The following is a 72,089-nucleotide window of genomic DNA, read 5'->3' as shown; positions in this document are numbered from 1 at the left end:
TAGGCAGCCATGAAGCTCATCCTTCCATGTCCTGAAGTAGCATCCACCAATTGGTCGATCTTGGGTAATGGGAAACTGTCTTTGGGACAAGCCTTGTTTAGGCTGGTAAAATCTATGCAGACCCTCTACTTACCATTCTTTTTCTTCACTACCACTGTGTTTGATAACCAGGTCGGGTAATTTACCTCTCTAATGGCTCTGGCCTCCAGAAGTCTATCTACTTCCTCTTCTACTTCCTCAATATGCATTAATGTCGACCTCCTTACTCGCTGGATGATAGGTTTGGCTGACCTGTCTACATTCAGCCGGTGACAGGTGACCTCGGGGTCAATACCAGGCATCTCGTTGGGCGTCCATGCAAATACCTCCAGATTTGCTCTCAGGAATGTCTCTAGTTCTCTTTCCTCTTCCTCGGCTAAGCCCGAGTCGAGAAGGAAGAAGCGTTCTGCTTCCCCTTGCTAGACAAGGATTTTCTTCAGGGCTTCTTCACTCTTTTCGGCTGGCTTTTTACCGACGTCCTGCAGGACTTCCACGTCCTCGTCCTCAATCTCTATTGTTTCTGGTTCTCGTATGCTGCATGTGGATTTCATTGCTACCATGGAGCAATTCTTTGCCTGCAGCTGATCCTCTCTGATCTCTTCTATTCCATGTTCTGTTAGGAACCGCAATAGTTGATGCAATGTTGAAGGAACAACCCCCATTGCATATAGCCATGGCCTTTCCAGGATAGCATTGTAAGGGGTGGGGGTGTCGCTTATGGTGAACTCTGTTTTTATCATCTTGGTGCCAGCCTGCACCTCCAGACTTGCTGCTCCTGGTGGCCACATCGGCGTTCCATTGAACCCAACCATTGGGCCATTTGGACTGCTCCAAGTCATCTTGGTGAAGGCCAAGCTCCTTGTAATACCTAACATACATGATGTTACAAGAGCTGCCCTGGTCAACTAAGATGCGTTTCACTTGGCACTCTCCAATCTGGAGGGATATTACTAAGGCATCGTTGTGTGTATGTTGCACCATCTCCAGGTCTTTCTCAGTAAAGGACACCACTGGTCCTTGGCTCTCACCTGCCCTAGGTCTCTTTTTCCCTACCTGATATACATGTTGCAGGGGTTTTACCTTTTGGGTTTCCCCCCTTATCTCATTCTCATTCACCTTTGAGTGGATCACATTGATCACTCGAGGTCTGCCTGCCTGTGGTTGTGCTGCTGGTGGGGGTGGTGCTGTCGGTGCCTGGGAAAGTCTTGCCTGCCCTTCCCTTGTCCTGGCTTCATCTACCATGTCCCTTAAATGGCCCTGTCTTACCAGGTCTTCCAGATGTGTCTTCAGGGCTTTGCACCCCTGAGTTAGATGTCCAGCTTCATTGTGGTAAGCACAGTGCTTGTCAAGGCTTCTTCCCATAAACTCGCCTCGTACCCTTGCTGGTGCTCTGTAGTAGGGCTGATTGCGGATTTTCTGCAAGACTTTGTAAATCGAAATTCGGAATACGGTTGTGACTACCTGAGTAACACTTAATCCTATTTCTGGTTTGTTGTAGCCACCATCACCTCAGCCTCGCTTCGGCGAGCCATTTTTCTTCTCTGGTTTCGGCGCCTTTGTCCCCGGCGTATCCTCTTCGGCCCTGGCATACTTTTCTATCCTAGCCATAAGCTCCTCCATGTTTTTTGGCAATGTCTTTGCCAGTGATTTCCGAAGCAGACAGTCATCCTTCAGGCCATTTTTAAATGACACAACCGCCACCTCTTGGTTGCATCCTGGTATTCGGTTAAATACCTCATAATACATTTTGGCATGGGCCCTAAGGCTTTTATCCTCGCTAATTCTCAGGGCTATCAGGGCATCCACCCTTAATGCTTGCAGCTTGTTTGTCACGAACCTGGCCACAAACATCTCGGCCAGGCCTTCCCAGGTTTTCACAGTTCCTTTCGGCAACTTGTGAAACCAGTCCGATGCAATTTCTCCGAAGGATAAGGGGAACACCTTGCAAAGCAACGGCTCTTTCCCGGTGTATAACGCCATCGAGTTCAGGTACAAACCGACATGAAAGTTGGGGTCCGACTTACCATCGTAGATCTGGAATCTCGGCATGGTAAACCTCTTCGGGGCTTCAAATTTGTCCAATTCTACCGAGAACGGCATTCTCGGCTTGACCGGGGAGGTTACCTCGGCATCTTGTTGCCTCCTCTATAGGTAATCCCTTAGATCATCCTTGGTCCGTCCAGGAGCTCAGCTATCTCCTGACTTCAGCCTTTTCGGTGCACTACTCCCAGCTTCGTTATGGGCCCTCTTCGACCTTTCCTCATTAGTTGCGTCGAAAAACAACTCCTACCCTTGAACATACCGATGTTCTTTGGGGTCAGCTTTCCTAGTGCGATGCATCCTCCTAGATTCTTCCCTTCTTGACTCTCCTCACCTGACCTCCCTTGAAGGCCGGTGAGAGTGTTTTTTGGTCCTAGTGTGCTGGGGGACTGTAGGGACAGTTTTCTGCCCATCTTTTCGAGCATCTTTCTCGGCCGCTGGAGTCAGCGTATCTTGCAACAGGAACGGTGGCTGCATAATATTGTTCTGCATCATGAAGTTGAAGACCGTTTGCAAGTCCGCCAATTTGTTTGCCATTCCCTTCATCTCGTCGTCCCTCCGCAGGCATCTTTCTTTCGACACCTGGAGGTCATCCTCGTTATAATACCTCCTTCGGTCTAACTTCTTTGACGTGTCGTCCTCCTGGCTGATGTCTTTTTCTCCGTGATTCTTATCTCGAGTCTCTTTGTCACAGTTGTCTTCTTCAACGTCAAGGTCTATAGGTTTCTCACTCCCAGTAGGAGTGTTGTCCCTAACCTTTTCTTTCTGTCCGTCGTTGGCCATCTATTTTCCTTTATTTTCCATAGACGGCGCCAAATTGTGTGTGTCAATTTCCGACCACACTACCAACTAAGTACTCAGCTGGAGAACACTGGCAGAATAGATTAAGCCCGAACGACCTGTCTAAAAAAAAAAAGATTCCGACGATGGTTCGTTTACCCAAGGGCACTCCAACGATCAAGTCAGTTATCTCTCAAAGATAGCAAAAGTGCTTAACTCACTATTCAGAGCATAAAAAGCATACCTTAAACCCATGGGGGTGTCTCTCTTTTATAGCCAACACTTACCTAATCCCAATAGAAGCCTAGCTTCAATGGACTTAGGATTACTGCTAATCTTGGATTCCCAGTAAGATTGGGATAAACTCTCTAGGAGTCTTATCTTTGCCCAAACTGAAGTCCTCTCTCATTCTAGAACTCTTGTCCCTTATCCGCTTATCCCGGATTCCAGTATCTTCGCAGATAACCTCGACCTAGCCGAGATAATCTCGGTGTCATAACCAGGACACGTGGCACCTTGGTTGGTACTTCGGTGACACCTCGGCCATGTGTTGTCATTTAAAAATTATGTCCCCACATATTGATATCACTATCTTACCGATTTGGGACTAAGAAGTCAATGCACTTCAAAAACTGAGAACCTTCCTGCCATGTATGTGCTGCCATTAGTTCTTTTGAATACAACCCAAACAAAGAAAAGATAGAAAATGATTCAATTTTTCTTGATTTATGTGGTTGTTGATTTTCGACAATAATGCAGTGGCTCGTTCACCTGGAAATACTCCAACAATCAAGTTAGTCATTTATCTCACAAGATATCATTAACTCAAATCAAGAGCTACATAAATCACATACCTAGACCCACGGGAGTGCTTTACTAATGATCAGTGTCCAACTTCCCTTAGAAGTTTCACTTCATGAGACTCTACCCTATCACAACTCACACTATTTAGATTAAGATGAACTTCTTCAAAAATCTCATCTCTATCCAAACAAGTAGTTTGATGTCATCTAGAACTTTAGTCCTCTATTTAAATATCTCGAATTCCGGAATTACAGCACCATGAACTTCCTCAAAAGTCCATCTCTATCCAAATAGGTAGTTTGATGTCATCTAAGACTTTAGTCCTCTATTTAAATATCTTAGATTCCGAAATCACAACACCATATCTCAGCATCACGATTCGCCCACGTGACACCTCAGCTAACAACCTCGGCCACATGGACTACCCAAAAAATATGTCTCCACAATTTATTTTCCTACATGTTAAGCGTCAACTAACATACATGTGTTAATCAACAAACCCACATTCTACGTCAGACAAATATTCATCAATCTACAACAAAAAAAACAAAATGGCAAAGAACAACTAAAACCCAATGAACAAATTGATATAAAACACTCAAAGAGAAGAGTAAGAGAGAAATACCTAAACTTCTTTATGAGTATGTGATAATGAGTTCTAGAGAAAGAAGTAAGAAAAGAGGTTGAGAAAGAAGGTAGGCAAATTAATACACAGAGCTTTCTCACAATTTACATACAACCCCGTGTTTGCAATGATGAATTAATCCCACATGTTTATCAAATGGATACAAAAACGCCTATACACTACTAGAAATATGGCTTTTTGCGTCGTTTTTTTTTTTTTTGTGATGGATTGTTTAACCGTCGCAAAAAATTATTTTTTACATCAAAACCTAATTTTATTTAAACTCCAAACGTGTTTGATTGTCACTCCCAATTCTATCTCCATTTCGCGCTCTCTTCGGCTGAAGAAGAGACCTCTAATAGTATGTCTCTCTCTCTCTCTCTCTCTCTATCTCTCTCTCACACAAAATCTTGCTCGACTCTCTTTCGATTCTCTACTCTCAATTTTATTGTTCATTTGAAGATTTCGTTGATGAAGATATGAAGATTTTGATTAATTTTTTATGAAGATTTTGATCGATTCATAATCGGTAAGCCTAATTTCTATGGATGAATCCCACTCTCTCTCTCTCTCCCCTCTACTGTGCCTCCTCTCCGCCATGGACGCTTCTCTTTCTCTTTCTCGCCAGAGCCGACTATGGAGACCTCCAATTTTTCAATTCTAGGGTTTAATAGAGTATTTATTTTCAAATTCTTGAGATTTCTATCATTCTCATCTCTCTCTGTAGCTTAGGTTTAACCATTGATAGAATTCTAGGGTTTTCAATTGACGATTTCGGATTGCTCGTGAGAAAATGGTGAATCAAGTACTATTATTAGTAATAGCAGACGCAAATGCTAATGAAGTTCACTCACTCACTCACTCTCTCTCTTTCTCTCTCTCTCGCTCTCTCTCTCTCTCTATATATATATATATATGTACCAATTAGTTCGCTTCTGATGAAGCTCTGGTCCATTGCATTTTGAATTTTGTTTTGAGTCGCATGAAGTTCAATGTGACTCATGTAACTTTGTTTTCTGAATTGATTCAAACATTCTAATTTGCTATATTTTCTGTTAAAGAGGCTTCGTGATTGATAGTCTTATTTGAATTTTCGATACGTTGTGTTTGTTTTTGTATTGCTGTTTGTTATCTGCTTCATTAGTCGTAGTTGATTTCTATATTGCTCTGTTCAATTCTGATTTCAAGCTCTGTATTGTTGTGCATTGCTTCTTTACGCTCTCTACCAGAAGGTTTGATTTCAAGCTCTGTTTTTATTTTCTCCTGTTTATTTTAGATGTGCACCACAAATTCAAGAGAGCTGATGAGTTTTGGCTAGTACTAGAAGTACCTCACCCGCTACCCTGTCATAGAATTTCGTACTTCTAGATGGGATCTACAATTCGCCAAACTATCTAAAAATTTGGCTAAGAAAATAATAATTCATTTCAATTTTATATTAGAAAAGAATTTCTGTTAGTTGCTGAGAAACTGTCAATTTTTACCTTTGCACCTTTGAAAGTTCTAGAGTTATTTTAGACATTATATAGGCAATAAACATTTAAATAGGACTCTATATATCAGAAGCTGAAACATATGATAAAATGACTGCTTATGCATATGTTTTATGTAGTTATAGAATGAAATCAATATCTGTTTGCATGCAAGAGAGGTTCATATGCATCATTTTGGCCATTTCCTATTCAGCTTTTGGGGGCAATTGGTTAACATGGTATTACTACTTCAGTTCTATAAGGTCCATAGTTTGTCTCCTTGTATGTTTTTGTACGTCATTGTATCTATTACTCTACACTTTAGTTCGTATGTTAGGATGACTTTTTACATGTAAGAGGAGATTACAATAGTGAAAGAGTGTGTGAGAACTTAATATGTATTGTTGAGCCCTTTACATATCAAGTTCTTTCATATATCAAATGCATATACACAAAAATAGATACATGCATGTGTGTACTTGTGGAATATATGGTTAGTAGAGACTAGAGGGATCATGTACAGTTATGCAGGATAATCAACCCATACAACCAATGTTGCTGATTCATCTTCAAACTTGGAAGGCTTCCTTAGTTGTATAAACTGCAGTCTTCTCTCAATTTGTTACCATCGTGAACTATTGAGTTCTGACTCTTCCTTGTACCCTGTTAAGTGCTTGTTATTAAGGGGTTTATATAGTAACTTTTTAAATTGAGTTATAAAGAGATCTATGTCATTTTATTTTGCAGGTGGCAGAACGAATTTTGTGTCGCCACCCATTTAATGAATCAAAGAGAGCATATGTGGTGCCACAGTGTGTTGAAGAGCTTCTGAAGTGTTTTTGGCCAAGGAGCCTAGGTGAGAGTTTGGGCATATTGACCTTAGATCTTCGAACTACTAAATGCATAATTTTGGCTTGTATTTTCTTATCTCAGTTGATACGTTCGTAAGGGCTTTACACACTCTTCTCTATCCTTCCCTCTGCACACAGTAGGCCAACTTTTGATTCGGATCAATTTCTTCTGCTAGGTAAAATTTACTGTTATAGTTTGATTTGGTCTCAAACTGATATTTAGTTCGTTTTACTTCTCTTTGTATCCATTCATGTGAATGATAAAATAATGTCAAGTATGTTCATAGTTGTGTATAGATGATGCAATATTAAAATCTAGGCCTTCTCTCTTATGATCATGGAAAGTTGATTAGCTGTTTGTTTGCCAGTAGTTTTTTTCAAATAAAATGACAATGCGTAATTGTGTTGAAAACATAACAAGCAAATGGCAATTCTTTTATTCAATTATTTTTCATTTGTGAGGTGTGTGACCAGAATTATTATTAAAATAAAGCTCTCTATTCTCAATACGAAATTTAGGGGGGTTCAAATCTGTTTTGAGACTAATACTCACTAATTAGTTGGAGAAACTATACAATACATTGATATGATCCAAATGTAGCACCAGATTGGTGAATACATAATGACTAGCATTCAAATATCCCACTCCATTGCCCTTGTCTTATCTAGTGCACACACATTGAATCATAGATTCATAATGTCATCAGTAAGTACAGCTTCATCACATGTCATCCACAACTTCACTCAACACCCACTTGCCCAAAACTATGAGAATTAAAAACATCACAACATGACCAACAAAAACCAAAAACAACAAACACTAAAGATCCTAAATGGAAGAATAAAGTGAACCACAGACTCTTCTGCATTCCTGAACATTGTCCACTTTCAAGGCAACGAAAGGAATCTTTGCATAAGCTCTCAGAAAAAGAAGCAAGTGCCCTTTGAGATCAATTTATTTATTTTTTTTTTGTTTGTCAAACCAAATGGAGATTGAATTTGCTCTTAGTTTTATGTTGATGAATGTGAATCATCCTCAAGTGACCATTCATGGGGGAAAAAAATTAAAAATAAAGGAACACTTATTGCTTTGTATATTTTGTGGATAAATGATTGTTTCTAGGGAATTGGGTTTACCATGTTAAACTCTGTGCATTGGCTAAATCATAAAATACTAAAGCAAATTTTTCTTTAACATGCTACATGAATAGGTGTTTCTCCTGAAGAAGGCACGGGGGAAACAATATCTAATGATGATGATGATCAAGTAGATAGCGACACCAACCATTTCGTTGGAAGTTTTGATAAATAGGTATTTTACTATTCTAGAACTTGAATTGATGAAAGTGTTTCTAAACAAAAAACTGTTGCAGATATATATTCGTATAAATCATTTGTGTATCGAGCTGTGAATTGATGCATATCTTGAAGAGGAATTGATAGATTGAATTGTCCTCTGTTTTTGGTTTTTTAGCTTTTTGTATGATAAATGATCAGATATTTTCTTTAAAGCCTGGATTTCCTTGAAATATGTTAGTTCGTGATCAACATGTGAAGCCCTAGCTATTTTAATGCTTATTTAAGATACAAATTTTTACATTTTAGTTTTGTAGTATCGGACTGTCTAAAAATCAATTGCAACTGATACTATTTTATTCTTCTGAATTAAGTGCCAAGAGTCAACAGCATATTACATTAATTGATTAACTCATTACTTGTAATTGCATGTTTCGTATTTACAGTATGATGTGGATCTGGTATTTGTTAGTTATTTGAACTTAACTACCAATGCTTATAATTTATACTTTCTCTTACAGCAAATGCGAGCTGAAACAAAGCTGCCTCGAGCAGAGCACTACCTTGAACACTAGGAAGCTCGACGAAGAGACAGAGAATCTTTCTCATGAGTATATTTTAAATTTGAGTGTGCGCGTATATATATATATATATATATATATATGACTCATTTACTTCTTTTAAATTCCTTGTACTTCTTCTGAATGAATTTTACAATTCATTTAAACTTCTTTCCACATAGAGATGATATATGTGTTAATACACCTATTAACTTTTTTTGATGATGCGAGTCATGAGGCCTTGTTTATTTAAAATTTTTATTAGCACTGGATATACATTTTGTATAGAATAATTTAAACTTGCTTAGGTGTCACACCACTAGCACCATGCAATTTTTTTTTTTTTTTTTTAAAAAAAAGGATATAAGTTTTTCTTGGTACTTTGAATAATTTCTAATTCTATACTTTCTTCTCTCTTTTTTTATTTTGTTTTTTTGCGACGGTAACAAGATGGTCACAAAAAACCATGTTAGCATTTTTCTTTGTTTTTTGCGACGGCAAAATTGCAGTCGCCATAAGTAGTTTAGGCGGTCGCGAATAATTTGCGACTGTTGCTTTGCCGGCGCAAAAATATTTGCCACCCCCACATTCGCGACCCTCATTTGCCGTCGCATCGGCCGTCGCAAAAGATCTTTTGCGACTGTGCTTTTATTATTTGCAACGGCTTATAGCGGTCGCAAAAAGTGTTTTTTTTAATAGTGATATAAGTGTAGGGGCTGACCCAACCTTAGTGGAGTTGTGAAGGCTACCTTGAAAGTTGATGTGTTAAGCTACAATTTTAAAAACTCTAATTATAAGTATAAAATGAGTCCACTCAAGCCGAGTTCGAGTTCGAGTTCGAGTTCACCAAAAATAAGTTGAGTTCGAGTTCACCAAAAATAAGTTCAGTTCGAGTTCACTAGAAATTTAACGAGTCGAACTTGAGTTTAGTTGGTGTAGCTAGAGCCGAGTTTGAATAGATTTTAGCTTGAGTTGAGTTCGAACAATCTTAAATTTGAATGTCGAATACTATAGAATTCGGCTTGTAGCCTTAGCACAAATGTTTTTTTAGTCATAACAAAAAAAAAAGAGTTATAATTAACTGTGGGGATATATTTTCTGAGTACCAACACGTGGCCAAGGTGACGCTGACGTGTCAGCCGGGGTGCCACGTGTCCAAGTCGTGACGCCGAGGTGATCTCGGCTAGACCGAGGTTATCTCTGAAGATATCAGAATCCGGGATAAGCGGATAAAGGACAAGAGTCCTAAAATGAGGAAGGACCTCAGCCTGGATAAGGATAAAGCTCTTAGGGAGTTTATCTTTATCTATTGGAGAGTCCAAGATAAGCACTGAGCTGAAGTCCATTGAAGCTAGGCTTCTATTGGGACTAGGATTGAGTTGGCTACAAAAGAGAAGCACCCCCAATGGGTCTAAGGTACGCAATTTATATTCTGAATAGTGAGTTAAGAACTTTGATTATCTTTGAGAGATAACTGACTAGATCGTCGGAGTGCCCCCGGGTGGACGAACCACCACCGGAATCTCTTCTTTCTGTTGCAGGTCGTTCAGGCTTAATCTATTCTGTCGGTACTCTCCAGCTAAGTACAAATTTGGCAGTATGGTCGAAAATTGACACACACAATTTGGCGCCGTCTGTGGGAACGAAAGGAGAATAAATGGCCAACAACGAACAGAAAGAGAAGGTTGGGGATGACACTCCTACTGGGAGTGGGAAACCTGTTGACCTTGACGTCGAAGAGGACAACTGCAACGAAGAGACTCGTGATCAGAATCACGGAAGAAAGGATGTCGGCCAGGAAGGTGACGTGCCAAAGAAAACGAACCAAAGCGAGTACTATAACAAGGATAACCTCCAGGTATGGAAAGATAAATGCCTGCGGATGGATGAAGAGATGAAGGGGATGGCGAACAAATTGGCAGACCTGCAATCGGTCGTCAATTTCATGATGCAAAACAACGTCATGCAGCCACCGTTCCCACTGCCGGACACGCCGATTCCAGCAGCCAATGCCCAGAAGGGAGGGTAGAAAACAATCCAAGTAGCCCCCCAGTACACCAAGAGCGAAAAACATTCTCACTGACCTTCAAGGGAGGTCGAGCGAAAAAAGTCAAGAAGGGAAGAATCTCGAAGGACACACTGCACCAAGAAAGCAGACCCCGGAGAACATCGGCATGTTCAAAGGCAGAAGTTGTGCTTCAATGCAACCAATGAAGAAAGGTCGAAAAGGGCTCACAACGAAGCTGAGAGTAGTGCACCTAAAAGACTGAAATCAGGAGATAGCCGAGCTCCTAGGCGGACCAAAGAGGACTTAAGAGATTACCTCAAGAGGAAGCAACAAAATGCCGAGGTAACTTCCCCTATTAAGCCGAGAACACCATTGTCGGTGGAGTTGGACAAATTTGAGGCCCCGAAAAGATTCAACATGCTGAGGTTCCAGATATACGATGGTAAGTCGGACCCCAACTTTCACGTCGATTTATACCTAAACTCGATGGCATTGTACACTGGGAACAAGCCGTTGCTTTGCAAGGTGTTCCCCTCATCCTTTGGGGAAATTGCATCGGATTGGTTTCACAAATTGCCAAAAGGAAGTGTGAAGACCTGGGAATGCCTGGCCGAGATATTCGTGGCCAGGTTCGTGGCAAACAAGCTACAGCCGTTAAGGGTAGACATCCTGATGGCTCTGAGAATCAGTGAGGATGAAATCCTTAGGGCCTACGCAAAAAGGTATTATGAGGTGTTCAACCGAATACCCGAGTGCAACCAAGAGGTGGCGGTCATATCTTTTAAGAATGGCCTAAAAGATGATTGTGCACTACGAAAGTCATTGGCAAAGACATTGCCAAAAAGCATGGAGGAGCTCATGGCCAGAATTAAGAAATATGCCAGAGCTGAGGAAGACACGCCAAGGATTAAGGCGACAAAGCAAGAGAAAGGAAACGGCTCACCGAAGCGAAGCTGAGGTAACAACGGATCCAACAAATAAGAGATAGGACTGAGGGCTGCACAGGCAGTCACAACTGTATTCTGAATCCCAATACACAAAGTCCTGGATAAAATCCGAACCCAACCCTATTTCAAAGCACCAGCAAGGCTACTAGGAGAGTTTATAGGAAGAGGCCTTGGTAAGCGTTGTGGTTACCATAATGAAGATGGGCATCTGACTCAGGGCTGCAGAGCCCTGAAGTCACACCTAGAAGACCTGGTAAGGCAAGGGCATTTGAGAGACCTTGTAGATGAGGCCAAGACAAGGAAAAAGCGGGCAAGACTGCCTTAGGCACCAGTAGCTCCACCTCCCCTAGCACAGCAACCGCAGGCAGGCGGACCTCGAGTAATTAATGTAATTCACTTGAAGGTCAACGAAAACGAAATACGGGAGGAGACCCAGAAGGTAAAGCACTTACAGCATGTGTACCAGGTCCAACAGAAAAGACCTCGAGCCGAGGAGTGCCAAGGACCAGTAGTGTCCTTTACTGAAGCCGACCTGGAGATGGTACAATATCCGCACAATGATGCCTTGGTAGTATCCCTCCAGGTTGGGGAGTGCCAAGTGAAGCGCATCCTAATTGACCAAGGTAGCTCTTGTGACATCATGTATGTCAAATGTTACAAGGAGCTTAGCCTTCACCCAGACGATATGGAGCAATCCAATGGCCCAATGGTCGGGTTCAATGGAACGTCAATGTGGCCACTGGGAGCAGCAAGCTTGGAAGTGCAAGCTGGCACCAAGAAGATAAAGAAAGAGTTCACCATAATCAACACACCCTCCCCTTACAATGTTATCCTGGGAAGGCCATGGTTGCATGCAATGGGAGTTGTTCCCTCAACATTGCATCAGCTATTGCGGTTCCCAACAGAGCATGGGATAAAGGAGGTCAGAGGGGATCAGCTGCAGGCAAAGAACTGCTCCATGGTAGCAATGAAATCCACCTGCAGCATACGAGAACTAGAAAGGACAGAGATCGAAGATGAGGACGTAGAAGTCCTAGAGGACGTCGGCAAGGAGCCAGCCGAGAAGAGTGAAGAAGCACTAAAGAAAATCCTCGTCTAGCAGGGGGATGAAGATTGCTTCTTCCTTCTCGGCTCGGCCTTAGCCGAGGAAGAAAAAAAGGAACTGGAGGCGTTCTTGAGAGCAAACATTGAAGTGTTTGCTTGGATGCCTTATGAAATGCTAGGCATTGACCCCGAGGTCACTTGCCATAAACTGAACATAGGCAGGTCGGCCAAACCTGTAATCCAGCGGGCAAGAAGACCGACATTGATGCATGTTAAGGCAGTGGAAGAGGAAGTAGACAGACTTCTGGAGGCCAGAGCCATTCGAGAGGTAAATTACCCGACATAGCTATCGAATATAGTGGTGGTGAAGAAAAAGAATGGTAAATGGAGGGTCTGCGTGGACTTTACCAACCTAAACAAGGCCTATCCTAAAGACAGTTTTCCTTTACCTAAGATTAACAAACTGGTGGATGCCACTTCAGGGCATGGAATGATGAGCTTCCTGGATGCCTACAGAGGGTACCATTAGATAGCCATGTACCACCCAGACAAGGAGAAGACTGCATTTATCACCCCAAAAAGACTGTATTGCTACAGAGTGATGCATTTTGGGTTAAAAAATGCAGGAGCAACTTACCAGAGATTGGTAACCAAGATGTTCAGACACCTAATTAGCCGAACAGTGGAGGTATACATCGATGACATGGTCGTGAAGACCAGGGAACCTAAGGACCATCTGGAAGACTTAAAGGCAGTCTTTGGCATCCTAAAAATATATCGGCTCCGGCTCAATGCATCGAAATGCGCATTTGGAGTTGGATCTAGTAAGTTCTTGGGATATTTGGTGACCAGAAGGGGCATTGAGGCCAACCAGATCAGATCAAGGCCATCCTAGAACTGAAAAGCCCAACATCGGCGAAGCAAGTACAGATGTTGACTGGAAGGGCTGCAGCCCTGAATAGGTTCATAAGCAGAAGTTGTGACAAATGCAAACCCTTCTTCAGCTTAGTAAAAAATGCCACAGACTTCTTATGGACAGAAGAATGCGAAGTCGCCCTGGCATAGTATGAAGCACTGATTGCAGGACTGAAACTGGCAGCAGCAGTAAAAGCAGATGAGGTGATAGTCTTCTGTGACTCCCAACTTATAGTCAACTAGACAACGGGCGAGTTTGCAGCCCGAAATGAAAAAATGTCAGCCTACACAAAGGAGGTCAGCAAGTTGGTGGCCTTGTTTCCGAATTGCCGACTACAACAGGTTAGCCGAGATAATAACAGTCATGCCGATGCCCTGGCCAACTTGGCTAGTGCAATACAACTTGGAAAGGCAAGGACAATAATGGTTGACTACTTGTCGGGCCCGAGCATCGAACCACTGACCACAGAGCGTGAAGCAATGTGTATGGACATGGGACCAAACTGGATAGACGCAATAATAGCATTCTTGAAAGAAGTAAGACTGCCAGATGATCACAAGGAGGCACACAAGATCATATTGAAGTCGACAAGATTCAGTTTGACAGCAGAGGGACATCTCTACAGAAGATCTTTCACTGGACCCCTTTTGAGGTGTGTACATCCTTCACAAGTTGAAGATTTTTTATACGAAATACATGAAGGAGTATGTGGAAGCCACGCTGGGGGTAGATCACTTGCTCATAGGGCCATTACCTAGGGATATTGGTGGCCCTGCATGCAGAAAGATATAGAAGCCTATGTCAAGAAGTGTGAAAAGTGCCAAAGGTTTGCACCTCTGATACACCAACCAGCAGCAGACCTAAACCCAATATCTAGTCCTTGGCCGTTTGCCCAATGGGGCATGGATCTTGTTGGAAAACTGCCCCAAGCAACTGGGCAAAGGAAGTACCTGCTGGTAGCAACAAATTACTTCACCAAGTGGATAGAAGCTGAACTCCTTGCCAAGATCCGAGATGTGGATGTGAAGAACTTCATATGGAGGAACATCATCATCAGGTTTGGGATCCCAAGGGCAATAGTTACAAACAATGGAACACAATTTGATAGTAAGCTAATCAAAAGCTTCTGTGCAAAGTTCAAAATCAAGAATTACTTTTCGACCCCAAGTTTTCCTCAAAATAATGGACAAGCAGAAGCGTCCAATAAAGTCATCTTGGATGGGATAAAGAAGAGGCCGCAAGTAGCAAAGGGAAAGTGGGTAGATGAGTTACCCAATATACTCTGGGCATATCGGACTACGTCGAGAAGATCAACGGGGGAATCCCCATTTGCCATGGCTTATGGCATAGAAGCAGTCATTCCGCTGGCGGTCGGCATCCCAGGAATCAGAACCCAGACAGTGGAGAATGGAACTAATGATGTACTCTTAGCCCGAGATCTGGATCTGCTAGAAGAAAGAAGGAAGAGAGCTGCAATTCAACTGGTAGCATACCAGCAGCAGCTTGTCAGGGCTTATAATAAGAAGGTTAACCCAATGGGGTTTCAAGTCGGTGACCTAGTCTTGAGAAAAGTCGTCGGCAACAAGAAGGATCCCAGAGAGGGCAAGCTTGGCTCAAATTGGGAGGGACCATGTAGAATCATCTCGGTATTGGGCAATGGGGCATATCGGCTTGAAGATAATAAACGCAAAGAGTTGCCAAGGCCCTGGAATACTTACAATCTGAAATTTTTCTATCATTAGACTATCTTGCTCTTTGTTATTAGCCGAAGTAATAAAATTTTAGCTTTATTTTTTACTCTTATGACTGATAAGATACTTGACGATGTTTATGGAATACATGCATAATGAGAACCCAAGTGGAACTTAAGTTCACATGAGGGGGCAGAGAGTTGGAAAATGGTCCCTGGAAAGGTAGAATATACAAGCTGAGATCATGTTTAACACTTGTTGAAATTTTAAGAAAAATTTACAAGTTGAAGTTAAACCGAGATCATGTTTAACAATTGTTGAAATTTGAGAAAAATTTACAAGTTGAAGTTAAATCGAGATCATGTTTAACACTTATTGAAATTTTAAGAAAAATTTACAAGTTAAAGTTAAACCGAGATCATGTTTAACGCTTGTTGAAACTTGTTTACAAGTTGAAGTTAAACCAAGGCCAAAAAAATTTACAAGTTGAAGTTAAACCAAGGCCACATTTAACACTTGTTGTAATTTTAAGAAAAATTTACAAGTTGAAGTTAAACCGAAGTCATGTTGAAGGATGTTGGTTTAAAGTATTAAATCCAGGCCGAGATAAACCGTTGGTGGGTATAGCCGAGGTATATCACCCCGAGAAGATCGCACAAATAAGGTGTATTTTGAAGACATCCAAAATTATTCTAAGTATAGAGTTATGCAATGAAGACAAACATACATGCATTCAGAAAAGAAAGAAGGAACTTCGGCCTAAACATTGAAAAGTAATTGTTCAGAAATTACAAAAGTGGCACTTCGGCCAGATCCAAGCTTACATTGATTCAAAAAGAAAGAAAAAAGTACAAAGTACAGAAAAAATGAGAAAAACATCAAACTAAGACTCTTTGGCGCCACTGACTGGTTGGGTCTGGAGTTCGAAAGACTGCTGAGAAGACATCTTGGTGGCCTTCTCAGCCACGAGCTCGGCATCTATTTCTTGAAAGGTTTGGTCGAGGCTCTTGTCGGCTATAGGCGCGTCCGATGTTGCCTTCTCAGCAGTAGCATCTTTGAGGACCTCCTCACCCTCCTCATCTTGAGTCAAGTCCAGGACTTGCTCATTTGGAGTAGGGGACTTGGCCCCAGTAGCCTCCTTGGTTTTCCTCACCAAAGCTTTCTCGTCAGACCCAGAATCGTCTTCGAATTGGCTTGGAGTAGAGGGGAATGGCAGGGCAAGGACGTCGGCGTTCCAAAGGAGGGAGTCCTCGGGGACATCAAGTTTTTTCAGGGCAGCCATCCAACCAAGGGTGAAACCCTTGTTGCATGCCTGCTTCACCTGACTCTTGTAGTTCACCGTGACATCGGTCACCCCCTCAGCATATGCCTTTTCATCTGCGGCCTTGATCTCGGCATCTTTTGTGACCAAGGCATCTTGCAGTTCCTTTTGGGCCTCGGCCATCTTTGTCTCGGCCTCTTTCTTTTCAGGCGTGAGGACCTTGGCAATGGCCTCTACAGCGTCAACTTTCTCCTCAGCCGCGTCCTGAGCTTTTACAACTGCCTCGGCTTGATCTGCCAGGGTCTTCATCTTGTCCTTGGCCCTGTTGAAGGACTTTTGTAGAGCGGTGACCTCCCTTATTTTGTCGGCCAACGCCTTCCTCACTTCAAAAGCTTGCATAGAGAAGGAGTGGGCGTGCTGGATCGCCTGAAAGAAAAGTAATAGAACAAAAGTTAGTAAAATTTTCTAAGTATGAAGGAATAGAGAAAGAAAAATACCAAGTGTGGAAGACTTACTTGAACAGAGTGCTGGAGCATCAGAGCGAAGTTTTCGTACTCGCTCATCTCAGCGTTGCGGTTGAGGTTGTTTGGAAGGAGCAAAGCCATTGAGAGGGCGACATCGACTTCAAGATCAGTCGCACTGTCGCCAGCTCTGACCGACTTGTCCTCAATGGTGATCTGGAGAGCCCAAGGGGCATCTGCTTTCACGGTCCCCGAGGTCGTGGCAGATTCGGACCTCGACCTCTTTAACCGAGCTGACTGGGATGGTTCGGCCTCGGCAGGCCTCTTCTCGGGGACGGAGGGGGTTTTCTCGCTCGAAGCCAATTTTGAAATTGGCAAGGTGTCCTCAGTATCAATCTGAGTCACCGTTGCCTTTGGCTGAGCCTTCTTCAGTCTTTTTTTTTCGGCTTTGGAGGCTGAGTTGGTACTGGTTGAGCATCGACGGAGGATGGGATGTCGGCGAAGAGGTCTTCAGCGACTGCTTTCTTGCGGCCCATCTCAACAGCAAAAACAGTTCGGCATCGTCGTCGGCATTGAGATGGTGGGATCAGTTGTGGAGCTGAGGTAGATGGCTGCTCTACTGGATCAGAAGTTGACCCTTGATCTGGCTGAGATGACGAGGTTGCTGGATGAGTAGTGGCAAATAGAGGAGACTGACTCTTCTTCTTCTTTGGAACGTCGGGAAGAACCAACTTATAAGTATGAATGAAGTTAAGTACCAGAGGGGCTCTTCGCTTGTGGACTGGAAAATCCAATAGCTTCTTCAAACCCTTGCTGGGGAAAAAGGACTTGCGGAAGCCTTTTTCTGGTTGGAGAAGAGCTGCAAGAAAAACAGACATTAGAACAAGGAAAGTATTGAAGACTTTAAAAAACAAGTAGGGATAAACACTGGGCTCTTACCATTACCCTCTGCAAAAACTATTTGAGGAAGAGGGTAGAGGTGGAGGTCCTCATCTGGAGCGAACTTTCAGTTCCCCGAGATAATGAAGTAATCATCCCCGGCTTCCTTGTTGGAATCTGGGAGGTCGGCAATGATTTTATACTCTGTGGACCTCGGCTTGAGGTAGTAAATATAGCCTTTCTCAAATTTGAGGCCACACATGGTGTAGCAGTATTGGATGTCAGCTAAGGTAACCCTAGCATTTTCTTATTTGGCTAAGGCTATTATACCATTAATGACTCGGTAGGAATTAATGGTGAGCTGAATTAGGTTCAATTTATAGTAATGGAGTATCTCGCGGAAGAGGATGTTGAGTGGGAGCCTAAGTTCGCACTCAATAAAGGTGACAATAGGGAAAGGCATGAGGTTTTTATCGAGCATGATGGAGTCGTTTTCCCCGGCCAACCTCAGATGAACGTCAGCCGGGATGTCAAACTCCTGCCTGAAGTGTTCCAACATGGTCGGGGTGTCTACCCTATGCTTCCACATACCCATGATGTCGGCTTGAGGGGAAGGTGTAGGATTTCGAAAGGAAGTGTTTTGTGACGGTTTTTTAAGGACCTCAACTAAAACCTAAATGTGAGCTGGGGTAAGAATTTGTGGGATCTTTAGGGGAATGTGTTTTAGTTTTTCCTAAAAATTTGTGGGTTCTACAAGCAAATCCCAAACCTAGATCTACGGAAACGAAGATTGAATGCACGAATCTGGAAAAGACATAGAAAACAGAAAACAAAAACGTGTTTCAGAATCAAGAACAGTGATGAACTATCAAGAACACTGTGACAAAGTGTGCACAAGGATGCGAGGCTAAGAACAGTGGCAAAAGAGAACAAATTTGTGAACAGTGTGTGTATGTATTCAAGACACGGATTGGGCAAAAACAGAATCACAAAGCAAACATACTCAAACACATGGTAAAAATCAAGGTACAGATTAAAATGATCGAAGACATAAGCAAGTTCGCAAAATACGCAGTGAAATCAATAATTGAAAACCAGGAAGAATAGTGACTTACCAGCAAAATGAAGCCGAAGTAAAGTTCGCCGGGATCAGACGGTAGCTGGAAGCAAGGAAGTGCAGCAGAAGCCCCGCCGGAGGAGAGAGTGAGGCTGGTCGCAAAAAGCTTCGCGAGATCGACAATGACAGATTTGGAAAAAAAAGTTAGAGAGAGAAAGAGTTTGGAGCTTGAAAACGAAGGACGCAAAAGTGAAGAGACGAAGAGAGAAAGTTGATTTTGATCAAACGCGGAGAATGGAGGCAAAATACCACCAATGCATCTAGGGCGACGTGCTTGTCAGACGGCGCACCCAGACACAAGACGACTTACAGGCATGTATCGAGTACGATCTAGTGAGGGGAAGACGCGTGGCAGAAACGGTTGATTTATTTTGCATGACAGCTCATACGCGTGATAAAACTCTTGGAGTTCTTGGTTTAATGAAGCAAGTGACCTCGGCTGGACCTGGTCGTGTGAAGCTGACGTATTGTGACCTCGGTAAATGGATGATACAGCAAGATAGCCGACATGCTATACGATATGACGATATAGGTTCCATCACCTCAGGATGTAGAGATAATAGAACCTAGGGGGAGTTGTGGGGATATATTTTCTGAGTACCAACACGTGGCCGAGGTGACGCCGATGTGTCAGCCGGGGTGCCACGTGTCCAAGTCATGACGCCGAGGTGATCTCGGCTAGGCCGAGGTTATCTCTGAAGATATCGACGTCTGGGATAAGCGGATAAAGGACAAGAGTCCTAGAATGAGGAAGGACCTCATCCTTGATAAGGATAAAGCTCTGAAGGAGTTTATCTTTATCTATTGGAGAGTCCAAGATAAGCACTGAGCTGAAGTCCATTGAAGTTAGGCTTCTATTGGGACTAAGATTGAGTTGGCTATAAAAGAGAGACACCCCCAATGGCTCTAAGGTACGCAATTTATATTCTGAATAGTGAGTTAAGCACTTTGATTATCTTTGAGAAATAATTGACTAGATCGTCGGAGTGCTCCTGGGTGGACGAACCACTGCCGGAATCTCTTCTTTCTATTGCAAGTTATTCGGGCTTAATATATTCTGCCGGTGTTCTCCAGCTAAGTACTAATTTGACAGTGTGGTCGAAAATTGACATACACATTAACATTACGAATTTATATGATTATTGATTTTTATATGTATTTGTATTAGATAAGGGAATCTGAAATTTATTGGGCATTCCAATTTTATTAATTGTATGAGATTAGAATTTTATGATTTATTTTTTTTTTTTTATTTTCTTACACAAGATAGTCGTTAGTATTTTTATAGTTTGATTATAAATAAAGATTTTGTCAAAATTATAAGATTATGATATTCATAGGATTTATAGAAATGCAGGGAAGGCGCAAAAAATACCAAAAAAAATACCATGACACATCAAGTGTAAATAGAGAAACAGGTTGGTTATAGGGCTTAGTCAGCCTTAAGCACGTAAACGACAATTATTTCAAGACTCGGATATTGGTATCAGGGTTGGTTAATGGTGTTTTTTGTCTCATGATTGTACTATCTATAGTTTGTAGTAGATTATCTCTTTCAAGATGTGTACAGTAAGCTTTCCCTAATCTATATAATAAAATGGGTAAATTATATTTTTCACTCTTATAGTATAAAAAATAAATTTTACTTTAATCCTTATTTTTTTAATTTGAACAATTTGATCGTTACATTTTAATCTGGTTTCAATTTATCCTTTCGTCCAAATTTTCATTAATTTTTTCTACGTATACAACCCATGAGAGTGACAAATTTTTAAATTGTTAATTTTAACCTCTAACTTGAACAAAAATATCAAATTAAAACTAGAAAGTGTAAGAACCAAATTGTTAAATTTGAAACAATCGAGATCAAAATCAAATTTGAGTCAAACTACAATAGTTAAGAATTTAATTTATCCTAATAAAATAAATTAGTTTTTTAAAAATGTCCTATATGACAAAGTTGAAAAACCAACACATTTGGCCTAATGATTGTGCAACACCCTTTGTATTGTGAGATCTCGGGTTCAATTCAAAAATGCTAGAACACCAATGTGAGACATTTAGAAAAACTTTTGATAGAATTTTTGAGGTTACTCAATTCAATTTTTATGAAAATGGGTTTGATACCCTTTATGGTAGTATTTATTTCCCCCTATTATGAGGTTGTATGTAGTTAGCAGTGATTAGGCGTTGTTGACTTTCTAGTTGTTGTGGACTAGTAATTTGTTTAATGATATAAATATTTCTCATATTTGTAAGGGATCTTTAATTTAAAGTTTCTGATATTAGGATTTTATAAGATAAAGACATACAATATTTTTATAATAATTGGGGTCTCTCAATATTTTTCACAAAGACAGAGAAATTTTCAGCTCTTCACAAAAAAATTTCTCTTTATAGAAAAATTTTAGCTCTTTAAAAAGAAATTTCACAAAGAAATTTCAGCTTCATAGAAAAATTTTAGCTCATTACAGAGAAATTTCTCTGTGACGAGTTAAAATTTATCTAATAATATTATTGAGGGGTCTTAATTAATAAGAAAAAGTATATTGGATCTCTCCTACTACTCAAAGTTGGAGATGGGTGTTTAATTATTTTTTTCTACTTATAATTACGCTCCTAACATAATTAAAGATTAAACAAATTTGACAATTAATATTATTTCTGAACTCTTCAAACAATATCAGATGATAATCCGAAGCATTGATTGTGTAAAGTCCATTATTTATGAAGAAAATTATGTTGATCTTATAATTATAATATTTTTATTTTATCACGTTTGTATCTATTTTTACAAAAACACTTGTTATAATAATTAGATTAAATTAAATTTTTTTTTCATATATGATATGCACAGAGAGTTATATAAAATTAATAGTTCAAATTATTGAAACAAAATTTAAATTAAACCCATCAACTCAAATGTAATCATCAAATTTAAATCTAAACTTCAGAAAAGTGAATTATGGTGGAGTCGCATCATACTTAAACATTGGACTGTCGTATTATATGGGCTCCCCAAGTCAAAATAAGCTCGCCCTTGTTCCAACGGGACAGTGTTAGGTGTTGAAAAGCAAATATTAATTAATTCAGACACTTTTATTTATCTATGAAACGTCCCTCTCGGTCATGTTATTACAAGTTGGAAAGTTTAAAAATTGAAATATGGATTCGTTTTGAGTTCTTTCCCTCTTTTAAATGTCTTGTATAAAAAAAATATAAATTTTTTTTTGTCTTTTTCCCAAAATTATTGAACGTTGTCAAATTGGAACTAACTCTAGCGTATTGTCCTCATCAAAGCAATATAGGTCCTGTTTAGTAGGACTTATTTTCAGCTTATTTCAGCTTTTAACTTAATTTAAGTTATTTTAATGTGTTTGGTTCAGCTTAACAATACAGCTTATACCTTTTTGTAAGTCAAAAATCAACTTATTCTTTGAGTGGGGGAGGAGAAGCTTAATTCATAAGCCAAAATCAGCTTATGTTAACAGTTATAAGCTATAAGCCGTTAGGCTATAAGTTACAATCACTTTCCCACAGCTCTACCAAACGGGGCCATAATGTGGTGTCACAGATGGACTTCTTGTCATCTTCTTAAGAAGATGACTTTACCTGTGCATTAAACCTAAGGATTCAACTCAGGTGATACGATCGGGATTTATTTTACTTGTCTTACTGTTCACACACTTACGTGCTAATAAGGTTCTTGGTATAGAACTCACATTACCAATGAGTCAGTACATGACATGCTACTATCGTCAATCCCTGACGACCTCATCAGGAGATATTACCATGCCTGCCTCCATGTTTGTCTGTTCTCCTAACCATATGAGAAACCCACCTTGCGCAGACACCACCTTTGAGGCGGACCCCACAATAAAAGTGCTTGGTGTAAGTCCTACATACCATCCCTATCACAATGCTTCTAGACTGGCTTTGATACCAACTTGTCACAAATTTGGCGCTTATCATCCTTCTGAGAAGACGACTCCACAAGTAGTACTACGTATCTCCGCACATTAAGCTCAAGGATTCAACACAGGTAATGTGATAGAGATCTATCTTGTCTGCGTTGCTACTTACACACTTATGCGCTTGTGAGATGTTTGGTATGGAACTCACATTACCAATGAATTGGTACGTGACAGTGAACACTCCAGTCCAACTAATCAATTTCTAGCCTATGTTTATAAGAATTTGCAATTACTATAAAATTAATTTTGAACAATTAAAAAAAATCTTAAGATTTGATCTTTATAACAAAATAAATCTTAATTTTTAATTTTATTCATTTAAATCTTTTTATTTGTTTTCAATTTAAATGATTTGTCTATTTTTATTAATTAAAACTGACAAAAAATAGTATTTTAGTCATTAAATACAATGTAGGTAGATATACATAAAATATTTAAAATATCCATTTTTATTATGTTTAATGACTAAAATGTCCATTTTTCGTCAATTTTACTTAACGAAAACAGATAAATGATTCAAATAAAATACAAATCAAAATAATAGAGTTTAAATTGACAAAATTTAAAACTCAGTGTTTATTTTGTTACAAATGTCAAACCTTGGATTTTATTATTATTATTATTACTATTTTGTAATTTTCCCAATTAATTTTTAGGGTAAATTATTAATACACCCTATAAATTTTATTAAAAACTTCTTAGTTAACATAATTTAGTTTTAAAAAAAATTATAGGAATTTTTTAATTTTTACAACATTTCCTTGATTTACAAAAAAAGAAAAATAAAAAAATAAAAAATAATAAAAAAGGGAAGATGATTTGCACAGCTCTATGCTCATAGTTTTTCCATTGTTTTAAGGTACTAATTAATAAAATTTAAAATAGTTATATATTAAGGGGTTGTGTGGGGTGTCCTAAATAAGTACACTTTTTGTCTTTTTGGACTAAAAAAATAAAGAAAAAAATATGGATGTTTGGGTTAACTTTTTGAATTTTTATGAAAAAATGTGTATTAAAAAATTGTATAAATTAGTGTGTATGGAAAAATTAGAATTGGAAGTTGTGTAGCCGTAATTTTTGACTTTTGATGAATAATGATAACTTTTTAACTTTTTGAGTAACTTTTTGACTTTTTGACTTTTTTTTAACTTGCCAAACTTAGCCTTAAGAAAAACCAAAAAAACTGGTTGAACCGACCCAAATCGATTATATTTGGCTAGTTTTTTAATGTAAATCAGTCAGTGCAATTAAAAGAATATGATTTAAATTGACAAAATTAAAAATTCAGATTTTATTTTGTTACAAAGGTCAAACCTTGGATTTTCATTTTATTTTTTTTTTGTAATTTTCCCAATTAATTTTTAGGGTGAGTTATTAATACACCCTATAAATTTTAGGAAAAATTATTCATAAATCTCATTTGGAGAAAAGTTATTCCATTTAGTCTTAGAAGTTTTTTTTTTCAAACCAATTAGTCCTTTATTTTAGGTATGTTGTATTTCCTTGATTTGAGGGTTTGAAAGTTTACTTGTTTGTCCTTCTGTGTGATTTTGTTTGGATTTTTTTCCTAATGTTGGGTGTGCGTGGGTAAGGTAAGTTTTTATGTTTCTATTTTTTTTGTGGGGATTTAGTAGAGTGATTTGTAGGTGGATGATGTTACTCCGTTTGTGATATTATTGGTATGGTGTTCGTTCTTTTTTGTGTTGTTCGTCCCTATTATAACATTGACATTAACTAATATCCAAATGTAACACAAATATAACACATAAAAAAACTCCTTACTATACTTGTCCCAAACATAACACTCCAATATAACACTAAAAAAAACTCTTTAATGTAACACTCTAAAAGTAACAAACACAAAAATTTCTTATTATAACACTCTAATGTAACACACAGAAAAACTCTTTAGTGTATTTTTTCCAAACGTAACACTTTAATATAACACACAAAAAAACTCTTTAATATAACACTCTAATGTAACATACAAAAAAATTTCTTGATGTACTTTTTCCAAGTATAACACTCTAATATAATACTCTAAAAAAATTCCTTAGTGTAACACTCTAATGTAATATACAAATTCCTTAGTGTAATATTCTAATGTAACATACAAAAAAAACTCTTTAGTGTTTTTCCAAACGTAATACTTCAATATAATACTCCAAAAAAAATTCTTAGTGTAACACTTTACTGTAACACACGCAAAAACTCTTTAGTGTACTTCTAAACGTAACGCTCTAATATAATACAAAAAAAAATTCTTAGTGTACTTTTCCTAAACATAACACTCCAATGTAATACTAAAAAAAATGTGAGATTCTTCAAACCATTCCAAACTGAGTACAAATATTCTTTAGTAAATTTTGAACAAATGTATAATTTCAAACCGTAAGTGTTACGTTTGAAAAAAGTATACTAAGGAGTTTTTTTTAGTATTTTTGTGTGTTACATTAAAGCCAAGTTTGGATATTCAAAATAAGTACGCACTTTTTATCTTTTTATCTTTTTTCCATCACATCACCTCTCTACTTTTCTGCACATCTTTTCGTAAAAAGACAAAAAGTACACTTATTTAGGTCATCCCTAAAGTGTTACATTTGAGATTACACTGATTGAAATGTAACGTTTGAGAAAAGTACATTACGGAATTTTTTTTTTTTTTTAGATTGGAGCGCTATGTTTGGAAAAATACCCCAAAGAATTTTTTTGAGTGTTACGTTGTTATGTTTGGAAAAAGTACACCAATGAGTTTTTTTGTGTGTTACATTAAAGTGTTACGTTATTGGAGTGTTACATTAGAATTTAGTTATTTGTTTGTAATGTGTGATTTGTTCTAAAATGAGAAAAAAATCCAAAACTTCTATAGTGCAAATTGTCCAAATATATAATTTTACATTTTGAGAAAATCACTTTTATTCCTAAATAATTAAACCCAAACATGTAAGTGATTATCTTTTTATGTAATTTCCATTTTAATGAGACCTTTGAGTTTATAAGAAAAAATAGAGGACTAAATCGTTCACAAAATCATATTTTGAGATTTATTGGTGTTTCATCCTAAATTTTATTAAAAATTTCTCAGTTAACATAATTTAGTTTTAAAAAAATTTATACGAATTTTTTAATTTGTACAACATTTCCTTGATTTACAACAAGAAAAAAAAAATAAAACAAAACAAAACAAAAACAAAAACAAAAAGAAAAAGTAAGAAAAACAAAAAAAAGAAGATGATTCGCACAGCTCTATGCGAATCATAATATTGTACAAAATTCATTGGAAAAATAATAAGTTTAATATATATTGATTGTAGGGAGTTAAACATAATATTTGGTTGGTATATAAAACTAATTTCCAATGAAACTAATTTCCAAAGAAGATAAATTTAAAATAGTTATATATTGATTGTAGGGAGTTAAGAAAAATAAAAAATAAAAATTGGTTAAACCAAATCAAACTGGCTATGTTTGATTGGTTTTTTAATATGAATCAGTCTGTGCGGTTTTTTTAATTAATTTTTTTTTTCAATTTTCAGTTCGGTACCGATTTAGGCACCTTATGCACTGAATTAAATCAAAACCAACCAAAAAGTTTCACATATTAAACATAACATATTAAATATATAATGAAACTACTTGAGTACAAAATTTAGTTGATTTGCTTAATTGTTTATTTTTCTTAAATATTCCAGATTTGACAATAGACATTGACAATATAATAAGTTGTTATTTTGCCACTTATATGTGCTTGAGCCAAGTTTTGCTACTACTATGTCTATGTAGCTATAGCAAATATTTATGTCATTTTTAATTTTTTGTTTTAACTCTACTCAATAGACTTGGGATGATGGTTTAAAAGTTTAGTTTTGCTTTGGTGGCAAGACTTTGATTTTCATATTATATTTTATTTCTAATTCTGCTTTAGTAAAAGCTTAAAAATTTAGTATTTATTAATTCTTTTGTTTGTATTTTTGTAAATGGCTGGATTGGATATTGAAGTAATATACAAATGGCTAATTCAATATTTTTATATATAATTATTTACTATACTACAAATTTAAGAAGTAATTCAAATTTAAAAGGTTTTAAACTGAAAATCGCACCGAGACGATCCGTTTGAATTGGTACGTGTTGGCTTATTTTTCCTACGAAGGAAAATATCATAAATACGAGCGTGCCAGCAAGGATTGAAAAATCCTTACAGATTAAATTCAAGTCAATTATCAAGCGATTGCTTTGATGGTTCTTTTGCCTCAACAAAGAGGACTCCAAAATTGCCAAGTGTAGAGAAAAGAAAAATTAAAAGAAGAATGAGGGAGACGGAGAAAGACGATTGAGTGAACAATCAAAGTAATAATTACTTACCTCTACTCCTATGCTTCGAAAAGGAAGTGTATAAAATGCTTCGAAATGGAAATGCTGAAAATAAATGCTTCGAAATATAAATCTATGTTAAACTACTCCTAAGATAAGAAAAATGACAAAAAATATTGAAATAAATTATCTTTGATTATAAATTCTGGATCCTTTACAATGTAGCCATGAATGGCTATTTATAGGCAAATATTTGTAGGAAAAAAATTTCAGCAATAACTACCGAATAACCACCTAAAACTACCCACTCTTCCATCTTCATTCTCATAATGCCACATATCCCTCAATGTCTTCATAACTTCCTTTAACCTCCAATTCATGCTCCATGTTCTCCACTTTATTCTCCATCATCTTTTCACATTTCATAATTCTCATAGCCTCTAAATGAGTAGGAGGATGACACACGTTCTGCAATTATATAAATAATAATAAAAATTGCAGATTTATGGTGCTAACATTACCCCCCGCGGCCCTTAAAAATAATGTTTACTTAAATTTTTGAAGGGCCGAACCAAGCACATGACTAATCTAAGCAATAAAGTGCTTCGAATAATATCAGCAAAGTGTTTCGAATGATATAATAACACCAATAAAGTGCTTCGAATGAGTATGAAATTATGACTAGATGACCAATAACAAGCTTCGAAGGTGGTATAAAAGACCACATTCATCGTTCGAAGGTCTTGCGGCACAGCTTTGAAGGAACAACATCACCCCTCGAAGGTTGGAAGCATTGATATAGGATGATGATACTTACAATGAAATTTCAAGGTTAGGCTTGATGCTTTGAATGTATCTTCGAAGCTTTATATAGTTTCGAAAGTGAAGTAATCAACCTTCGAAACAACTCTTAATGCTTCGAATGTATCTTCAAAGCTTTATACAGCTTCGAAGGTGAAGTAATCAACCTTTGAAACAACTCTTGATGCTTCGAATGTATCTTCGATGCTTTGATTGTGTACATACAAACAACTGGCCATCAATTGGAAAAGATAAGTCATTTTCAACCACTTATTTAAATGCATAGGTTTTTCCTAGCCAAGTTCATGCATTTTAAATGGTTATCCCCTGTTCTTAGTGCTTCGAACTCGTAAGAAAAATTTGTTAATTTTATTAGCCACATCATCAGAATTATATTTTGGTGTGATCCACAAATCCAAAGCAGGTTTTGAACACCAAGAACCATAGTATTAGATGGCCTTAAAAATTCAAACAACTTGACATTTTGAACAATTTCAAAAAATTCAAATTCATGAACATTAAATTGTTCATCATTCTTAGCCATGTTTGGGTTGAGAATATGTTCTTTAGCCAAATAACTTTCATCATTTATTGACAAATGGAGCTGTTTTTCTATTTTAGTCACTAACGGCTTATGAAAACCCTCCATGTGAGTTTCATCATTTTTTGGCCTAATGGGTTGTTTCATTTTAGCCATTAATGGCTTATGAAAATCCTTCATTGGCATGCTTCCATGCTTTGACTCTCTAAGAATGATTTTTTCAACCTCTCGAGCTTTATATGGAACATCATTTTTAACCATACATGGCTCAACAACATTCTTTTTATCAAAGTTATTTTCATAAGTTGGCTTTTTAAAAATGGATTTTTCGACCGCTCGAGCCATTGATGAAATTATATTTTCATTAACTTTAGTCACAAATGACTTAAAAATATTTTGTAAAACCTCACAAAATTCAGTCATTAAAGACTTGACAAAAAGGGTTAATAACTTATGTCTCCATTGGTAAATTTCTACATCAAGTTGATGAGTTACTCCAATTAAGTGGTGTATTTTTTCTTTTACCAAATAATATGGTAGTGAAGAAACAACTTGAAAATTTTTTTCATCAAGAAAATAGATCTTTTCTTGAAGATCCAAAATTTTTCTTTCACGCCAATATATTTCATATTGACAAGTTCGAATGGCGAAATCCAAATCGTTTGTCATTTTTTACACTTGGCAGTCTCACTGGGCGTGCCAAAAATTGTTGGCTTATTTTTCTTACGAAGGAAAATATCATAAATACGAGCGTGCCAGCAAGGATTGAAAAATCCTTACAGATTAAATTCAAACCAATTATCAAGCGATTGCTTTGATGGTTCTTTTGCCTCAACAAAGAGGACTTCAAAATTGCCAAGTGTAGAGAAAAGAAAAATTAAAAGAAGAATGAGGGAGATAGAGAAAGACGATTGAGTGAACAATCAAAGTAATAATTACTTACCTCTACTCCTATGCTTCGAAAAGGAAGTGCATAAAATGCTGAAAATAAATGCTTCGAAATATAAATCTATGTTAAACTACTCCTAAGATAAGGAAAATGACAAGAAATATTGAAATCAATTGTCTTTGATTATGAATTCTAGATCCTTTACAATGTAGCCACAAATGGCTATTTATAGACAAATATTTGTAGGAAAAAAATTTCAGCAAACTACCTAATAACCACCTAAAACTACTCACTCTTCCATCTTCATTCCCATAATGCCACATATCTCTCAATGTCTTCATAACTTCCTTTAACCTCTAATTCATGCTCCATGTTCTCCACTTCATAATTTCTCATAACCTCCAAATGAGTAGGAGGATGACACACGTCCTGCAATTATATAAATAATAAATAATAATAAAAATTGCATATTTATGGTGCTAACAGTACAGTTTAGTAAAAAATTCGGTCTATATTAGTTCTCAATATAATAAAACCGACATTATCTATTCGGTGTAAAATTCTCCTAAACACCAATCATCTCAAACCGATTATATCCTTAATTGATTGTCATCAACAATCTATTAGATTGTCATTAGCATAACTCATACTTAAGTGGCAAGTGTATTACGTGCCATTTGGGAATTGGCTATTTTAGTTGATTTTTTAATTTTTTAGGAAAAAGACTTGTGAAAAAGTAAAGAGAGTAACATGACAACTTGTATTGACTTTTTAACTTTTTAACTAAAAGTTAAAGGGGATATAGAGTGGTAGCAGAAAAAAAAAATTACAAATAAGTGATAAGCTTATACATTTTAATAATTAAAATGATGGGTTAATCTTTTCTCAAGTTAGGAATCCAACTTGAGAGAGCATTTGGGCTTAGTGAGCCCATTGTGAATTCAATTTTAGTGATGCAAACCGTTCACTTTTAAAACTTATTGAGAAGAATGAACATGTAAAAAATCAAAATTATTGGACTTCGGAAGTTATATATTTGAATCACATTTGTCTTAAAAAAAAATAGACGGTAGCCGTGCATTTTGTTTTAAAGACAAATGTGATTCAAATATATAGTTACTGAAATCTAATCATCTTAATTTTTTTTCATATTTATTGTTCTCAACGAATTTTAAAATTGTGCACAATTCGTATCACTAAGATTGGGCTCACAATGGACCTATTAAACTCAAATACTCTCTCAAATCAAATTTTCAATTTAAAAGAAACTAAACCCTAAAATGATATATTTCTTTCATAATTTTGCAATTTTTTTTTTTACCACACCACTGTACAGTTAATTTTTTCAAATGTAACATTCCAACATGTAGTAGTTCTATCATTGTAAATTTGACAAGACTGGACCCCCCCTCAAATCATTTTTTGGAAATTAATGCCCAGTTTGAGAATTGCTTATTTACCAAACAAGTTGTGGAAAGAAATTATTGAAAACTCCATTTTTCCATTGATACCAAATAATTCCACATCTTTAACTTTTTTAACATTATATCATTAATTAAAATCTAGTACATAATATTGGACAAAATGTTTTGGTGGAGCCATTGTTGTAACTTGCGCATCATTTTCCAATTTATATAATGAAGAAATTCAAATGAATGATGGGTTTTCTGCTTTGATAGTAAATGTGGTCGATACATTGGTCTTAATAGGGTTTGAAAATAAGAGAACCCACTTTAAATGCATGTACAGAAATTGTAAAATCAAAGGAAGAAAGAAAGAAGGTTGTTGAGGGGTAAAAAACAAAATCAGAAGGCTGCTATACCTTGTACTCAGACACGAATTGTCCACGCAATTGCCTAACCGTCCATGAAAATCAGATCTCTTGCACCCCTCGTTTCGTAAGTGAGTTGAGTTTTGATTGAGACTAAAAAAATATAAAATAAATAAAATAAATTAATAAAATAAAATGTTACATTTAAATCATAATAATTTTATTTATTTTTTCACAAAAAAATAAAAAAGTTAAAAAAAATTTCCAAACAAAACTAATTTAACCAAGCTAAATTAGCCAAAAATCTAAAAATTTAAGTTAAAAAAATTCTACCCAAATGGATCTATAATAATTTTTTTTTTCAATGATTAAGAGTAATTACAAATATAAGTATGACATCAAAATGATGAGTAGCCTAACAATAATAATCACCAAATCCAATAATCACTACAAGTCCCATAATGCTAGAGAAATAAACATCATAAATTATTTAAATTTCAAAATTGAGGTTGTAATTTTACACCACAAAGTGATACTACAAATCCACTAAGCCAAAAGTCTTATTTTCTTTTCTTTGTTTTTTATAATCCAAGGTATCTCCCGTTCAGGTTTTTTATAATCCAAGGTATCTCCCGTTCAGCTTATCCCAATTGGACGGAAGTTATCTCATATCTCGACAACCAAGAACTAATCAATGAAAACTTTGATATTAGCAACTTGATTAGACTCATAAATTAATAAATTTTATTTGGTGTAGCTTATGAAAATTGTACATTTTTTTATCTTTATTATTTTAAAATTTTATATCAAAATATTTAATGTAATTCATGTTTATATTTTATAAGATCAAGTTAATTTAAATAAAATGAAAAAACTAACTATTGAGAAATTGATAATTATCAAATTTCAAATTGAACAATATGTTTGGTTTGAGTTTTTTGGATTAAATTTTTTGAAAATTGAATTTTTTGTTTTTCATGCTTTTTTGTTTTTAGTGAATATTTTTTAAATTTTAAACATTTTTTTTAGTTTTTTAGATGCACCTTATTTAGATGTATCTAAAAAGTAAAAAAATTGTGAAAAAATATTTTAAAAAATTAATAAATACATAAAAATATAAAAAATTTACTGAATTCTCGTATTTTTTTTTGTATTTTTGGTATTTAGCGAATTTTTAAAAGGTTTTTTTCACAAATTTTTTACTTTTTAGGTATATTTATGTTAGGTATATCTAAAAATTAAAAAAAATTGTTTAAAATATTAAAAAAATTCATTAAAAATAAAAAAAAATACGAAAAATAAAAAATTAAAATTTTTTGAAAACTATTTTCAAAAAAAATAAAACCAAACAAGCTGACATCACCAAAGAGGTTTTTTTTTTTTTTTTGAACAAGACTAAGGAGACCTATTGTGGTGTGAAAGTTGAGGTATCCACAAAAATATTCCAATCAGGCGGTACGCAAAGTCTGCCGATTTTCATTAATCACGGCCATCCAACCTAACTGCCACATACCAATTTTCCACATCATGCGATTGGTTTCTGGTCAACGTAAATCCCAGTCAACTCTCCTTTTGTCTTCAAATCTCATTTCTTTATTTTATTTTATTTTATATTTTGTTTTTAAAAAATATCACCTCAGTGGTATTGTCAAAAAAAAAAAAAAAATTATAAATTAATAAAAAAAATTATAAATGATCATAATTAAAATTATAAAATTTTCATTAATATGATTTTTTTTTTTTTTTGAAATTCCACTAAAGGTGCAATTACCTTTTTTGGGGTTTAAATTCATGAAGAAATTACCATTTAGGGGAAGATTTTAAAAATTATTACACATTAGTATATAAAAAAAATAATTTTAATTATTATATTATAAATTACTTTTTTATAATTATTTTTAATGACAACCATTGTTCTATTGTTTTCCCTAAATTCATTTGGTTTGAAAATCCTGTGGGCTTATTACGTACATAATTAATTTGTTTAGCTGTATTGTCATTTTTCTCTTTCATTTTTCAGGGGGGGAAAAAAACTTATTTGTATCTGTTGTCAAAAAAATAAAAATTTTAGGGACTAAATTTTTTTTAGGAATTTTTTTTTAAGATTCTTGATATTAAAATTTTATAATATAAAAAATATATAATATTTTCATAGTAGTTGGGGTCTCTCAACATTTTCACAGAGAAAATTTTACACAGATGAATTTTCAGCCTTACAGTTTCAATTACATTACCATTAAAATTCAAATTATGCTAATTTAAGTCCAATTGATAACAATATATCAGAAATTGAACTGAAACCTTCAAAGTGAATGAAAGATTGACATCCAATTTGAAATAATCCATTCTTTTCTGTATTAATACTTTTACCTTTCTCCATAAATATTATCAATTGAATTAAGTTGACACTATATGCAAAAATTAAAAGATAAAAATCATACAATTAAAATTATTAGAGACCAAATTACCATAAGAGAAAAATCATATAGATCATGGGTATAAAATAGAAGAGTTAAAAGGAATTTGAATTCAAAGATTAAAATATTAAGATATCCTCCATAATATAGTGAAAGCAACCTAATTATTTTGAAGAAAAAGTAGTAGAGGACCAAGATACGATGTAAATATATATACGTATTGTACTATATTATTAGAGGTAAAATTAGAGGAGAGGTTATTTGGTGGCTTAATAGTAATGATTTACATCACTTGACACTTATTTATTAAGGGACTGTTTGGAAATTTGGGTTTGTGGTTTTTTTTTTTTTAATTAAAGTAGTTAATAAAGATAAAATTGATTAAAATAATTAATAAGATAAAATATTACATTCAAATCATAATTATTTTACTTTTTTTCTTATAATAATCAAATTAATTAAAAAAAAAAGAGCCAATTATATCCCCAAAACAACCTTTTTAATCATGTTAAAAAAGTCAAATACGTCAATTAAAATAACTAAATTCTAAACGACACGTAGGTTTCGTTTGGTAAATTTGTGTTCTAGTTAAAAAGTCAAAAATTCATTATAAGTTGTTATATCTTCTCTACTTTTCTGTATATCTTTTCATAAAAAATTAAAAAATTATTAAAATAATATATTCTCAAACGAGACCCCACGTTATTTTTTAACATTATAACAAAAGTACTAAATTTTATAATTTTAACCAATAAGATTAAGTTGGAACCTTATACTCCACCACTATCTCATAATTTTTGTAGGGTAATACCAGATAATTAAAAATAAATAAATAAATTATAATCAAATATCAGAATTTCTTTTTTTTTTGGTAATTGGAGACAAATGGAATTATGATGTTGGACATTGAAAGCGAAGAAAAGTGCATTTGTATGAATTAGGAAGTAAGGGCTAGTTTGGGAAGACTAAATAAGTGTATTTTTTACTTTTTATGAAATATGAGTTGGGTTTGGATTAGGTTTGAAGTGATGTGTTAGAGAGGTGATGTGACTTAAATAAGATGATGTGACTTAAATAGGATAGTGACTTTTTGACTTTTTGTCTTTTTTTAATCACGCCAAACTTGACCTAAATAATGTCAGCAACTAGAGAAAGTATTGCCTGCATTTGCTGACTCCAATATATGACTTCTTCTTTTTTGCCCTTTTGTTTGTCTAACCAAAAAGGCAAATATACGAGGAAAGGTTAATTTGCATGGTGATTTTCTCGTTTGATAAAAACAACCAAAATAATGATACCATTGATTTGATTTTGATTGAAAACAACCCACTATTGTTGACCAAGAATATCTATGAAAGAAGACAGAAGGTTCTCTCACATCCTTTGACAGCCACATTTTTAACCTTTTTTTTGTGAAGTCAGAAACTAAACACAACTTGTGTTGGTAAAATATTTTTTTAATGATGTATAAATCTAATCAGTTCACTTTTATTCAAACAAAGTCTACTGGATATATTGGGAGTGATTTTTTTTTTAATTTTTAATTAAAATATAAAATGAAAATACATACATATAAATTATTTTTATCTTTTTTATAAAAAAAATCCTGCAAAAATTAGTGTGAATGAAATAAAAAAAATCTTTAAATTTTTCGTATGAATTGAAATTTTTTTGACTAAAGTGCCAAACCAGGCCTTTGTGGATGTTTGGAGTTTTTTCCTTTTTCTTTTTTGTGATTTTTCAAATTTTTTAAGTATTTTAGAAGCTAATAAAATACTAATGTGTTTTGAAAGTTGTTGGAAAAACAAGTTAAAATATATTTAGCATTTTTAACTAGTGACAAATAATTTAATGACTTTTCTAAATTTTAAATTTTTGTAATCAAAAGTTAACTTTCTTAAATGTTTGCCGAACGATCCCTCAGTCGCCCATAAACTGTTTAACGGTTATTTACACTTCGGGAGCATAAAATCTCATAAACTGATTAGGATTTTTGGATAGGGATGTAATTTAGACGAGCTCAATTCGATCAACTCGAGCTTGGTCTGAAATTTTTTAGGCTTGAGCATAATATTTTTAAATTTGTACAAATTTAGGTAAATAGTCAGAAGTCCGGATTAAATTTGGACGGATTTGAGTAAAGAGATCAAATAATCTGACCAACCAAAAATCCAAATTATATATATAAATATATAAAAATATTATATATATATATATAAATTATTAGCCATTAGATGATATTAAAATAATTTAGATCGTTAGATCATATTGAATACATATTATATACACAAATAACACAATGCAAAATTTAACCTTTTTTTTTTTCACTCATAAATTATAAAGGCCATCATAATAGTATCTCTCTTACATTATTTAAATTATTTGTTTTAATATTATTAATGATTTTATAAAATAAAAAAAAAATTATAAATAGTTTAATTTTAACAAATTAATTAACTTAGTTGCACCTAAAAACAAAAAATAAAAATAAAAAGAAAAAAGAAAAAACTAAAATTTATGCGCAATTTGGGCAATTCAGACAATTCGAAATTAACTCGAGTCGAGCTTGAATAGATAACCTTAAGTTACAATTTGGGTTTGGATGGACCTGAACAGCTCTCAGCACAACTTAATAGAGATTGGACAACTTTTTAATTCAACCTGCCCTTCATACGATTTTCATTCATTGAAGATGCAGTTACAAAAATTTCGAAGGCGTTTAGTTCTGTTTTGGAATTGTGATTCTAATCAAAAAATTTCAAAATTCATAACTAAACACAACTCAAAAACATATCGAAATCAATTTAAAAACTAGTTTCAAAACTCATAACCAAATACACAACTCAAAACTCAATGCAAAACTCAAAACCAAACTCTTTTCAAAACTCTATTTTAAAAAATATTTTTTAATTTTTTTTTTAAAATTATTTTTAGAATCATGATTTTAGTGTGTAGTCGCATTTTGAGTTATGAGTTATGAGTTATGAGTTGAGTTTTGAAAAGAAAAAATTTATTTAGTTATGAGTTTTGAAAAAAGTTTTGAGTTATATTTTGAATTTTGAGTTGTATTTTGAAATCATAACAGTCAATCCCCTATACGTTTGGTCAAATAATCTCACTTTAGTTCACACATAAAATTATAACAGTCAACTCCCTGCACTTCTGGTCAAATGTCAATTTTCCCATTCTATTACTCTATTATTTAAGTTTTTAATAGAATATAATCATGTTATAAGTATTTTACTACGAAATGACGGTAAGAGAGAAAAATCATCCTTATTTCCCACCAGAATACACTTTATCCCATGTGATAAGTATGTGCAAGTTATATAATAAATAATATATGTTAATATGCTGAAAATTGGGACGAAAAGACAAAAAAAAAAAAAAGAACTGCTGAAATAAAAAAAGACAACAGAGAAATCGAAGATAATTGAAGAGGAACAGACATAAGCAATATAGGAAAATACACTTTTGGCAACTAAAATTGCCTACGAAGGAAAATTTGGTCGCCAAAAGTACATACTTTAGCTACAAAAAAAAGCTTAGTCGGCAAAGGTGCACATTTTAGCTACCGGAAAAAAAATTAGTCGTGAAAGGTACAATCTTTGGTGTGGAAAATAGAGTTTTGTGATTCTAACTTTTGCAAAACCCTAATTCATCTCTTTAATCTTTTATAATTTGCATTTTGTTTTTAATCGAATACAGTTAAAATTTGATGTAAATTTTGGAACGAAATGTGCATAAACGAAAAATTTGGGCGATTTTTCTCTTTTGTCCTCATTTTGCAGTTATATATGCTTGTCAGGTACTGACTTCTGTTAAAGGATTATACACTGCAGTAAAAAATTTGGGCATAGACAATTGATCAAAAGTGCAGCAGTTGACTGTCACAATTTCATGTATATGGATCAAAGTGGGATTCGACCAGAAGTGTAAGGGGTTGACTGCCATAATTTCATATAAAGACCAAAGTGAGATTTAGTGTAAAATGCAATGGTACAAAATGTAATTTACCCTTGTTTTAAATATTTAAAAAAATCAAATGAACAAGACCCAAAATTTATTTATTTATTTTAAATTATATTATTCTACAAATCAGGAAATTTATTATGAACATTCCTAAATATATGTCTACCACATATATATGAAACAATTTTCAGAAATTCAATTCCATTAACTCAATAAAAAATTAAAAATTAAAAAATAACCTTCATGCAGTGAAATTTCATTGTCCAAACATAAAAATTCTTCCACTAGCTTTCAACACAATTTTGCCACGACCATCAGCATCTGTAACCACCACAATTTGCATGTCTAACATGCATATAACACAGCTTTTAGAATTTTAATTCCATTAATTGGATTAAAAAATATTCGTTCACTGAAGTTTCACTCTGGTTGGACTATGAAGAGAATTTAGGAACAATGTTTTACTGGAGTGAAATAGAAGAGACATACACACACACACACTCTCTCTCTCCCTTCACCTGTTACATGGATGGATACTATCAGACTTCATTCAACGCCGATAGTGTGTGCATAAGAAAATTGAGAAGATAAATAAATAAATTGCCAGATCATTTTTTCATTATATAATTGATTAGATCTCAGGTATAATCGATTAGACCATAGTTTTAAGTCATTTTGTTCATTGACATAATCTAGTAGATAAAAATAGGCATACCTCTTTGATTTTTAATATAATTTTTTTAAAAAAGTGACATTTACCACTTGTATAAATAAAATGAACTTAATGTTTAGTTAAGTCCTTCTTAGCTTTTTTGTTTTCAAAAAAAAATATGAGGTCAAGGGGTTGGTTGTATGAATACGAGTAGCAGTAGTAGGGGTATTTTTATACTTCCGAATCTCTCTCAAAGCATGTCGTCTTCCTGTACCTTTAAGTTCATATTGTTAATGAAATTTTTCTTTGCCGATCAAAAAAAAATAAAAAATAATAAAATAATAAAATGAACTTGATTTTTTTTTTTTTTTTTTCCGCTCTGTTTGTTGGTTTCTCACCAACTTGGAGAATTGAGTGTGTGCTAGCAGATGATTTGGTGTGCGTTTTGGTGCCAACCTAGTTGGGATCTAAGTGTTTCACTGTGATGCTTTTTGCACCCTCTTCTTTACTGATGTAAGTATCATACTTGTTATGTTTTTCCATCAATAAAGATTCTCCGATCAAAAAAAAAAAAAAAAAACTAACATATGAAGCAGTTGGCGATCATCTCATCATATATTATGAAATACTAATGAAATAGAGAGTTACTAAAGTGATTTTTATAAAATTAAGGGCTCATGTATTTACAAATCCTCATGCAATATTGAGATTGAATTTTCAAAAACTTTTGGGTGCCATGGCCTACCTTGGCCTCTATGTGATTGATTTCGTTAGTCAATGATAGTGAGGGACTAGCTACTATCATATTAGAGGACTGTATTGTCTCTGTATCTCTTTTTAAATCGATACAAAATAGTAAAGACTTATGTGATTCAAGTGTTGATCAAATATAACATAAACACAAAAGTTGATAATAAAAGGGGGGGATGCATTTTTGTGTTTATGTTGCATTAAAAATCTATTTTGAAAGATTTTATACATTAAAAACTGTTTTCTTTACAATTAAAAAAACTATGATAAGCAATTTTTGGTCAAATTTTTAAAAATTATTTCATAATAATGCTTCCATTCAATGCCTTTACCACTAAGTCACACCAGATGAGATCATTTGTGGATTCCAAATCTAACCCAATGAGATCAGCTATTCACATGCATTGATCATAGCAGCCAGACATTTGGACCGGTCAAAAAACTGAACTTCATGAAATGAGAAGTTCAACATCAGCACTACCCATTGTAATAAATTGTTAAAAGAGGGACTTATGGTCAATTTTAAGGCCAAAATTAGGGTGCACTGTCTCGAAATAATTTGGGTAAATCATTACAAAAAATTAAGATTTTAGAAACTAAAATTAGAGACCAAATTATTTTTTAAGGACTAAATAATTTTGTTGTGAAAAGTATCGTTATTATATTTTTAGCAACAAAAATTGGACATTAGTGATTAATTATTATCCTTTTAGGAACCAAATTTTTTGTCTAAAAAAATAAACCATTTTGAGACCAAATAATTTTATCCCTAAAAGTTTATTTATTAGTGACATTTTCAAAATTTTGTAACTAAAAGCTTTATTTTTTACTTTTCGGGACGACCTTTTAGCGACTATCCTCATGACAATAGAAATTGGTCGATAAATGTCTTTTGTAACAAAATTTTCACTTTTCGAGACTAAAACATCTTTAAAACTCTTATATGTTGCAGTGAATTATATTACTTTGCTTGGTTCCCATTTTTTAAAAACAGTTTTCAGAAAATTCTACACTCTTATTTTCCGTATTTTTTTGTTTTTACTGAATTTTTTTAATATTTTATGCAAATTTTTTACTTTTTAGACACACCTAACATAAATACACCTAAAAAGTAAAAAAATTGTAAAAAAAAATCTTTTAAAAATTCACTAAATACCAAAAATATAAAAAAAAATACAAGAATTTAGTACATTTTTTGTATTTTTATGTATTTCTTGATTTTTTAAAATATTTTTTCATAATTTTTTTACTTTTTAGACACATCTAAGTAAGGTGCATCTAAAAAAGTAAAAAAAATGTTTAAAATTTTTAAAATATTCACTAAAAACAAAAAAGCACGAAAATCAAAAAACTCAATTTTCTAAAAACTTAATCTAGAAAACTCAAACCAAACACAATATTAATATTTGAAAAAAAAATATAGTAAATTCTACATTTTTTACATAATCATACTAGTCTTCAATAATGTTTTAATTTACATAACAATTAGATCATTTTCATTAGTAATTCGTTAGCTATATGACTAAAAAAATAATATTTTCATCTTATTTTTCAGTTTATTTATTTCAATATCTACCCTCCATTTGCAATATTTCCAATTGCTTTAACCTTATTAAAAGAAATATAAGTGTAATTATGTTAAAAATACAGAGCTAATTGTATTTTTTTCAGATCACCGGAGAGTTGAATATAATTTATCCAAAAAAATCTATATCTCTATCCCAATTCACTTACAATAGTTTAATTATGTGAGAATTTTATGAAAATTTACACATTATCAAATGACTATATGAGTTCCAATTGGATTAGATTAACCAAAGAAAAAATTGAGAAAGATCCTCAACCTAACATTAGGACTACCAACCGTATTAAATTGTTAGAATAGGGAGCTATATATGTTGAACTTTCCTTTTTTTTTAAAAAAAAAAAAAGAAAAAGAAAAAAAGACTATGCCATGTCTTAGTAATGAAAATAAAGCAAGATACCAAAATTTCAGGGTTCGTTTGGTTTGTATTTGTGAAAAATTTTTGAAAAATTTTCTCTACAAATAAGTTTTTAAAAGTAATCAAACCAAACAAATTTTTTCAAAAAAATTTCTCAAAACTTGTAAACCAAACAAGTTTTCCAAGCAAATCTCTCTCTCACACACATCAAATCAATCACTTTTTCCAAAATTCTTTCTCAAAATAATTTTCCAAAACATCTTTTGAAAAAAACTAAACCAAACAACTTTTCGTACTTTTTATCTCTAAAACACATCTCTCAAACACAAACCAAACATACCCTCAATGTTTGGCAAATCAAAAAAAAAGAAGAAGAAAAAAAAACTTTTCAATGTTTGGGAACAAACAAACCATGTTTAGTGTCCCAACTCCACACCATACTTTAGTTCTCTTTCAAAATGGACATTAATTGGGGTTGGAGGAAATCACCAAAAGGAAGAATAAACATTTATGGGGAGAACATCACTAGAAGTTGAAAATTGGTGCATAATAGGAAAAAAAAAAGAGTTAGGGATGGATTTGAATAAAGATAAGCAAATTTAAGGATCATGCACTTACTTTTCAATTGGATTGATGTATACTTTTCAATTTGATTGAAGAAAATGAAAATGAAAATAAAATAGAATTTATTTATACATTTTTGTTTTATTGGAACAAATCAAATAAACCAGTTACTATTATTATTATCACAAATACCTATTTATTTTCTTCTCATATTTTAAAACAATTAAACCAAACTATTACCACCATCACAACCACCATCACCTCTTTTACCACCTCACCACGCTGTTACTACCACCACTTCTACACTCACCCTAACTAGAAAAAAAAGAAAATAAGTGGGAGCACTAATTGGTACCACCACTAATGATGTACCCACTGCCACAGTGTTGTTGTGTCTTTTTTTTTTTTTTTTTAAAAAAAATGGATGCCACATCATTAGTGGTTACTTTAGAGCACTACTTTTAGTGCTCTCTATCATTGCCCAACTTACCATGTAGCCATTATACACTATAACAAACTGAAGTGTAGAAAATAAAAATTTAGGGACAAAATTATATTTTAGGGACCAAATATTTTATTTGCCAAAAATGTCATTATTGTATTTTAAACAATGAAATTGGACATTTAGTGATGAATTACTATTTTTTGGAACCAAAATTTTTGTTTCATAAAATAAACCTTTTTGGTACCAAATTATTTTGCCCTAAAAGTGTATTTATTAGTAACATTTTCAAAATTATCGCCAAAAGTCTTCTTTTCTTTTCTATTTTTTTAACTTTTCAAGACTACCTTGTAGCGATTATCATTGTGATGATAGAAATTGTTCCCTATTTTTTACAACAAAATTTTCACATTTAAAAAGAAAAAAGTTTAGTCTCTAAAAAATTTATATGTCCCACTTTGTAAACTAGTGTGTTAGTCGGTTGAGTTGGATGGAAGTTATATTTTCATGATGGGTTTCACCCTCCTATTTGATATGTTATTATTAGATAATGTCAGTATTAGCACGTGATATAACTACCATAACAACATCACTAATATATTGAATTCAAGGTTGCAATTAACCAAATAATGAAAAATATTTTCTATAAAAAATATAAATGTTTTAAAGAAAATTTAAATATATTTTTACCGTCAAAACAAATAGAACATTAATAATGAACGCAAAATTATAAGGAAAATTCTATTATATATAATCTTTTCTGGGGTGTGTATCACATGCCACAGTAAAGATATTTGTGGTATTTAATTATGACCTATTATGTTAGTTATTAATTGATTATATACATTATATGTATTAGTTATGATTTATTATAATATTAATTATCACACTATTTTTTTATTATTATTCAAAAAATCTTTGGTTATAATTTATATATTGTTTGGATATGAAGATCTTAAAATGATTCAATTATTAGATTGATGATAATTAATTTCACAAATATCATGATTTGCATACCATTCACACTAAAATTGCTTAATTAACTTAAAATCACTACAACTCAAAAAAAAGGTGTATGTTTTTTATTTTAATATTTTTTATTCAAGTTTAGATGGAGGAGGAGGACATGCATTTATGGATGATGAAGGAAGAAAGGAAAAAAGAAAGAGGTTTGATGGGTGGTAATAGTAAAAAAGTAGGCAAGTGACTCGGTACCACCCGTTAAAACGGTCAGTCAAATAAACTCATGGTAATTTGGTTCCCGCCAGATCTGAAACGTGTTGGTCTCTCTCTGCCTCAGTCAGTCGTCAGCGTCGCCCAAAGCTCGGCCGTCAAATTCGTTGACTTCTCTCACACAGTCTCTCCCCCACATACATACCCCATGGGCCATAGTACCTTCTCATTTTCCTCACGTGGAACCCGCCGTACTCTTCGGGCGGTGGATTTTTCTCTCTCTAGAAAATATATTTTTTTAAAAAAAAAATCAAAATTTTAAATTTTTAGAAATATTCATAATTTTAATTTATAAACAAGATTTATTTATGCAGTATTTGGGAAGCCAAAAATTAAGAGGTGGTTTGGGATATCCTAAATAAGTGTATTTTTTGACATTTTATAAAAAAATGTGTAAAAAAATAGAGAGAAGATGTTAATTGATGTGACCTAAAAAAAGATAAAAAGATGAAAAAATGGACTAGAATAGGTTATGCCAAACAAGGCTTAACTTTTTTCACTAATTATACCATTTGGGAACAAGCCAAAAAAGTCAAAAACTAATTATTAATCCATTTTAAGTCATATTAGCTCTCATATAAAAAAATTCAAAAAGTCAGTTTTTAATTATTTTTTCAAAACACTCCAAAATCTATAAAAAATAAATAAAATAGATTAAAATAGTCAATAAAATAAAATGTCACATCAAATCCATAATCATTTCACTCTTTCTCTCACAAACTTGACAACCAACCATAAAAAAATTCAATCATCTTCCTAAATACAAATATTTAGCCTACCAAAACAGCTAGCTTCTCGAATGAGGCCTTGATGTGCACGTATTATTTAGCCTACTAAAGTTCTATCATACATATGTAATGTGCATATTTTTTTTTATCAACAAAAAAGAAAATTTTATTGATAAACATTTAAAAATATTACATCAATAAAGAAAATGAATGAGTGCAAAGAATATCATAAATTCATAGTGGAATAATTTAATTCCAATTAAGTTAGCACCGAGAAATCCACCTAATCATATACTAGCATATCAACAAAAGTTGGTGAGAAACCGATTACAAAAGCTTGTAATGTGCATATTACAAACACATTTTTCATCTGTTTTGTTAAGGAAATAAAGACATAAAAGTTAAGTTGAAAACTATACATTCTATTAATTTTTTATTTAAGAGGATAAAATGAAAAACGGTAATAGTTGAGTTGGGTAAAGTGTAATTTACCCTAAGTCTAAGTTTGTACCTTAGATTTAAAATTTTGATTCATTTTCTAATTGACTTTTTGGATGGTTATATTTTTCCTTAATATTAAAGAAGTTAAAAAAAAAATTGAAAAATAATTTTTATGTAATACAAAATATGTACAAAATTTTAAGAAGTTAAAAAAAAATGAAAAAGAATAAAAATATAGACATAATTGTAATGTAATACAAAATATCTATGAAATGTTAATAGATTGAATTTATAAAAATAAAATAAAAAGTTTTATTGAGAATGTACAACTAATTTTCACAAAAAATTCAAAAAAAATGAAAAGTCCTACTAGAAATTTGTAGATGTACGTATAAAATACTACTTATAGTAAAAAAAATTGACTAGTACATAATGCATGTATAAAATAATAATACAACTTATAACACTTGACCAATACATGTTTAATAATTGACATCCTTAAAAATATTCTATAAGATATAGAATCTAAAATTTCATGCGTGATATAGAATCTTAAATAAGAAATTATTTTAATATAAAAAATTAATCCTTATTATGTGATTATTTTTCGCTTTTCCAATTTTTACAAAAATAGGTTCGCCTATTTTTTTTTTTTTTAAAAACAAATATATTAAGGTTCCATTTGGAAAGTAAATTTAGGCTAAAATAACTATATAGGTTAAAATTGACTATTTTAATTAAATAAGACAAAATATCTTATTTACCTCATAATTATTTTATTTTTTTTTCATAAAAATCAAAAAAATCAAAAAATCTATTCCAAATGAGACTTTTTAATTTCAGACTAAAATAATTAAAAAGTCAAAAAATTAATCCATATCCCAAACGAAGTCAAATTAAAAAATTCAATCGTCACGGGCATCCTATTTCGCGAAGAAGGATTAATTCTCACTTCATTGATTTCTTCACGGAGAAAAGAACGAGTCAAACTCAGTCTTGACGAAATGTATATGAAACCTCTCCCTCTGCATCTCTCTCTAAATGACTGGGTCCTACACCCAGCTGTCAATATCGTGACGCACCACCTTACGTAACTTTATCATTCCCTTTTCTCACCACAATACACAATCCAATCTTCTTCTTTACTAGTCTTACGTCCTCAACCCCTTTTTATAGCCATGCCCATTTCACCTTCAAGAGACTTCAGAATTCTCAACCACCTTCTCTCTCTGTCTCTCTCTCCCCTAAATCTATAACTTGTTTGTTGTTGTTGTTTCATTGTTGATTGATTGATTTATGGACAAAGGATGGGGATTAACTCTTGACTCTGCTGATCCAATAAGTTTCTTCACAAACAAGCCGGCTAACGTGTTGAGAGGTAGTATGTTTCCGGGGATCGGATTACCGGTGAACCTTAACAGGAGGGAAGAGCAAGCTGCTCCATCGCCATCCCACGAGAATCGGGTGGTTGTGCGTGAGGTAGACTTCTTCTCTGATAAGAACAACTCAAATCATCAAATGGATTCCAAGACTAGTGTTAATACTAATAGTATCAAGAAAGAAAACTCAGATCAAACCCCTTCCAGAGCTGATTTTGATGTAAATGTAAGCAACCCAATTCAATTATTATGATTATTATTATTATTATTCAATGAAATATTTTTTAGCCATATAAAATATATGCTCCATTGATATTCTTATTTATTGAAATTTCCTTCTTTTTTTTTTTTTTTTCTTTTTTGACAAATATAGACTGGTTTACACCTAAGTGATCGGCCGACGATTCAGGATGTGATTTTATCAGCTGCGAAAGATAAACGAGCCAAGAATGAGGTAAGAAAACATTTTTTTAACGTGTAATTCGGTCACAGAATCATATATAACTTTCTTATATAAGCTAAGACCCACAAAATTAATCAGCTTGCTTGGTTCCATTTTTTTTAAAATATTTTTCAGAAAATTCTACTTTCTTTTTTTTCGTTTTTTTTGTTTTTATTAAATTTTTTTTTTAATATTTTGAGCAATTTTTTTACTTTTTAGACATACCTAACAAAAATACACGTAAAAAGTTAAAAAATTGTAAAAAAAATCTTTTAAAAATTCACTAAATACCAAAAATACAAAAAAAAAAATACAAGAATTCAGTTTATATTTTGTATTTTTATGTATTTATTAATTTTTTAAAATATTTTTTCACAAATTTTTTATTTTTTAGATACATCTAAGTAAGATACTTCTAAAAAAGTATAAAAAAATGTTTAAAATTTTAAAAATATTCACTAAAAACCAAAAAAAAAACATGAAAATCAATAAACTCAGTTTTCAAAAAATTTAATTCAGAAAACTCAAACCAAATACACTAAATAGGACTCATTCTGTGATCCGATTCTGTGCACTAAGATTAACTGGAGTTTATGCTTAGCTGAGAGTTAATTTTATGTTTCAGCTCGGACTGTTGCAAGTTGAGCTTGAACAAATGAATGCAGAAAATCAGAGGTTAAGAGGGATGCTTTCTCAAGTTAGCCACAATTACAGTACTCTACAGATGCAACTAATGACATTAATGCAACACCAACAACAACAGAGTTCGACAATGGTGATCATTTTAACCATCTTCGATTGCATTGATCTTCAAAAATTTTGCTTGTTTGTTTAATTTGATTCTCATTACCATTATTTACTATGTATGTTCAGATAGTAGAAGAAGATAAGAAACATCATGAGGCAGGAGGACCGGTGGTGCCAAGGCAATTCATGGACTTAGGCCCTAATGCCGCTACTGAGACAGACGAGCCATCTCGTTCTTCATCAGAAGAAAGAACACCTTCGGGTTCAGGGTCGCCTCCGAACCATAAAAATGAGACGGTTCCGTTTGATCAAAACAAGTCCAATTACCGGGATGGGAAAGCGATTAGGAGAGAAGAAAGTCCCGAATCAGAAAGTTGGGTTTCTAATAAGGTTCCCAAATTGATGAACACCACTAATAAGAGTGTTGAGCAGGCATCAGAAGCTACAATGAGAAAAGCCCGTGTTTCGGTTCGTGCACGATCAGAAGCTCCCATGGTAATTGATTAGTTTTTTTTGGCTCAAAATTTGATCTGAAAACTTGGTTCAATTGTTGTGAAATTAATCAAGTGTTTGATGAAATACAGATCACTGACGGATGTCAATGGCGCAAGTACGGTCAAAAAATGGCGAAAGGAAACCCGTGCCCTCGAGCTTACTACCGGTGCACCATGGCAATTGGTTGTCCCGTGCGCAAACAAGTAAGTTCTCTTCTACTTTCACAAATTCAAAACACAGAAACAAAAACAGCAATTGGGCCAAAGAGTGCAATTGCATTCTCACATTATACATTAGTAAATCCGGTTGTGACAATACGGTACACGACATTGAATAAGTTACCAAGTTAAGACTAATATGAATTATGGCAATTCACAGGTTCAAAGATGTGCGGAGGACAGAACAATCCTAATAACCACCTACGAGGGTACCCATAACCATCCATTGCCCCCGGCTGCGATGGCAATGGCATCGACCACATCATCAGCTGCAACGATGCTACTTTCGGGGTCCATGTCGAGTGGAGATGGGCTAATGAATATGAACCCTAATTTCCTAGCAAGAGCAATCCTTCCATGCTCATCAAGCATGGCTACAATTTCAGCATCAGCACCATTTCCAACAGTGACATTAGACCTAACCAACACTCCAAACCCATTACAGACCCAAAGAACGCCAACCCAATTTCAAGTCCCACTTGCCTCCGGGTTTACCCGCCCGGTCCCCCATGTGTTCGGCCAAGCCCTACATAGCCAGTCTAAATTCTCTGGGCTCCAACTTTCTCAGGACATGGACTCAGCTCAAGCTCCACAGAACACCTCTTTCTCCGACACTCTCAGCGCAGCCACGGCCGCCATCACAGCTGATCCCAACTTCACGGCAGCCCTTGCCGCCGCCATCTCCTCCATCATTGGTGGTGCTCAACCAAACAACAACCACGCCAATAACACCACCACCTCCACCTCCACCACCACTAACACCAACAACACCACAACAAGCAACAGCAACAAGATTGGTAGTTTTCCAGGGAATTGAAAGTGTGATCAAATCTTTTTATTTCTTACCATTTTTTTTTAGTTTCTTTTTTACATTTTTGAGAAGGTGACATTGTGATTACATGTTCATACTTCATAGACACAAAGCCCTGTTTTGTTTTGTTCCAACTTTGAATAATTAATTTCTTATTTTCAGTAAATACACAAAAAAGAGAAATATAGCATATGTTTATTCAAACCGTACTTGTTTTTAGACAAAAATCAATTACGGGCATCTAAAAAAGTGGGAATATAGGTTCTTTATGATTCTAAGATCGGTTTACGTCTCTTTTAGGAAAAAGTAATAGGTCGTTTAGGGGATACTATTCTCAAGTATTAGGTCGTTTAGAGGATACTATTCTCAAGTATTAGGTCGTTTAGGGGATACTACGTGCCTCAACATAAAGTCGTAGACATTACTTAAATACGCTCTTCCCTAATCTCTAACATTTCTAAGACAACATTTGACCACGCCCAAGAACCAACCAATAACTTCACCTCTTTTGGACATTTTCTTATTCAAATGGTTTCGTATGTCTTTGTGTTGATCTTGTTTTTCAATGTTCAAAACAAAGACAGCAATCAAGGTGGACTGCAATTGAATGGTGTAAATGAAGAAAAGGAATAATCAACAGTTGGAAAGGTATATCCTGATTTTGAGTTGTCAACAACTTCGGCCATTAATTGTTTGACGCGGATATGATGAATTTGGATAGACATTAGCCCTGAACAGATTTCCAGGCAACTACTATGGACTTGTCTGTTAATATATATATATATATATATATGGATTGCTTGGAAAGTTAATTATTTTAGTAGGTTAAAATAGTTGTATTTGAGAAGAAAGTTATATTTTTTTTTGTAATTGGATGTAATGTTTATAAAATAAAATAAAAAAAGTAAAATAATTATAAATTTGATATAACATTTAGTCTGATTGACTATTTTAATCTATTTTATCTTTTAATACTATTTTAATCCAAAAAATCAAAAATCTGTTGCCAAACACCCCCCATATATATATATAGAGAGAGAGAAAAAAAAAAAAGAGAGATTGATTGGTGGAATCAGTGGCGGAGCCACATGCAGGCCTCACGTGGCCCCTCGATTTTGAAATTTTTTTTACATATCTATATAAATAAAATTTTAAACAAAAATAATATTTAAAATAAAATATCAATGACATTTTTAAATTTATGAGAATAATAATGATTATCTTATTGAAAATAAGGAAACTACAACAAATTACATTTTTTTATATGAAAATTTTGTGAAAAAGTCTCACTATATGTAAATATAATTAATCTCACTATATATATGTAAAAGTTACTAGAATATTAGTTATATTTACATGTGAAATTCACCATTCATATGTTGTTTCATTATTGGTTGGTGATATCATATGTCAATGATGACGTGATATCACTATTATATGAAATTTTTACTCAAATTTTGTAAAAAAATTAATTTATCTTACCATTACATAATGTATTTTAAGACCTAAATATATGACTTTTTTACATTATTCAAGATATACTAGTTATACGCAATACTTTCTTTTCAATTTTACTCAAAGTTAATTGTAAAATTTTATCTGAAATACTTTCGTAATAATTTATTTAAGCTTTTGTACTTAACATTAATTTAAAAATTATTATTACCTTCTTATTATTGGTTATGAAAAAAAAATTTGAAATTATAATTAACAAATATCTTTCTTAATTTAATTTTCTATCTCCGCACTGGTGTGAATAAAATACCATGCTCAATTATGAAGATCAATATATAAATACCCCCCCCCCCTCCCCTCCAAAAAAAACACACCCAAAAAAAAAGGACAAATTACATTGTAGTTTTTATAAAGGTTAATTATATTTTCATTATTACAGTTTGATTTAAATTTCACTTCAATACTTATTATTTTAATTTAAATAATTTAATTTTTACATTTTAAGTTTGGTTTTAAATTGGTTTTTCTTTTTAAATTTTTGTTAGCTTTGTTTATGTGTAGTTTTGCCCCTTGCTTTGTTGTTTGTTTTTCCTTTTTCTCTCTTGTTGGTCTCTCACCAACTGGAGGTTTGAGCTTATTTTAGCTCTTAGCTCCTCTTTATTGATGTTTCCCATTGTACCTTGTACGTGCTTCATCAATAAAGTTTTCTTTGCCGATAAAAAAAAAAAAACTTTGTTTATGTGTACGCTTATAAAATTGTTAACTTTGACCTCTATTTGGATAGAATGATCAAATTAAAAATACATTTAAAATGTGAAGACCAAATTGTTCAATTTAAAATTTTAGGAACTAAATTGAAATTTAGGTCAAAATCCTTACAAGTCACTACACGAAGCCGAAGACTGTATGTCTATCTAATAGTATTCTATCTTTTCTGTACCATTTCTTTATTTTTAGAACTCTATAATTATTTAGACCCCTACTATTGATTGGTTGTTAGAGTATTTTCAATGACAAATGTATAATAGCATTGTTATTATTATAATTTGGTAATAAATAGTAGCAAATTGTAAAATTATAACAATGGTGCCCAATGGTCACATGCTATTTTGGTAAATCTCAACCAATTTTTCCTCTAACTTTGTAGGTGTCGTTTGGATATAGGTATTTTAGTATTTTTTTTATTGTTTATTTTTTTGTCTTTTGTGACATTTTAAAAAAAAACTTAAATATTTACATTGTACCAGTCTAGACAAATATAAGAAAAATTAAAAATTAAAAAAATTGAAATTTTTTTTAATATATAATTCACCCCCACCAAAAAAACATATGACTACAAAAAAAAAAAAAAAAAAAAAAAAAAAAAAATTATTAGCTACATTAAACTTACATGAACCGCTACATTACATTGCAAAATAAAAATTATATTTAAAAAGAAATAATAAAAATTACATTGACAAATAAATGACATTGCAAGATTAAAAAATACATTCTCACCGTAATTATTCATCAGGAGGTAATTTGGGTTGCTGATATGTGCAAACCACTTGGCGAAAATTTCATGTTTGCACATTATGTAATACCTTTTCATTTGAGGGTCCAAATGAGAAATGTCCGTAGTCATTACCAAATGTTCTTTCTTTTTGATCTCAAGTTCTTTCATCTCCTGCAAATGTTCTTTCTTTTTTTATCTTAAGTTTTTTCATCTCTTGTAATACTTGAGTTCTTTTTTCTTCTCTTTTAGTTTTTACATCTCATTCTCAGCAAAGTATTGGTTAAATGTCTCCAATAAATTGTTAAATTTGCGGATTTCACCTTCAACAGCTTGACTTTTTCGAAGCAATTCTTTTGCAGATTTCCCACTCATAGGCCTTTTACCCCTTGTAGAAACACTACCATCACCAATTGAATTATTACCAATAGTTAGATTGCTACCAACACTTTGATTGTTATCATCTTTAAGAAAAATGCAGTTATCCATAGGAGATTCGGGGGGCTGAATCAGGGGAAAATAATATATGTATCATTGACTTTACTATGTTTGTAAGAGTTATATCTTGTCACCTGATATTATTTTGCAGGACTGACCAACAATGTTTAAAAGTAAAATGTTTGTTTTCATCTTGAAAGTATAAAAAAATTTCTTGAAGCATTTTTATCAATAAAATATTAATTTAATTAATTAGATTTTTATATGAGACAAAATAAAAAAACTAACATAATAAATGAAAATGAAATTTTACTATATCAACTTAAGACATCTCACTTGAGTGTAGGTTTTCGACCTACTCTAAACACCCACGAAATTGGTTACAACATTTTATGATTACACCCCATCGAAATGAGATAGACACTTGTATTATTGAGTGATCATTCTGCAGCGAGCAATAATTTTCAAAAATTCTTCCTAAATAATGAGCATGAAATTGCGAATTTTCAACAATTGGGTCTTCAGTAATGTAACACCAAGCTCTACAGATTGCTAATACATTTTCATTAATGCTAAATGATTTTCCTTACCTTGTTTTTGATGAACCTTCCATAGTGATAATGTGAAAAGTAAAAAAGAAAAATATAATTTAAGATGTTTTGTTGTGAACTCAAATAGAATTAAGGTGTTTGTATTTATACCACAACAAAAACATGACTCTTTTTTTTTAGCCGTTTAATTTATAGTCGCTGGTGTCTTGTCTGTTTGGAAAGATAGCCTTCTTTTTCTTTTCTTTTTTTCCAGATTGAAATGGAGCCATTGGGCTTATGTTTAGCATTCCAAAATAGGCTGCTCACCATTGGATCTTTGCATAATCCAACGGATGAGATCAATACTCTAGAATCATCATTCTAACTCTCTCATTCTCATATCCATCAGAATTCAGTCGCCTCTCTTTGTTTCTCTCTCTCTCTCTCTTCATCCCTAAAACCTTTCTCTTACTCTTTCCTACCGTCATCACCGATCACCAGTCATCTCCCCTCTCTCTCTCGCTCTCTCTCTAGAGAGAAAATGATGGGCCTCGGTGAAGATCCGTCGATCATGATAGTCCCATCCACCCCCCCTCTTAGGATCGCAGATCACGAACTTCAGCTTCATCTTCTCCACCAAACAAAAAATTTGAAACCCTCTCTAAGAAACTGAAACCCTAAACCTTTATCTTCGATTTGTCTGTAAGAAACCGAAACCCTTGAAATCATTTGAAGAAGAATATGAAAACGAAGAAGATCAAACCCTTGAAACCGAAACTCATCCAAATTGGCTTTCTGAAGAAGACGAAGCCGAAACTTCAGAGTGCCTCAATCATCTGAAATCCATCAAGTCTCTTTAAATCCAAGTATTTATTGTTTGAATTTGCTTCAGATTTATTGATTATTACTTGAGATTTGTTGAAATGACTTGAAATTTGTTTGAGATTGTTTCAAATTTATTTGAAATTGCTTGAATGTTGTTGTTGTTCAAGTCAAATTCTATTTTTTTTTTAAAAAAAAAATTTGATTTTTTTTGTTCAAATGTCAATTGTCAAAACTGTTTAAACAAATTGGTGAGTTTTGTTTAAAAACAATTTTGTGAATTTCGCAAAATGAAAAAATTGATCTTTTTTTTTTTTTTTTGAGGTTTTTCTAGAAAGGGATTAGAAATGGAGGAATGGAGGAAGCGAATGAGGAAAGGAAGGAAATCAGTTGGTTTTGGGTGAGTTGGCAGATTTGGTATTTGCCAAAATTTGTGTCAAAGTTAGCACAAGTTTTGGTATTTGCCAATTTTGACAACTGCTATATCTCACCATTGAAGAATCCCTTTTTACTCAAAACTGTTATATTATAATTTTGATAACTCCAATGGCAAACATTGGAGATGCTCTTAGGAAGTTATAAATTTAACTCTCATTCTCTCCTCCATTGTACCAAAAATAAAAATAACAAACTTTGTATTTGGGATAAAAATAAAATAATTTTTAGTTAAGTAAAAGTAACAATGATCTACAAGTAATATTACAAATTCAAACTTAACTATTTTGAAATTATCTAAAATTATCTTCTTATAATTCAAATTTATTTTACATATTGATTTCACACTATACAAATTTAATTTAATTTTTACGGTACAAACATCCATCTAAAAAATTTTGAATAAATATATCTGGATTTCCATACTTTTCCATGACCTAAAGGAAGAAGGGTATAGTGTAATTTGAATTTATTATTATTTTTATTATTTTGTTTGGTGACTAATGTATAGAATATGGTATATGTAAGAATGGAGTGTAGTAGATAGATAGGGGATTGTAGTAATAAAACTCAGAACGTGTTACTGACTTCGTTTTGCACGTTTGACATCACACCTTTGTGCTTTTTACCAATCCACCACGTGCTTTATAATATTTTGAACAAAAATAAACATTCTTTTTGCCTCAAAATAATAGTTGCTTTTAAAAATTTTAATTTTTTTATAATATAATTATTACACTTTAAAAATATTAATTTTCTAAAATTACTCTTTGATAGTATATTTTTTTGAAAATATCAATTGTTATAATTGTATTTTTTGTGTTGTTAATAAATTTAAAAGAAAGATAAAATAAAAAATTTATATTATTTTAGTTATTAATTTTTGAAAAAAATTTAATATTTTAAAATAATAAAAAATTGATATTTTGAAACGGACCTCAATCAACCGTACAAGGATGTTTATAATAATTAATCAAAAAGAACTTTACTTTGCCAAACTTGGACGTCGTTGATTGCATGCGAATAGAAATGTTTCTTTATTTTTTGAGCATGAGAAATGTTTCTTTATTACTACGCAGATCTCTCTCACTAGTTGAACCTCAAGGACCATACTTTATGATCATCAACATCATGGACCCTCCAACCACCGATTAGATATTGACTCTTTTTCTTATGGGTGGAAGTTTAATTATAAATATGAAAATAATAATATATTATCTATATAATAAAACCAAAAAGATTTTAAAGAATGTCATGGAGATATAATTAGTTAGAAAGATTAGGATTACTTTTAGATTTAATCCAATAGTATAAATGACTTATTGAACTCGTAAAATCTCACTTAAAAGTGTCAATTTGAGCTACCCCAAATCTCGCCTCAAATCTTGTCAAACCCAAATTTCTACAACAAACCTCTCTCGCCTAATCCAAATTTCTCTCGTTTTGGCTTCAAACAACTTTTCAAATCTCAATCTAAAATTATTGAATTTTTACATTTTAAAATGATTAAAAAAATTTCATACTCAATTTTTATTAGATCATATTTCATTTATTTAAACAAAAAAAATAAACAAACAATTAGATAAGTGTTAACTTTTTTAAATAAAAAAATACAAAATGTAATAACAAATAACCAACCAGATAAATATTAAATTTTAAAATTAAAAATTGTTAACACTATCTCATAATTTATAAATTTTAAAAGGTCTATCCCATGATATATTGTCATAACCCAATCCCAGGAGCTTAGAGCTGGAATCGCAACTTATTAATTAATTTTAAGCTTAATAAATTAAATGGCGCAGGCGGAGGCAAAATGGAAGTAAAAAAATAATTAAATAGAAAATTTACTTCATTCGACTATTTTAATAAAAGAAGGTACATCTATGAGCTTTTATTATTTTATTATTCAATGACTGACCATCAGTAAAAACAAAAGAAAGAAAAGAAGAGGAAAAAAAAACACAAAACAACGAATCAGTATCAAATTCTTGTACGGGTTCCACTACACGAGGTTACAGGTCTTCCTTATATCTCATCACCCGAAAGGGTAATAGCTATAAGCACACAGCAGAGTGAGAAATATTATGCCAAGAGTATAGGGAACACAAATATAACCATGGATGGTTAGTTAAGCTAAAACATTTACATAATTTGAATAAATAAATTACTTAAGTGGCAGAAACTGAAATACAAAAATTACGTAAATAAATAACCATAACCACGGTACAGAACAGAACAGAGCAGAGGTCACATGAGTGACAGTCAGAACAGAGGTCAATGGATCCATGACAAACAGAATACCACAAAGTAGTCAAACATAGGCCAATGGTTATTTAAGTCCCCCAAGGTATGAGACTCTCGTGGTGGTACTTACAAAACATAATTGGTTATAAAATCATTGTCAAATATTTTATAAAAATTAAACAAATATATCCATAGGTCTTAATTTAAACAAATAAAGTTTAGAAAATAATTAACGTAATCAAAATATTAATATAATTTATAAAACATAGATTGCATAAAATAAATTATGGTAATCCAAAACATATATAAAATATATTATAATGACTCGAGATATAATATAACTCATCTTAATATTAACCCTTAACCTTTATTTTTTACTATCACAAATCTTTTTACTTCAAAACTTCCTATCTCCAACACTCCCACGTTTCTGTTTCTTTTTCTTTTTGTTTTTGGTTTTCTTTTTTTCTCTCTCTCTCTCTCTCTCTCTCGCTTCCTTGCTTACTTCCACAGCCCCCTCGCCTTTATATAGACACTCTTGGGTGATGACTCAACTTGATGACTCACCTCCCCTACTAGCTAAACAGTATACATAGCTTGCTTACCATCTCTATAGGAAATTTGCAAATCTTCTCCTACTAGCTAAACAGTATACATAGCTTGCTTACCATCTCTATAGGAAATTTGCAAATCTTCTCCTTAATTATTGTTTAATATTGTTATTACTATTATTATTTACATACTCTTATTTTTATATTTATTTATTTAACTTTTGGGGTCATTTTATTTTGGTCCAATTCTTCAAATTATAATATTCTATTTATTTATTTATTTTAATAATATATTATTACATACAATTATAATTATATTTATATATTTATGTGGTATTTAATTAAACCATTAGGGTGCCACATTTCTCCCCTCCTAAATAGAAGTTTGTCCCCAAACTTGACGTACCTTAATTTTCGAAGAGGTGTGGGTATTTGGCTCGCATTTGACTTTTCATTTCCCACGTAGCTTCTTCGATACAATGATTTTCCCACAAGACTTTTACCAACGGTATGATCTTGTTTCGGAGAACTTGATCACTACGATCGAGAATCTGCACTGGTTGCTCTTTGTAAGAGAGGTCTTCGTAAACTTCCAAGTTCTTATAGTCGACGACATGTTCTGGATCTCGAAGGTATCGTCGGAGCATCGAAACGTGGAACGCATTGTGGACATTGGACAGTTCAGGTGGTAGTGTAATGTGATATGCTACAGGACCAATCTTTTTTAGTATCCCGAATGGCCCGATGTATTGTGGGTTTAACTTTCCTTGCTTTCCAAATCGGATAACTCCTCTTGCTGGTGAGATCTTGAGGAACACATAATCCCCTACTTAGAATTCTAAGTCCCGTCTCCGTATATCTGCATAGCTTTTTTGGCAACTCTGGGCAGTGCGAATTCCTAGTTGAATGAGTTGGATTTTATCACTTGTGATTTGCACGATCTCGAGGCCTAATAGTTTCCTGTTTCCGACTTCTGCCCAACACAGAGGTGATATACATCTCATTCCATACAGAGTTTCCTACGGTGCCATTCCAATGCTTGCTTGGTAGCTATTGTTATAGGCGAATTTCACTAAAGGTAGGTGCTCATCACAGTTACCTTTGAGGTCCAACATGCATACACGTAACATGTCTTCTAGCGTCTGGATTATTCTTTCGGATTATCCATTAGTTTGCTGGTGATAAGTAGTGCTAAATTTCAGTGTAGTCCCCAAAGCCTCCTGCAATTTGTTCTAGAAGTGAGACGTGAAGTAGGGGTCTTGGTCAAATACAATTGAAACTGGGGTGCCATGCAAACGAATAATTTCCTTGATGTATAAGGTGGCAAACTTATTAAGGGAGTACATGGTTTTGATTGGCAGAAAATGGCCGACTTCGTCAATCGGTCTACTATAACCCATATTGCATCATTCTTTGAAAATGACTGTAGTAGCCTGACTTTTAATGTGCTCCCATTTTCATTCAGGAATAGGGAGTGGTTACAACATTCCTGTAGGTCTCTGATGTTCTACTTTAATACACTGACAGTGCAGACATTTGGAGACATGGCTTGCTATGTCTCTTTTCATTCCTTTCCACCAGTAATGTTCCTTCGGATCATGGTACATCTTTGTTTTACCAGGTGTAGACACCCCATTTTTGACCGTCCTCAAGACTTGGACGTCATCGTTTGAACACTCGATGATCATCCATGCTCATGTTTGTTTTGAGTTCTCGGAGGTCTCGGCTACGCGCCTTGCCTCAAGATCTCTTAACTTGTCTATTTTGTGTTTGGTTGTGAGCCAAACATTTGTATTTTCGCTTCTAAGGGAAGAGGGCGGCTTGTTTGCCATGCCCTCAACCCATCGGCCAAGGCTTGAGGCCACCGGCCCTGTTTTCTTTCCATCGGCCAAGTGTATTGGCCGATCGGCACTGTTTTTGGTCGGCCGGCCATTGTGTTGGTCGATCGGCCATTTTTGCTGGCCGAACCCTGTTCATCTGCTTTATACAGGTATTTTGTGCCAGCTGGCACAATTGGCATCCACAATTGCCCCCCTCCATACACGTGTATGGAGGGATTTACCCCATTTGCTTAGCTTCTCTTAGAAGCTTTGGATTGAACTTCTATAAAGAGGGAGTTCCTCCTCCTTCCTCAGAGGTTGAGAAAAATTGTTCTTGAGAGGATAGATATAGTATTGTATCTATTCTTCTTTGTTTAGCCTTGTTTTGTGCCCAAAAGTGTAGTATTGTCTTACTATTGTACACAAACACACACTAGAACACCATCCTTGATTGCTGAGGTGCTAGGAGGTTGATTTCAGTGTTCTTGGGTTAGTTTGAACTCAGAAAACCTGCTGGAGCTTCCTTCTTGAAAAGGTTCTACAAGGGTGAGTTCCTTGCTTTAGATATCCCTTTCTTGCTTAAGCTTTTAGCCCTTCTTGCTTATTATTTTAAGCTTAACTTATAACTGATAAAAGTTCTGATTTTTTTTCTTTAGAACTTTGTTTGAGGTCATTTTGAAGTTTGGGGTTGTTTCTCCCCTCTTAGGCCTTGTTAGGCCTTGTTTTAGGCCATCCCTTTTGGCCATTGTTCTTGTCTTTGTATGACCTCTCTACCATTGAAAATCCTCTGGATTTTCAGTGGTGGAGAGGTGGTTTTGCGGTCCTAAATAAGAGAGGGTCATCCCATCTCCTTATTGTCTTGAATGTTAACATAAATGGCTTGTGTTGTAGCAAGTGTGCTTAGCTTGTTTTAGCTTCATTTCAGCAAGTATTTGGTGTTATTTTGCCATGATTTACCTCTGTTCAAAGTTGGTTTAGACATACCATGCATGCTTTGTATACTTGTCTTGTAATCCCACGATTTGCCTTAACATGTACCTAGCATTTAGACTACTATGCTTGCATGTTTTGGCCCACCTCCATGAAGCTTTTAGACATGTTGTGACATGCTTAAGCTCTGATTTTGGTCTTCTTGGTCATGCTTGCATTGTTTTGTATAGCTACCATGTAATCTAGCTTGTTAGCTTCGGGTGCTCAAGTCATTAGTATGCTCTATTTCGACCATTTCAGTAGTTTGGCATCACTTGTTATGCTATTTCAGTCCATATAGTATGCTCATACGCTTGCACTTGTGACTTCTTTAATGCTTTAAAGAGTTGGTATGTTATGCCCCATGAATGTGTCATCATGTATGCCACCGTGCTTAGGCATTTGGGATGCCATCTAAGTGGGTTTTTGGGCTCATTTTGGCATGCCATATCTCTGTTTCCATGACTTAAAACATGCCATGTTTGGTTGTCTTAGGTGTAAGGTAACACCTCTTCGGTAGTCTTGCATGTCTCATGTTTTTACCCCTTTGTTTTAGTTTGTTTTGGCTTTGGTCATTGCATGCTTTAGGCTTACTTTGCCATGCTTCAGGACTGTTTTGGGTTATGCTTGCCATATGCTCTTTGTTTTGTGTAGCTTTGGTTCAAGTCCCTTCACTAGTCTTAAGCTTTAAGCCTTGTGCATGCTATAATTATTATTTGTTTATGTGATTTGGCATCACTCCTAGCCTCATTTCAGAACATGCAATGTTGTTACATTTGCACGCTTTTCATTCCTTTTAAGTATTCTCAAAAGTTACCCTTTGATGCTTAAGTGTTAGGCCAATTACCATGCATGTTTGTATGTGATTTTGTCCCTTATCCCTTAGCATATTGGCCATTGATTTGGGCCTACTTGAGAGCTGTCCATGTTGGTTTAAGTCCATCCTTTGCATGTTGTTACATGCTTTCCTTGCATGTTGTTACATACTTGGTCTATTGCATGTTGTTGCATGCTTAAGTTGTATTGCATTTGGCATGCCCCTTTTGTTAAGTTGCTTTGCATTTTGCATGCATTGTCCCTTGCATGTTGTTGCATGCTTGCCTTGTATGTTGTTACATGCTTGCCTATCTTTAAATGTTGTCACATGCCTTGCATGTTTGCATACTTGTCTAGGTTGCATTGCATTTGGCATGCTTGTTACCTTTAGCCTTGTATGGCACGATCATTAACATGCTCATGTTGCACTGGTTTTGCTTGCATGTTTACATCCCTTGCCTCTTGATAAACCATGATAGAGGTTGGGGTTATTTATGGGTTTTTGTGTGTATTTCATTTGACATTAAAATGCACACTTGGCTCCTTCGGCCATCATGTATTGAAATGCTAATTGGTGGCCCGAAAGTCGAAAACCATACTCTTTTGAGCTTTAAGCATGATAAGAAGGGTGGTTGTGCAAACATTTCCTTGAAAATGCATTGCCATGCTCTGTCTTTCCTCTATTGCAGCAAAAACAGGATTCTGCAGGAATAGATGGTCGGTCGGCCATCTTCAGTGCCGGCTGGCTATGCATTGTTGGCCGAGATCCCCACAAATAGTCGATGACCAGTTCCTCTTGGCCGATGGCCTTGAATTTCGGCCGGTGACATCCCACAGTGCTCAGAATGTGATTCAGAAGCATCCTTGAGACTTGCACAATTTTCAGAGATGCAAAGCAGTGTAAACAGAGGCAGCATGAGCATAGCGATAGATTTCCGAGCGAAGCCGAGCATGCATGCATTCGTCCCTCTTCCCGAGGCTATTTTACTGCTTTCATAGCTTAATTAATTTGTTTAATTAGTTAAATGTTGTGTAATAATTAATTAGCTAGGATAATTAGTTAATTAGTTGGCTTGTATTATTCTTTCGGTCCCTCCATCGAGAGGGCGCAATTGTTGTAATAAGCGTGTGTGTGTGCAATGCATGTCTTCCAAACCTCCATTTTTTTCTCCCTTTTACTTAACCGCTTATGATGGTTAGTTCTATAGCGATCCCAGTTTTCCCTTCATTGTTTAATTGTATTTCAGACTCGGTTCCGTGGATGTGTTGTTGTCTTTTTCCCGTTTCTATCCTTTACTCTTTGTATATGAGTCTTGGGTCGTGTTGGGTAGGTTTAAAACAGGTTGGTTGTGTTTGGAAACCAAGGGTTAGTGTCCATTAAATTTTCATAATGGTTCATTTAATATCCTTATTAGTGGTTACAAACTTGTTCATTTAATATCCTTATTAGTGGTTCATTTAATATCCTTATTAGTTGTTACAAACTTGTTCATTTAATATCCTTATTAGTAGTTCAGTTACTACCCTTATTAGTGGTCCATTCATATTCAAACTTGTCCATTCATATTTCAATTAGTGTTCATTTAATTCTAACTTGTCCTTTCATTTTCCAATTAATGGGCTTTAATAACAACCTTTTAATACCAACTACATCAAGGTTGCCTATAAATTGAGCTCACCTCTCAACTTCTTTCTATGGTTTTTCCCATATCTCTCTCCATTTGTTATACATATTTTGAGTTTAGATTAAGAGTGGTTAGAATGAGAGTAAGCATTTTCATAAGGGAGGAGAGGAAGGAGAACAAGAGAGATATCTTGAAAGGAAGAGGAAGGGATGGCTTGCTCTTCATTTTGATTCGAAAATTATTGGGTTTGGAGCACCTTCAAAATCCTTCATCTTCTCTATTTGGTCTCTCCATTTGAGGTAGGGATTTCTACTCATCTTTATGAGCTTTAACCTAGATGTTGGGCTTTTGTTTAAATGGTTTGATTTGGGAAGTTAGGGTTTTGAAATGTGCTATTTTGAAAAGAGGGGTTTTGTTTATTTGACTCATCCATACGTGTTTTGGGTCTAAAATAGAGATTGTGGATGTTGTTAGTAATATTGGAGCCTTAGGGTTGATGTTGAGAATATGGCGAAAAGCCCTAATTGTTATGATAAATTAATTTGTATAATTAATTTAGGGAAATGAGAAATTGAATAGGAAATATTCAAATTAGAAAGGTATGGGATTAAAAGGGTGTAGTTGGATTAATTTATCGCTCACCTGGACAAAATGTTGATATTTTATCCATTTGGTGCATTTATCCTCTGTTTAGAAATAACTGTTTTAGGCTATCGGTGGAGGATAGTCTTGAGGGTTGTAGACAATGCATGGGGATTAGGCAAACTAAAACTAATTAGTTGAGTATGCTATTGAATATGGCAGTTGGTATAATACATCAAAATTTTGTATTGATTGATCGAATTTGTACATGATAATTGCTTATATACATTGTTTTGTGTGGGAGGAGATGGGGGATGTACTCCACGGTTTATTAGAAGACGGGGGATGGACCTCTAAACCAGATTTTTGTTTAATATTGATACAGCACTAAAATGTGTATCATTTGTGAAGTATAGAAGTGTTTTTGTTTGATATTGATACAGCACTAAAATGTATATCATTTGTGAAGTATAGAAGTGTTTTTGTTTGTTATTGATACAACACTAAAATGTGTATCATTTGTGAAGTATGGAAGTGTTTTTGTTTGAGATTGATACAGTACTAAAATGTGTATCTATTATGAGGTATGAAATGTTTAAAATGAGTTATTATCTCGCCTGAAATAGAAATACGGTTGATATGAGATGTGATCACGTTTAAATTGGTTGGTCAAGTTATGAGTCATAGTTATGAATTGAGAATTTGATAAGAAATGGAAACTGGAATAGAACATGGTCATATTAGTCATGGGATTGTAATGTGTTATAAGTTGTTGTGTAAGAGTTAAACGTTTATCAATTGCTAACGTTTTAGTTACTGTTTATACTATGTTTAGCATATCTCTACTGGGCGTTGGCTCACCCTATATGGGACATCATTTTCAGGTACAGATGTTATGCCACCTCCAAGGACGTAGCTTGGAAGGCTTGAGGCTATTAGACCACCTTTTGTTGTTTTGTTGTATTACATGTATATCAAGTCAAGGGCTTTCTTTGTATAGAGTTTGCACTCTCTTTTTGCAACCAAGCGTTGTCTTGGGAAGTTATAAGCCCATAGGGCGATTACTTTTATTGTCAATATGTACTACATCTAACCTTCACCCACAGGCATTCAGGTAGTTTATATCACATAAGCAAATAGCCTCATAGCAAGCATGCTTTCATGTTAACACTCACATGCATGCAAGATGCTAAAGCATAAACACTCACAGTGTACTCCGAGCCAAAATAAAGAACTAGTTAGTAATCAATGAATGATCCTATTTCACGTTAAGATGGCTAATGCAACACATACGAAATGCAACTAAAAATAGGCTCGGCTATTCTAAAATGGCATATGAGATGCGACGATTCGATACATGTATTCAACTTGAAATTGAAATACGATGCAGTTAGTATGATGTGCCGAGCCCGGTGCATGCAATACAGATGAATGATGCAAACATGTATAGCATAAGGATGCTAATTGGAACAATTCATTGAAATGCGAGTTTTAAGCCCACTTGATTGTGGCAAAATCATGTTTTCTAAGCCCACTCGAGGGTGGCAAAATTCACATCTTAGCCCACTTGCGAATAGCACCTTCAAACCATTTTCAAACAAACAAACATGAGATGATTTGTTCCAACTTAGGCGATCTAGTTTATACTTGTGTGTTGTGCGCATCACATAGTAATTCTAAACTAATAACCAGAATAAGAATGCATGTATTTTCAAAAATAAGATATCATGTTTAGTAGTGGTCGATCTTTGATCGGGCGAGCGGGGGTGCTCATAGATGACCTTCCCCAATCGTACCCAAGTTCCCGAGCCGAGGCAACTTTGGTGATGACAGACACGTGACCTTAGGCAACGAGTCAGGATTTCCTAAATTCTCCCAAAATAAAATATTTAGGTGGCGACTCTGTATCTGGCAAAGCAGTCCATGTTTAAGACTTCTTTCTTAAAAATCAGTTTTCCAAAACGATTTGCCGGATTTGGAATCTTTGGTGATTTATCAATCTCCCATCGCACATTGTGAGATCAGATTAAGAACCGTGACATATTGAGTCCGAACTGTGGAAAAGCATGAGGCCCTCGGGGCGCGTCCATAGTTTCTGGCGACTCCACTGGGGACTTAGAGAACTTGACTCGAATTCATGATATCTTGTTTTGATTACACTTATGTGTTTCTTTGCATTGGATTTGCATTGGTGCGCCTAAGACACCGTGTTTGTCGTATGCTATTCCTAAACGGTTTGCCGAAGGCTTACATCGAGAAGCGTGCCATAAGGCTGACCGGTTACGGGCTCTGCCACGACGGGAACACAAACCTCAGTTTTAACCGGGGTACCTTTTCTGACCATTCGACCTAGTGCATATTCGGAATCCGCAATGACTATTCCAAGCTAGGACAGGTTGCTTACCCGATAGTAGGCTATTTGAAATAGCTGCGTGCGTAGTGAAACCCTAGCTCCTGACAAAATAGGACAGGGAAACCCTACCCCAACATAGGGGTGTTTTGGCTCTCATTTGCTTGCTATGTGCTTTTAGAGTGTACCTCTACAGGAATGCGCGTATCAATTTGCAAGTCTGGGTATCAGGCCTGTGCGCATCAGTATTTTGAGAATCAATTATATCTGCGGGTATCAGATTCAGTTTCGGAACAGTGATCAGTGGTTGAATACAGTTATTCAGTTGTGCTTATGTCTGTTCCGGTGAAATTAGGCTGAGATGCTACATGTTTTCTCTTTCAGTTCAGTGATTCAGTTCGGGGCAACCAGTGTTCTCTTTCACTAAGGCAAGGCAAAAAATGGGCAGTTGAGGCTCACCGGTTCATCAGATCCATCAGCCACCAGTCACGTCCCCTCTGTTCAGTTAAGCAAACCCGCGATGACACAGAATTCGGAAGAAATTGTGGTCATGGCAGCGGCACTAAACTAAGAAATCACAATATAGGGCGAGACCGACGTTGAAGTGCCGCACCCACCCAGGTCACCTACCGCGCGCCCGATCTGGGAACCCCAGTTGTTTTAAGCTCGTGAGCCAACCACATTTGAGTTAATGGGAATGATTGGCGACCTCCAGAGATCTGTGGCTAATTTGGCCTATGAAATGTCGGCTCCGCCGCTAACCATATCATATACCGGGAACTTCATGCCGCAGGAGCCCCCGCTACTGGGGCGAATTGTAATTGAGCTCAGCCAACCTGAAGTTGTCTCAAGCTCTGGCAATAACATGTTAATAACAACGGGGCTTCGCACTGAAATAGCAACCCAAACCTTCCACCAAGCTGAGGCAAGTGATAAGCACAAGGTGAAGGTGGACACTGATCCCTATGAACAACTCCAGCAAGCTGTTGAGGCCCTGAAAGCCGGAGGGTTGAATAAGCAACAAGTACTCGCAATTGTGGCTAAGACTGTGGATGACATTTTCCCTGCTTAGACCGAGAGCAGTTCAAGCCAAAGGGAAAATCGGGATAGGGACCGTCGTGCCAGAACAGTTCCTTCCAATCCTAACCCTGCACCTGGAAAAGATCAGAGAGCCAAGGCAGCACCTGCCGATCCTTTTGTTAGTGCGTCCAGCAAAGGTCCACAGACTTCGAAGTATCTGTCCCGAGGCCGCAGGGTCTTTCATGCCCTCTACATGCCTTTGTCCAATGCTCTTCGAATCCTCACTGAAAAAGGTCATCTCAAACCTCTTGAGCCTCGGCCTCTCTCGAGTAATCTCCCTCTCTCACATGATGCTACCCATACTGTGCGTACCATCAACAGACTGGTCACACCACCGACAACTACTTCCGACTTCGCCACAAAGTACAAGATCTGTTTGACGACGGGGTCATCCTCCCATCGAGCTCAGCAAAGTCTGTCATCATCGGGTTGGTGGACTTCGAGGATAATACAAGTATGTGATCAAGGGTTGAACCACCTGCGGGCGTCGCTCAGTTTACTCCGGATGTGGCGTATGCACGTACTATTTTGAGCATTTGCGAATGCTAGTTTTTGTACTTTCTGACTTGGGTATTCAATCAGTTTTGTTGTCTTGTATTTAGTTAGTCATTTCTTACTATGTCGGTTGGGTCTGTCTTGTTGTATCGAGTCAATCTTGTTGTATAGGAGTCGAGTGATTCCGAGGATATTACCTCGGGCATCACTATTTTGTTTTGTGTTTGTCTTTTTGCTTTTTTTTGAGTCTGTTTCTACCTCGGAGCCAGTTGTGCCGACAGATCTGAATGAAACAGTCGTGGTTTCTCATGTTTTGTGCTTATTGCTACTTTGAGCCTATTGTGCCAACAAGTTTAAATGAAACGGCAGTGCTTTTCACCTTCTTCTTTTGTGCCTCGAAATCATTGCATTGACCTAAGTTTTTCAAAAAACTTTTTTAACGAAAACGAAGAGGGAGGAATTCCTCGAGTTTTGCAAAATTTGATCAAACTGAGAGAAAGAGAGGCATGCTAAGCCTTTAATGAATGAGATCATGTTTGTTAACGTGAGTACTGAGAAGGTTCCTGGCTTGATCCAGATTGGTTCTACATTGTCTTCAGCGCGAGCGATTAGTCGCTTTCTTAAAAGGTTTCAAAGAAATGTTTTGCGCTGTCCTGCAAAGACCTGTGTGGAATCACTCTTGAGATTGTGCAGCTTAGGATCGCTTTCAGCCTCGAGACTCGACCCCCTTACTTTCAAACCTTGAACCTGGATTCAAATTGTTCAACGATCAACCACAATGTGAGGCCTGTGTGGCCAGATTCGAAGCAGCTCTCGAACAAGGGGCAAGAAAGTCAGATCACGAAGGTTAGATATCATCAAAAGAAGCTTGCAAAGCTCGATCAGAAGCAGCCCTTCAACTGAAGGCAAAAAATGTCAGATGTGCTCGAAGAGTAAAAAATCGGGACATTTCTCAAGCTAACGAAGATCGGCAAGAATGCCAAATCCCAGAAGGGAGGAAAGAAGAAAATATTGCTGAAAGACAACTGAGTTCCTATCCACAACACTAGGGGCAAATTCAGCCCCCATTGGATGGACTTCTACATCATTAGCGAACAGCAACCACTCTCTTGGATTCAGATGGCTTCGAGATCCTAAAAACCATTTGACATGGACCAGCTACACTTTTACCCTTGAGAGACTTGCTAGGCCGAAAACCCGGAAGGGCGACCCAGGCAAAAGTTACGGCAAATAAAAAGAAAAGAAAAAGAAAAGTACAAAAAATGCAAAGATTGAAAGAAATAAAGAAAAAGAAAAGAAAAATATAGCTCGCAAGGTTGAAAACCCGGAAGGGCGGTCTTGGCAAAAGTTAGAGCGTAAAAGGTAACGGTTAATACACGAGTATATCTTAACCCAAACTACGTAAGGCTTGATTCCTATGTTTGGGACACGTAGGTGTAGACACCCCATTTTTGACCGTTCTCGGGACTTGGTTGTGCTTGCAGGTACACCCAACAACTAGTTCGACTGCTTGCCGAGTACTCGACTGTCGCGGCAGAACGTCACCAGTTCGAGCTTCCCGGACCTTGTATCCTTTCTGCCCCATTTTTGGACCTTGGCTAGGTCCTTTCAGAGTAACACTTTTGGTGCACTGTCGGCCATGGCATGGAACTGCCGGCCATTGCTTTGCTCCTGCCGGCCACTGGTAAAGACCTACCGGCCATCAGTGAGCCACTACCGGCCATTGATGATGGCCGGCACCCCCCCTGTCTCAGCTGGTTTTCCTCCAGATCTTTTGAGCCAGCTGGTTTTTTGTTTGCTCCCCTCCATACATGTGTATGGAGGGATGAAGCCCTTGTAAAGCTTCTTAAAGAAGCTTTGGCTTTGCATTCCTCTATATAAGCAAGAGACCTCCCTCTTTGCCAGGGGTTCTGGGTTTTGAAGAGCAAAAACTCCCTTCCTCTCTATATTGTTTGTATTTTGTGCTTAGAAATTGGATTTCCTTGCACTTTTACACTACAACACCTAGATATACACCACCACCATTGAACCAAGCTTCTCGGGAGGTCTTCTTGAGGTCTGAAAGCAAGCTTCCACCCCCTGAAATTGCTGGTTTCGAAGAGGGTCTTCAAGGGTGAGCATTTCTCCCATTTTTGCACTTTCTTGCACCTTGTTTTAGCCCGCTTTGCATATTGATTTAGGCTTTTCTTATAACTGGAAAAAGTCTTTTTTTTAAGTGATTTTTAAGTTTGGTTAAGGACACTTTGCTGTTAGGGGTGTGTAACCCCCTTCCTTGCTTTGTTTGGCTTTGTTTTAAGCCATATCTTGGAGCCTCTGAGCTAGCCTTGGTTTGGCCTCCCTACCACTGAAATCCAATGGATTTTCAGTGGTAAAGGTGTGGTTTTGAGGTCTTAAATCAGAGGGGATAGTCCCCTCTCTTTGTGTTCCTCTTTGCTTGCATTTTTGGCCTTCCAAAGGACCATCCCTCTATGCATTTTTGAGGCTTGGTTCAGGCCTATTTTTGTGACTTCTAGGACCTTCCTTGGCCCCGTCCAAGGCTGGTTTGGTCATGTCTTGCTTGCATATAGTATGTGTAGTGTAACTCCATCCATAGCTCATCAAAGTAGCATGTGTGCTTGGCTTTTGTTGAGTCCATTTCAGTCCATTTTTGGTGATGTTTTACCATGCCATGAACCTGTTTTGGGTTGGTTTTGTTACTCCATGCTTGCATGATGCACTTGTAGTGTAAATCCCCTAAACTAGCTTCATATGATCCATGCCATGCCATGTCATTTTAGCTTGTTTGGTTTATATTCCAGCATGTATTTGATCATCATTTGGCATGTTATGACCCTATCCATAGTTGGTTTAATCATCCTTTGCATGCTCCATATAGGTGTAGAACAAATCATGTTTACTAGCCCTTTGTGCATGATGTTTTGACTCATCATACTAGCATATTTTGGCTTTACTCAAACTTGATTTTATGCTTATTTTGAAGTGTTCTAGGACTGTTTTGGGCTGCCATGGCCATATCACTCATGCTTTGCATAGCTATAGTGTAAATGCTTAAGCTAGTCTTGGGTTTTGAGGCCTCTATCATGCCATACATGTGATGTTTGCATGCCTTGCCCTCATTCCACATGCTATTTCAGTCCATGAAATGTTGTCGTTCACTCGCATTTGACATGCCTTGAATGCTTTGTATAGCTTGTGCTTTATGCCTCAAGAATGAGCTTTTGTGCATGCCATTAAGCCTAAGCCTTTGACTCATCATTTCAGTACATTTTGGGTCCTAATATACCATGATGTAACTCTATTTTTGGTTGCCCAAGTCATGCCATGATTGGTTCTCATAGGTGTAGTGCATTGCCTCTTTTGTAGCCTTTCATGTCCTATGTTTTAGCATTGTATGCTAGCTTGCTTTGGCTTACTTCCATGCATGTTTTAGTCTCATTTTAGTATGTACTAGAACTATTTTGGGTTGCCCTTGCCATATCCTTCATGCTTCATATAGCTGTAGTGTAATTGGCCTTTGCAAGCTTCGTGTTTCGGTGATTCACGCATGCTATTCTTGAGCTATTTAAATGATTTGGCATCATTTATCATCTCATTTCAGTGCATATAGTGTTGTTACGCTTGCACATTTGTCACTTCTTAGGCACTTTTGAGAGTTGCCCTTTTAGGCCCCTTTGATGAACTTTTCGCATTTCGCATGCTTGAGTGTGTTGTTTGGCTTAATTCATTGCTTTGGCTACTAGTTTGGACCTAGTTGAGAGCCGTCCATCTTTGGTGTAAGCCCATCTTACCATGTTGTCGCATGCTTGTTTCATTTCGTATGTTGTCGCATACTTGTTTAGCTTTGCATACCTTGCATGCTCACATGTTCATGTTGCATTTTGTCATGTTGTCCAAGGTCATCACCTCACATCATGCTTATATGCTTGTTGCATGCTTGGTTTAGTTGCATGTTTGCACATTTAGGTCATGTTGCATGTTTGCCATGCTTATGTGTTTCATTGCTTGGATTAAGTGTTAATCCGAGCACGAGGAACGAGGGGCGTTTCATACTTCAAGTGATGGAACGTGTCTCAATTCTCGGTCGCCGAAGCTCTTGATGATTCATGATAGAGTTCTAGGCTTTACTTGCTTTATTTGTGCATTCATTTTCATATTGATTGGCATAAGTTGGATCTTTGGCCATCATGCATCGGGATGCGTGATTGATGGTCGTGGATCCGACTAGGCCTCTCCCTTGATGTCTTGAGGTGATTTGGAGTGCCACGGTGCGTACATATCCTTGGGAAACCCTCCATTTTCTCTATCTCGTGCTTCGTTGCAATTTGGTGTCATAGCACACCAGTGGCCGGCAGCCTGTCACTGATGGCCGGCAGTGTGCCACTCTTGGCCGGCAATGGACCACCTTTGGCCGGCAGTGATCCTTTCATGGCCGGCAGGCCACTGGTGAACTCTCTAGCTGTGTTTTGGTAAGATCTAGCAATAAGCGCTGGAAGACACCCTGCAAACAGAGCCTCTAAAGAGCAACCGGAAGACGTTTCGAGGCGAAGAACCGAAGCGAGCATGCATGCCTCCCTTCTTCAAACAGAGCTGGAATAGCACCATTTACTGCTTTCCCTATTTGTCTGTTGTCTTTCATTTGATAGTTAATTAATCCGTTAATTAATTAAGTTGTGTAATAATTAGTTGTAGCTAGTTATTCAATTCAGTTCTGTAATAATTAATTAGCTTGTGAGTTAGTTAATTAGGTGGCTTGTATTATTTATTCGGTCCCTCCGAGCGAGGGCGCAATTGTAATAAGTGTGCATGCGTGTATGCATGTCTTCCAACCCCATTTCTTTCTCCTTTTTATTTAACCGCTTATAATGGTTAGATTTAGGGCATATCTCAATTAGCATACCTTATGCTATGCATGCGTGCATTCATTCATCTGTATTGCATGCACCGGACTCGGCGTATCATACTAACTGCATAGTATTTCAAATTTAACTTGAATACGTGTTATCTGTTGCATTTCACATGCTGTCCTAGGATTAGCCGAGCCTATTCTAGACTGCATTCTGTATGCGATACATTAGGCACTTAACATGAACTTGGATCATGCATGATTGCTAACGAGTTCTTTGTTTTGGCATGGAGTACAATGTAAGTATTTATGCTTTAGCATTTCGCATGAGTGTGATTGTTAACATGGCAGCATGCTTACCATGTGGCTATATGCTTATGTGATATACCCGCCTGAATGCCTGTGGGTGAAGGTTGGATTACTTGAATTGGGATAATTCTAAAATCCGCATTTTAGCCTACTTGCGAGTAGCAAACTTCAAACATTTCCAAACAAACGGATATGCAATGCTTTGTTCCAAATTGGCGATCTAGTCTATACTTGTATGCTGTGCTCATCACATAGTAATTCTAGCTAATTAATCGGAATAAGAACGCATAATGTTTTCAAAACTAGATATCATGGTTAGTAGAGGCCGATCTTTGATCGGGCGAGCGAGGGTGCTCACGAAGTGACCTTCCCCAATCGTACCCAAGTTCCCGAGCCGAGGCAACTTTGGTGATGACGGACACGTGGCCTTAGGCAACGAGTCAGGGTTTCCTAAATTTCCCAAAATAAAATATTTAGGTGGCGACTCTGTATCTGGCAAAGCAGTCCATATTTGGCACTTCTTTCTTAAAAATCAGTTTTCTAAAAACGATTTGCCGGATTTGGACTCTTTGATGATTCATCGGTCTTGCATTGCACTCTACGAGATTAGATACAGGACCGTGACATTGAGTACTGAACTGTAGTGAGCCTCAAAACGAACAAAACGGGGGGACTCACCCTCCCGGGACGTTCGGGGACGTCTACAGTAGGTAACTTCATTATGAAATCTAGCCATAAACACTTCCAAATCGACTATGTCCATATAATGATTTTGATCATCTTTGTCTTCTCTGAATCAGGGAGCTCGGTTGTGACCGTCACTTTGAGGACTGATTACGGTGTGCTGCGGTGCTATTCAAATAAGGGGTAACTTTCCATTGCCGTGTAGTGCCATTTACACAAGGGGCAATTTTC

At 35.1% G+C, this 72,089-nt stretch overlaps 1 protein-coding gene across 1 annotated transcript; it reads left to right on the top strand.

The window, feature by feature from the left end:
• Window positions 1-45,340: 45,340 nt before the first annotated feature.
• Window positions 45,341-49,242, top strand: LOC114316726 (WRKY transcription factor 6). Its single transcript, XM_082887072.1, has 6 exons — window positions 45,341-45,828; window positions 45,976-46,056; window positions 46,670-46,819; window positions 46,918-47,286; window positions 47,376-47,489; window positions 47,665-49,242. The coding sequence occupies exons 1-6, from the start codon at window positions 45,520-45,522 to the stop codon at window positions 48,319-48,321; spliced, it is 1,680 nt and encodes a 559-aa protein (XP_082743198.1). The 5' UTR covers window positions 45,341-45,519; the 3' UTR covers window positions 48,322-49,242.
• Window positions 49,243-72,089: the final 22,847 nt, after the last annotated feature.

This window comes from Camellia sinensis, chromosome 9 (assembly GCF_055761805.1).
Source record: "Camellia sinensis isolate YWXY chromosome 9, ASM5576180v1, whole genome shotgun sequence".
Lineage (NCBI taxonomy): Eukaryota > Viridiplantae > Streptophyta > Magnoliopsida > Ericales > Theaceae > Camellia > Camellia sinensis.
This window is presented reverse-complemented; position numbering and strand designations above follow the sequence as displayed.

Bases quoted from the DNA above. Each gene is read 5' to 3' on its own strand.
- LOC114316726 (XM_082887072.1), top strand. From the start codon at position 45,520: ATGGACAAAGGATGGGGATTAACTCTTGACTCTGCTGATCCAATAAGT. The intron at 45,829-45,975 runs GTAAGCAACCCA...TGACAAATATAG, and splicing joins GAGCTGATTTTGATGTAAAT to ACTGGTTTACACCTAAGTGA. The intron at 46,820-46,917 runs GTGATCATTTTA...ATGTATGTTCAG, and splicing joins AACAACAGAGTTCGACAATG to ATAGTAGAAGAAGATAAGAA.